The following is a 72089-nucleotide window of genomic DNA, read 5'->3' as shown; positions in this document are numbered from 1 at the left end:
GCTAACTAGCATGCTAACATGCTAGCATGCTAACTATGCTAACCATGTGACTTAGCTAACTTAGCTAATCATTTTTAGCAGTTTTGCAAAAAATGCTAACTAGCATGCTAACATGCTAACTATGCTAACCATGCTAACTAGCTACAGTGGGTAGGAGTCATAGTTGATGACAAGTAACAGTTACAATGGCTGAACAGTTAAAAAGTTCAGTAGTTTAAAGGGTTAAATTGTTTAACAGTGAAATATTGTAGTGAGGACTTTTATTTTGAAACAGTTTTTGGCAGAGGAAGCAGTTGAACAGGATGTGTAGTCTTAATAGGGCCAGTTTGTATGCTTAAAGCCTGAGACTGGCAGTTGAAACAGGTGGCCCGAACACCTGCCATAGGATTCTAATTGCTTAACGGCCGTATTGTGATGTCATAATCATAATGTTAAGTCAATGGGGAAATTTTGATTAGTTTTTAATTAATAGTTTAAAAAGTATAAAAGTTACAAAGTTGAAAAATACAAAGCTCACATGTCCTAATTAAGACCTACGTAACATAGTTTGAATGAAGTTTCTACGTTAAACGGTTGAAGCTGCATTAAGTGCGTTAGAAGAAGAATAATAATAATAATAATAACTAGAAAAGCATTTCCTGAAGGAAATACAGTGCATGAAAATGCAAAAAATATGATGTAAAATATCATACAGAGTAAAAACAAACTATATTGGTTGCTAGGTAGATGAGGTTTAATATAGTTGGAGTGACTGAACAGTTAAATAGGTGGATAGTTTATATGGTTAAATGATTTGCTTGGTACATAAGGTTTAATATAGTTGGAATGATAGAACGGTTAAATAGGTGGATAATACTTAACTTAGTTAACTTAGCTAATGTTTTCATTTTTAGTAGTTATGCTAACTAGCATGTTAGCAATGCTAACATGCTAACTATGTTAACCATGTTACTTAGCTAACTTAGCTAATAATTTTTAGTAGTTTTGCTAAAAATGCTAACTAGCATGCTAACATGTTAGCATGCTAACTATGCTAACCATGTGACTTAGCTAACTTAGCTAATCATTTTTAACAGTTTTGCTAAAAATGCTAACTAGCATGCTAACTAGCATGCTAACATGCTAGCATGCTAACTATGCTAACCATGTGACTTAGCTAACTTAGCTAATCATTTTTAGTAGTTTTGCAAAAAATGCTAACTAGCATGCTAACATGCTAGCATGCTAACTATGCTAACCATGTGACTTAGCTAACTTAGCTAATCATTTTTAGCAGTTTTATAAAAAATGCTAACTAGCATGCTAACATGCTAGCATGCTAACTATGCTAACCATGTGACTTAGCTAACTTAGCTAATCATTTTTAGCAGTTTTGCAAAAAATGCTAACTAGCATGCTAACATGCTAACATGCTAACTATGCTAACCATGCTAACTAGCTACAGTGGGTAGGAGTCATAGTTGATGACAAGTAACAGTTACAATGGCTGAACAGTTAAAAAGTTCAGTAGTTTAAAGGGTTAAATTGTTTAACAGTGAAATATTGTAGTGAGGACTTTTATTTTGAAACAGTTTTTGGCAGAGGAAGCAGTTGAACAGGATGTGTAGTCTTAATAGGGCCAGTTTGTATGCTTAAAGCCTGAGACTGGCAGTTGAAACAGGTGGCCCGATCACCTGCCATAGGATTCTAATTGCTTAACGGCCGTATTGTGATGTCATAATCATAATGTTAAGTCAATGGGGAAATTTTGATTAGTTTTTAATTAATAGTTTAAAAGTATAAAAGTTACAAAGTTGAAAAATACAAAGCTCACATGTCCTAATTAAGACCTACGTAACATAGTTTGAATGAAGTTTCTACGTTAAACGGTTGAAGCTGCATTAAGTGCGTTAGAAGAAGAATAATAATAATAAAATGCCTTGGAATAACAGTACAGTGCATTTTCATGCACTGTAATAACTAGAAAAGCATTTCCTGAAGGAAATACAGTGCATGAAAATGCAAAAAATATGATGTAAAATATCATACAGAGTAAAAACAAACTATATTGGTTGCTAGGTAGATGAGGTTTAATATAGTTGGAGTGACTGAACAGTTAAATAGGTGGATAGTTTATATGGTTAAATGATTTGCATGGTAGATAAGGTTTAATATAGTTGGAATGATTGAACAGTTAAATAGGTGGATAATACATAACTTAGTTAACTTAGCTAATGTTTTCATTTTTAGTAGTTATGCTAACTAGCATGCTAACAATGTTAAAATGTTAACTATGCTAACCATATGACTTATCTAACCTAGTTAATCATTTTTATTAGTTATGATAACTATGCTAATTAGCATGTTAACATGCTAACTATGCTAACCACGTTACTTAGCTAACTTAGCTAATCATTTTTAGCAGTTTTGTTAAAAATGCTAACTAGCATGCTAACATGTTAGCATGCTAACTATGCTAACCACGTAACTTAGCTAATCATTTTTAGCAGTTTTGTTAAAAATGCTAACTAGCATGCTAACATGTTAGCATCCTAACAATGCTAACCACGTTACTTAGCTAACTTAGCTAATCATTTTTAGCAGTTTTGCTAAAAAATGCTAACTAGCATGCTAACATGCTAGCATGCTAACTATGCTAACCATGTGACTTAGCTAACTTAGCTAATCATTTTTAGCAGTTTTATAAAAAATGCTAACTAGCATGCTAACATGTTAGCATGCTAACTATGCTAACCATGTGACTTAGCTAACTTAGCTAATCATTTTTAGCAGTTTTGTAAAAAATGCTAACTAGCATGCTAACATGCTAGCATGCTAACTATGCTAACCATGTGACTTAGCTAACTTAGCTAATCATTTTTAGCAGTTTTGCTAAAAATGCTAACTAGCATGCTAACATGTTAGCATGCTAATATGCTAACCATGCTAACTAGCTACAGTGGGTAGGAGTCATAGTTGATGACAAGTAACAGTTACAATGGCTGAACAGTTAAAAAGTTCAGTAGTTTAAAGGGTTAAATTGTTTAACAGTGAAATATTGTAGTGAGGACTTTTATTTTGAAACAGTTTTTGGCAGAGGAAGCAGTTGAACAGGATGTGTAGTCTTAATAGGGCCAGTTTGTATGCTTAAAGCCTGAGACTGGCAGTTGATGCAGCTGGCCCGAACACCTGCCATAGGATTCTAATTGCTTAACGGCCGTATTGTGATGTCATAATCATAATGTTAAGTCAATGGGGAAATTTTGATTAGTTTTTAATTAATAGTTTAAAAAGTATAAAAGTTACAAAGTTGAAAAATACAAAGCTCACATGTCCTAAGTAAGACCTACGTAACATAGTTTGAATGAAGTTTCTACGTTAAACGGTTGAAGCTGCATTAGCTGCGTTAGAAGAAGAATAATAATAATAATAACTAGAAAAGCATTTCCTGAAGGAAATACAGTGCATGAAAATGCAAAAAATATGATGTAAAATATCATACAGAGTAAAAACAAACTATATTAGTTGCTAGGTAGATGAGGTTTAATATAGTTGGAGTGACTGAACAGTTAAATAGGTGGATAGTTTATATGGTTAAATGATTTGCTTGGAAGATAAGGTTTAATATAGTTGGAATGATTGAACGGTTAAATAGGTGGACAATACTTAACTTAGTTAACTTAGCTAATGTATTTTTAGTAGTTAGCAATGCTAACATGCTAACTATGTTAACCATGTGACTTAGCTAATCTAGCTAATCATTTTTAGCAGTTTTGCTAACTATGCTAATTAGCATGCTAACATGCTAGCATGCTAACTATGCTAACCATTTTACTTAGCTAACTTAACTAATCATTTTTAACAGTTTTGCTAAAAATGGTAACTAGCATGCTAACATGCTAGCATGCTAACTATGCTAACCATGTGACTTAGCTAACTTAGCTAATCATTTTTAGCAGTTTTGCAAAAAATGCTAACTAGCATGCTAGCATGCTAACTATGCTAACCATGTGACTTAGCTAACTTAGCTAATCATTTTTAGCAGTTTTATAAAAAATGCTAACTAGCATGCTAACATGTTAGCATGCTAACTATGCTAACCATGTGACTTAGCTAACTTAGCTAATCATTTTTAGCAATTTTATAAAAAATGCTAACTAGCATGCTAACATGCTAGCATGCTAACTATGCTAACCATGTGACTTAGCTAACTTAGCTAATCATTTTTAGCAGTTTTGTAAAAATGCTAACTAGCATGCTAACTAGCATGCTAACATGCTAGCATGCTAACTATGCTAACCAAGTTACTTAGCTAACTTAGCTAACTAGATAGACAGTAAAAGAAATGGACGAACAGACTCCGTCGTTTTCAATGGGAGGGCACTGAGTCAAATAGAACGATTTTTCAGTTGGTCCCCCCAGTACTGCGCAGACTCACACTTAACTTCGTGACGTTAGCCATCGAACTGAATCTTGTAACTCATATGATAGATACACAGAAATTATTCTTACACTTCCTTCGCCTTCAAAGTCATCAAAGTTAAACATTTATTTATGTATTATTATTAATATCATCCTCACCAAGTCGAGTTAATGTTGAAGCTACCATAGCCTACATGATCATCTTCAAAAACAGTCATGCTAAAACAAAACAAAGTTTTAGCCTTGAAGCTAATCTTTTTTCCACTTTTCCGACCTACGGTCAATCCATCGAAAACCTCTGAAATGATTAGTGCCCTTTTTTTAAAAATTAGGTTTACTTTTTTATTATTATTAGGTTCCCTCTGTGTAATGCTTTACCTTAACATACGGTCGTGTATGCTAGGTTTTGCTTATGAGTTACCGTCATAGGCAAGGTGGACTGAGCTTCTTATCCAAACAATACGGTTATCTCCCTACGGCGCGAAAGAGAGATTACGTCAAAGCTAGCTTCCCTCCAACCGAACAAGCTAACCGTTCTTCTTACGGGTAACCAACGTTACGGACGAGCTAGTGGAGTCTGTTTAGCCTTTGTAGTGTTTATGTGGATTACACAGAAGCTACAATATCGGCACATGATATATGTTATATGAAGTTATGGTATTTCAAAAAAATCTTACAATGAATGGACTTCTATGGGAGTTAGCAGAGAGGTGGTCCCTCCAGCCTACGTCGATTCTTCTACTTCCGGGAATTCGCCTGCCCCCTTGGGTAGGAGTCATAGTTGATGACAAGTAACAGTTACAATGGCTGAACAGTTAAAAAGTTCAGCAGTTTAAAGGGTTAAATTGTTTAACAGTGAAATATTGTAGTGAGGACTTTTATTTTGAAACAGTTTTTGGCAGAGGAAGCAGTTGAATAGGGTGTGTAGTCTTAATAGGGCCAGTTTGTATGCTTAAAGCCTGAGAATGGCAGTTGGGCCAGCTGGCCTGGCCACCTGCCACAAGATTCTAATTGCGATGATGTCATAAAGGGCAATGTTAAGTCAATGGGGATTTTTTAAAAGTTAATAATTAATAGTTTAAAAAGTATAAAAGTTACAAAGTTGAAAAATACATAGCCCCTATGACACAAGTAAGACCTACGTAACAAAGTTTGAATGAAGTTTCTACGTTAAACGGTTGAAGCTGCATTAAACGCGTTAGAAGAAGAAGTATAACTAGAAAAGCATTTCCTGAAGGAAATACAGTGCATGAAAATGCAAAAATATGATGAGTTCATATGGTTAAATTATTTGCTTGGTAGATAAGGTTTAATATAGTTGGAATGACTGAACAGTTAAATAGGTTGATAATTGAAATGGTTAAATTATTTAGGCAGATAGTTGACGATAACTAACAGTTGGAATGGCTCCAATTTTTGCTAGCAGTTATGCTATCTATGTTAACAAAGATAATAATGTTAACCAAGTTACTATGCTAACTAACATGCTAACAATGTTAAAATGTTAACTATGCTAACCATATGACTTAGCTAACTTCGCTAATCATTTTTAGTAGTTATGCTAACATGTTAGCATGCTAACTATGCTAACCATGTGACTTAGCTAACTTAGCTGATCGATCATTTTTAGCAGTTTTGTAAAAAATGCTAACTAGCATGCTAACATGCTAGCATGCTAACTATGCTAACCATATGACTTAGCTAACTTAGCTAATCATTTTTTGCAGTTTTACTAAAAATGCTAACTAGCATGCTAACATGCTAGCATGCTAACTATGCTAACCATGTGACTTAGCTAACTTAGCTAATCATTTTTAACAGTTTTGCAAAAAATGCTAACTAGCATGCTAACTAGCATGCTAACATGCTAGCATGCTAACTATGCTAACCAAGTTACTTAGCTAACTTAGCTAACTAGCTACAGTGGGTAGGAGTCATAGTTGATGACAAGTAACAGTTACAATGGCTGAACAGTTAAAAAGTTCAGCAGTTTAAAGGGTTAAATTGTTTAACAGTGAAATATTGTAGTGAGGACTTTTATTTTGAAACAGTTTTTGGCAGAGGAAGCAGTTGAATAGGGTGTGTAGTCTTAATAGGGCCAGTTTGTATGCTTAAAGCCTGAGAATGGCAGTTGGGCCAGCTGGCCTGGCCACCTGCCACAAGATTCTAATTGCGATGATGTCATAAAGGGCAATGTTAAGTCAATGGGGATTTTTTAAAAGTTAATAATTAATAGTTTAAAAAGTATAAAAGTTACAAAGTTGAAAAATACATAGCCCCTATGACACAAGTAAGACCTACGTAACAAAGTTTGAATGAAGTTTCTACGTTAAACGGTTGAAGCTGCATTAAACGCGTTAGAAGAAGAAGTATAACTAGAAAAGCATTTCCTGAAGGAAATACAGTGCATGAAAATGCAAAAAATATGATGTAAAATATCATACAGAGTAAAAACAAACTATATTGGTTGCTAGGTAGATGAGGTTTAATATAGTTGGAGTGACTGAACAGTTAAATAGGTGGATAGTTTATATGGTTAAATGATTTGCTTGGAAGATAAGGTTTAATAAAGTTGGAATGATTGAACGGTTAAATAGGTGGACAATACTTAACTTAGTTAACTTAGCTAATGCATTTTTAGTAGTTAGCAATGCTAACATGCTAACTATGTTAACCATGTGACTTAGCTAATCTAGCTAATCATTTTTAGCAGTTTTGCTAACTATGCTAACTAGCATGCTAACTATGCTAACCATGTGACTTAGCTAACTTAGCTAATCATTTTTAGCAGTTTTGTAAAAAATGCTAACTAGCATGCTAACATGTTAGCATGCTAACATGCTAACTATGTTAACCATGCTAACTAGCTACAGTGGGTAGGAGTCAAAGTTGATGACAAGTAACAGTTACAATGGCTGAACAGTTAAAAAGTTCAGTAGTTTAAAGGGTTAAATTGTTTAACAGTGAAATATTGTAGTGAGGACTTTTATTTTGAAACAGTTTTTGGCAGAGGAAGCAGTTGAATAGGGTGTGTAGTCTTAATAGGGCCAGTTTGTATGCTTAAAGCCTGAGAATGGCAGTTGGGCCAGCTGGCCTGGCCACCTGCCACAAGATTCTAATTGCGATGATGTCATAAAGGGCAATGTTAAGTCAATGGGGATTTTTTAAAAGTTAATAATTAATAGTTTAAAAAGTATAAAAGTTACAAAGTTGAAAAATACATAGCCACTATGACACAAGTAAGACCTACGTAACAAAGTTTGAATGAAGTTTCTACGTTAAACGGTTGAAGCTGCATTAAACGCGTTAGAAGAAGAAGTATAACTAGAAAAGCATTTCCTGAAGGAAATACAGTGCATGAAAATGCAAAAATATGATGAGTTCATATGGTTAAATTATTTGCTTGGTAGATAAGGTTTAATATAGTTGGAATGACTGAACAGTTAAATAGGTTGATAATTGAAATGGTTAAATTATTTAGGCAGATAGTTGACGATAACTAACAGTTGGAATGGCTCCAATTTTTGCTAGCAGTTATGCTATCTATGTTAACAAAGATAATAATGTTAACCAAGTTACTATGCTAACTAACATGCTAACAATGTTAAAATGTTAACTATGCTAACCATATGACTTAGCTAACTTCGCTAATCATTTTTAGTAGTTATGCTAACATGTTAGCATGCTAACTATGCTAACCATGTGACTTAGCTAACTTAGCTGATCATTTTTAGCAGTTTTGTAAAAAATGCTAACTAGCATGCTAACATGTTAGCATGCTAACTATGCTAACCACATGACTTAGCTAACTTAGCTAATCATTTTTAGCAGTTTTACTAAAAATGCTAATTAGCATGCTAACATGCTAGCATGCTAACTATGCTAACCATATGACTTAGCTAACTTAGCTAATCATTTTTTGCAGTTTTACTAAAAATGCTAACTAGCATGCTAACATGCTAGCATGCTAACTATGCTAACCATGTGACTTAGCTAACTTAGCTAATCATTTTTAGCAGTTTTGCAAAAAATGCTAACTAGCATGCTAACATGCTAGCATGCTAACTATGCTAACCATGTGACTTAGCTAACTTAGCTAATCATTTTTAACAGTTTTGCAAAAAATGCTAACTAGCATGCTAACTAGCATGCTAACATGCTAGCATGCTAACTATGCTAACCAAGTTACTTAGCTAACTTAGCTAACTAGCTACAGTGGGTAGGAGTCATAGTTGATGACAAGTAACAGTTACAATGGCTGAACAGTTAAAAAGTTCAGCAGTTTAAAGGGTTAAATTGTTTAACAGTGAAATATTGTAGTGAGGACTTTTATTTTGAAACAGTTTTTGGCAGAGGAAGCAGTTGAATAGGGTGTGTAGTCTTAATAGTCAAAGTCAAAGTCAAAGTCAAAGTCAGCTTTATTGTCAATTTCTTCACATGTTCCAGACATACAAAGAGATCGAAATTACGTTTCTCACTATCCCACGGTGGAGACAAGACATATTTTACCAATTTTAAGTCCACAGACAAACATAACATTCAAGTAAACAAAAAAGTAAGTAAATAAGTAAATAAGAGGGCACATATAATGAAAAAATAAGAGCAGCAAAATTTGGTTGAAATTGTGCATAGACAGTCAATAAAATAAAATACTAGTGCAAAGTCAGGCCAATAAGAGGCTGAGGTAGTTCTGTTTGACCTAAGTAAGAAATAAAGTGGCATAGTGGTGCAAGTTATGTAAGAGCAGCAGAAGTGTTGTGTTTTCAGGACAACAGCAACAAGTTGCAAAGTGTACAAGTGTGCAAGTGGAGTGGTGCAGGCGGCCATTGTGGGTCCAATGTCCAGGATGTTATGTAGCTGAGGGTGGAGGGGGGAGAGGAGGGAGAGAGTTCAGCATCCTAACAGCTTGGTGTATGAAGCTGTTGGTGAGTCTGGTAGTGCGGGAGCGCAGGCTTCTGTACCTCTTCCCAGAGGGCAGTAGATCAAACAGATTGTGAGCGGGGTGACTTGCATCACTCACAATTTTGGTCGCCTTGCGGGTGAGGTGGGTGGTGTAAATGTCCTTCAGGGAGGGGAGTGAAGCACCAATAATCCTTCCAGCTGTGTTCACTATGCGCTGCAGGGCTTTCCTGTTGTATTCAGTGCAGCTTCCGCCCCACACAGCGATACAGCTGGAGAGGATGCTCTCAATGGTGCCTCGGTAGAATGTGGCCATTAATAGGGCCAGTTTGTATGCTTAAAGCCTGAGAATGGCAGTTGGGCCAGCTGGCCTGGCCACCTGCCACAAGATTCTAATTGCGATGATGTCATAAAGGGCAATGTTAAGTCAATGGGGATTTTTTAAAAGTTAATAATTAATAGTTTAAAAAGTATAAAAGTTACAAAGTTGAAAAATACATAGCCCCTATGACACAAGTAAGACCTACGTAACAAAGTTTGAATGAAGTTTCTACGTTAAACGGTTGAAGCTGCATTAAACGCGTTAGAAGAAGAAGTATAATAAGAACTAGAAAAGCATTTCCTGAAGGAAATACAGTGCATGAAAATGCAAAAAATATGATGTAAAATATCATACAGAGTAAAAACAAACTATATTGGTTGCTAGGTAGATGAGGTTTAATATAGTTGGAGTGACTGAACAGTTAAATAGGTGGATAGTTTATATGGTTAAATGATTTGCTTGGTACATAAGGTTTAATATAGTTGGAATGATAGAACGGTTAAATAGGTGGATAATACTTAACTTAGTTAACTTAGCTAATGTTTTCATTTTTAGTAGTTATGCTAACTAGCATGTTAGCAATGCTAACATGCTAACTATGTTAACCATGTTACTTAGCTAACTTAGCTAATAATTTTTAGTAGTTTTGCTAAAAATGCTAACTAGCATGCTAACATGTTAGCATGCTAACTATGCTAACCATGTGACTTAGCTAACCTAGCTAATCATTTTTAGCAATTTTGTAAAAAATGCTAACTAGCATGCTAACATGCTAGCATGCTAACTATGCTAACCATGTGACTTAGCTAACTTAGCTAATCATTTTTAGCAGTTTTGCAAAAAATGCTAACTAGCATGCTAACATGCTAGCATGCTAACTATGCTAACCATGTGACTTAGCTAACTTAGCTAATCATTTTTAGCAGTTTTGCAAAAAATGCTAACTAGCATGCTAACATGCTAACTATGTTAACCATGCTAACTAGCTACAGTGGGTAGGAGTCATAGTTGATGACAAGTAACAGTTACAATGGCTGAACAGTTAAAAAGTTCAGTAGTTTAAAGGGTTAAATTGTTTAACAGTGAAATATTGTAGTGAGGACTTTTATTTTGAAACAGTTTTTGGCAGAGGAAGCAGTTGAACAGGATGTGTAGTCTTAATAGGGCCAGTTTGTATGCTTAAAGCCTGAGACTGGCAGTTGAAACAGGTGGCCCGAACACCTGCCATAGGATTCTAATTGCTTAACGGCCGTATTGTGATGTCATAATCATAATGTTAAGTCAATGGGGAAATTTTGATTAGTTTTTAATTAATAGTTTAAAAAGTATAAAAGTTACAAAGTTGAAAAATACAAAGCTCACATGTCCTAAGTAAGACCTACGTAACATAGTTTGAATGAAGTTTCTACGTTAAACGGTTGAAGCTGCATTAAGTGCGTTAGAAGAAGAATAATAATAACTAGAAAAGCATTTCCTGAAGGAAATACAGTGCATGAAAATGCAAAAATAGCATGCTAATAATGTTAAAATGCTAACAATGTTAACCATGAGACTTAGCTTACCTAGCTAATCATTTTTAGTAGTTTTGCAAAAAATGCTAACTAGCATGCTAACATGCTAGCATGCTAACTATGCTAACCATGTGACTTAGCTAACTTAGCTAATCATTTTTAGTAGTTTTGCAAAAAATGCTAACTAGCATGCTAACATGCTAGCATGCTAACTATGCTAACTATGTGACTTAGCTAACTTAGCTAATCATTTTTAACAGTTTTGCAAAAAATGCTAACTAGCATGCTAACATGCTAGCATGTTAACTATGCTAACCATGTGACTTAGCTAACTTATCTAATCATTTTTAGCAGTTTTGCAAAAAATGCTAACTAGCATGCTAACATGTTAGCATGCTAACTATGCTAACCATGTGACTTAGCTAACTTAGCTAATCATTTTTAGCAATTTTGTAAAAAATGCTAACTAGCATGCTAACATGCTAGCATGCTAACTATGCTAACCATTTGACTTAGCTAACTTAGCTAATCATTTTTAGCAGTTTTGTAAAAAATGCTAACTAACATGCTAACATGCTAGCATGCTAACATGCTAACTATGCTAACCATGCTAACTAGCTACAGTGGGTAGGAGTCATAGTTGATGACAAGTAACAGTTACAATGGCTGAACAGTTAAAAAGTTCAGTAGTTTAAAGGGTTAAATTGTTTAACAGTGAAATATTGTAGTGAGGACTTTTATTTTGAAACAGTTTTTGGCAGAGGAAGCAGTTGAACAGGATGTGTAGTCTTAATAGGGCCAGTTTGTATGCTTAAAGCCTGAGACTGGCAGTTGAAACAGGTGGCCCGAACACCTGCCATAGGATTCTAATTGCTTAACGGCCGTATTGTGATGTCATAATCATAATGTTAAGTCAATGGGGAAATTTTGATTAGTTTTTAATTAATAGTTTAAAAAGTATAAAAGTTACAAAGTTGAAAAATACAAAGCTCACATGTCCTAAGTAAGACCTACGTAACATAGTTTGAATGAAGTTTCTACGTTAAACGGTTGAAGCTGCATTAAGTGCGTTAGAAGAAGAATAATAATAATAATAATAAAATGCCTTGGAATAACAGTACAGTGCATTTTCATGCACTGTAACTAGAAAAGCATTTCCTGAAGGAAATACAGTGCATGAAAATGCAAAAAATATGATGTAAAATATCATACAGAGTAAAAACAAACTATATTGGTTGCTAGGTAGATGAGGTTTAATATAGTTGGAGTGACTGAACAGTTAAATAGGTGGATAGTTTATATGGTTAAATGATTTGCTTGGAAGATAAGGTTTAATAAAGTTGGAATGATTGAACGGTTAAATAGGTGGACAATACTTAACTTAGTTAACTTAGCTAATGCATTTTTAGTAGTTAGCAATGCTAACATGCTAACTATGTTAACCATGTGACTTAGCTAATCTAGCTAATCATTTTTAGCAGTTTTGCTAACTATGCTAACTAGCATGCTAACATGCTAGCATGCTAACTATGCTAACCATGTGACTTAGCTAACTTAGCTAATCATTTTTAGTAGTTTTGCAAAAAATGCTAACTAGCATGTTAACATGCTAGCATGCTAACTATGCTAACCATGTGACTTAGCTAACTTAGCTAATCATTTTTAGCAGTTTTATAAAAAATGCTAACTAGCATGCTAACATGCTAGCATGCTAACTATGCTAACCATGTGACTTAGCTAACTTAGCTAATCATTTTTAGCAGTTTTGCAAAAAATGCTAACTAGCATGCTAACATGCTAACTATGCTAACCATGCTAACTAGCTACAGTGGGTAGGAGTCATAGTTGATGACAAGTAACAGTTACAATGGCTGAACAGTTAAAAAGTTCAGTAGTTTAAAGGGTTAAATTGTTTAACAGTGAAATATTGTAGTGAGGACTTTTATTTTGAAACAGTTTTTGGCAGAGGAAGCAGTTGAACAGGATGTGTAGTCTTAATAGGGCCAGTTTGTATGCTTAAAGCCTGAGACTGGCAGTTGAAACAGGTGGCCCGAACACCTGCCATAGGATTCTAATTGCTTAACGGCCGTATTGTGATGTCATAATCATAATGTTAAGTCAATGGGGAAATTTTGATTAGTTTTTAATTAATAGTTTAAAAAGTATAAAAGTTACAAAGTTGAAAAATACAAAGCTCACATGTCCTAATTAAGACCTACGTAACATAGTTTGAATGAAGTTTCTACGTTAAACGGTTGAAGCTGCATTAAGTGCGTTAGAAGAAGAATAATAATAATAATAATAACTAGAAAAGCATTTCCTGAAGGAAATACAGTGCATGAAAATGCAAAAAATATGATGTAAAATATCATACAGAGTAAAAACAAACTATATTGGTTGCTAGGTAGATGAGGTTTAATATAGTTGGAGTGACTGAACAGTTAAATAGGTGGATAGTTTATATGGTTAAATGATTTGCTTGGTACATAAGGTTTAATATAGTTGGAATGATAGAACGGTTAAATAGGTGGATAATACTTAACTTAGTTAACTTAGCTAATGTTTTCATTTTTAGTAGTTATGCTAACTAGCATGTTAGCAATGCTAACATGCTAACTATGTTAACCATGTTACTTAGCTAACTTAGCTAATAATTTTTAGTAGTTTTGCTAAAAATGCTAACTAGCATGCTAACATGTTAGCATGCTAACTATGCTAACCATGTGACTTAGCTAACCTAGCTAATCATTTTTAGCAATTTTGCAAAAAATGCTAACTAGCATGCTAACATGCTAGCATGCTAACTATGCTAACCATGTGACTTAGCTAACTTAGCTAATCATTTTTAGCAGTTTTGCAAAAAATGCTAACTAGCATGCTAACATGCTAGCATGCTAACTATGCTAACCATGTGACTTAGCTAACTTAGCTAATCATTTTTAGCAGTTTTGCAAAAAATGCTAACTAGCATGCTAACATGCTAACTATGTTAACCATGCTAACTAGCTACAGTGGGTAGGAGTCATAGTTGATGACAAGTAACAGTTACAATGGCTGAACAGTTAAAAAGTTCAGTAGTTTAAAGGGTTAAATTGTTTAACAGTGAAATATTGTAGTGAGGACTTTTATTTTGAAACAGTTTTTGGCAGAGGAAGCAGTTGGACAGGATGTGTAGTCTTAATAGGGCCAGTTTGTATGCTTAAAGCCTGAGACTGGCAGTTGAAACAGGTGGCCCGAACACCTGCCCTAGGATTCTAATTGCTTAACGGCCGTATTGTGATGTCATTATCATAATGTTAAGTCAATGGGGAAATTTTGATTAGTTTTTAATTAATAGTTTAAAAAGTATAAAAGTTACAAAGTTGAAAAATACAAAGCTCACATGTCCTAAGTAAGACCTACGTAACATAGTTTGAATGAAGTTTCTACGTTAAACGGTTGAAGCTGCATTAAGTGCGTTAGAAGAAGAATAATAATAACTAGAAAAGCATTTCCTGAAGGAAATACAGTGCATGAAAATGCAAAAAATATGATGTAAAATATCATACAGAGTAAAAACAAACTATATTGGTTGCTAGGTAGATGAGGTTTAATATAGTTGGAGTGACTGAACAGTTAAATAGGTGGATAGTTTATATGGTTAAATGATTTGCTTGGAAGATAAGGTTTAATAAAGTTGGAATGATTGAACGGTTAAATAGGTGGACAATACTTAACTTAGTTAACTTAGCTAATGCATTTTTAGTAGTTAGCAATGCTAACATGCTAACTATGTTAACCATGTGACTTAGCTAATCTAGCTAATCATTTTTAGCAGTTTTGCTAACTATGCTAACTAGCATGCTAACATGCTAGCATGCTAACTATGCTAACCATGTGACTTAGCTAACTTAGCTAATCATTTTTAGTAGTTTTGCAAAAAATGCTAACTAGCATGCTAACATGCTAGCATGCTAACTATGCTAACCATGTGACTTAGCTAACTTAGCTAATCATTTTTAGCAGTTTTATAAAAAATGCTAACTAGCATGCTAACATGCTAGCATGCTAACTATGCTAACCATGTGACTTAGCTAACTTAGCTAATCATTTTTAGCAGTTTTGCAAAAAATGCTAACTAGCATGCTAACATGCTAACTATGCTAACCATGCTAACTAGCTACAGTGGGTAGGAGTCATAGTTGATGACAAGTAACAGTTACAATGGCTGAACAGTTAAAAAGTTCAGTAGTTTAAAGGGTTAAATTGTTTAACAGTGAAATATTGTAGTGATGACTTTTATTTTGAAACAGTTTTTGGCAGAGGAAGCAGTTGAACAGGATGTGTAGTCTTAATAGGGCCAGTTTGTATGCTTAAAGCCTGAGACTGGCAGTTGAAACAGGTGGCCCGAACACCTGCCATAGGATTCTAATTGCTTAACGGCCGTATTGTGATGTCATAATCATAATGTTAAGTCAATGGGGAAATTTTGATTAGTTTTTAATTAATAGTTTAAAAAGTATAAAAGTTACAAAGTTGAAAAATACAAAGCTCACATGTCCTAATTAAGACCTACGTAACATAGTTTGAATGAAGTTTCTACGTTAAACGGTTGAAGCTGCATTAAGTGCGTTAGAAGAAGAATAATAATAATAATAATAACTAGAAAAGCATTTCCTGAAGGAAATACAGTGCATGAAAATGCAAAAAATATGATGTAAAATATCATACAGAGTAAAAACAAACTATATTGGTTGCTAGGTAGATGAGGTTTAATATAGTTGGAGTGACTGAACAGTTAAATAGGTGGATAGTTTATATGGTTAAATGATTTGCTTGGTACATAAGGTTTAATATAGTTGGAATGATAGAACGGTTAAATAGGTGGATAATACTTAACTTAGTTAACTTAGCTAATGTTTTCATTTTTAGTAGTTATGCTAACTAGCATGTTAGCAATGCTAACATGCTAACTATGTTAACCATGTTACTTAGCTAACTTAGCTAATAATTTTTAGTAGTTTTGCTAAAAATGCTAACTATGCCAACCATGTGACTTAGCTAACTTAGCTAATCATTTTTAACAGTTTTGCTAAAAATGCTAACTAGCATGCTAACTAGCATGCTAACATGCTAGCATGCTAACTATGCTAACCATGTGACTTAGCTAACTTAGCTAATCATTTTTAGTAGTTTTGCAAAAAATGCTAACTAGCATGCTAACATGTTAGCATGCTAACTATGCTAACCATGTGACTTAGCTAACTTAGCTAATCATTTTTAGCAGTTTTATAAAAAATGCTAACTAGCATGCTAACATGCTAGCATGCTAACTATGCTAACCATGTGACTTAGCTAACTTAGCTAATCATTTTTAGCAGTTTTGCAAAAAATGCTAACTAGCATGCTAACATGCTAACATGCTAACTATGCTAACCATGCTAACTAGCTACAGTGGGTAGGAGTCATAGTTGATGACAAGTAACAGTTACAATGGCTGAACAGTTAAAAAGTTCAGTAGTTTAAAGGGTTAAATTGTTTAACAGTGAAATATTGTAGTGAGGACTTTTATTTTGAAACAGTTTTTGGCAGAGGAAGCAGTTGAACAGGATGTGTAGTCTTAATAGGGCCAGTTTGTATGCTTAAAGCCTGAGACTGGCAGTTGAAACAGGTGGCCCGAACACCTGCCATAGGATTCTAATTGCTTAACGGCCGTATTGTGATGTCATAATCATAATGTTAAGTCAATGGGGAAATTTTGATTAGTTTTTAATTAATAGTTTAAAAGTATAAAAGTTACAAAGTTGAAAAATACAAAGCTCACATGTCCTAATTAAGACCTACGTAACATAGTTTGAATGAAGTTTCTACGTTAAACGGTTGAAGCTGCATTAAGTGCGTTAGAAGAAGAATAATAATAATAAAATGCCTTGGAATAACAGTACAGTGCATTTTCATGCACTGTAATAACTAGAAAAGCATTTCCTGAAGGAAATACAGTGCATGAAAATGCAAAAAATATGATGTAAAATATCATACAGAGTAAAAACAAACTATATTGGTTGCTAGGTAGATGAGGTTTAATATAGTTGGAGTGACTGAACAGTTAAATAGGTGGATAGTTTATATGGTTAAATGATTTGCATGGTAGATAAGGTTTAATATAGTTGGAATGATTGAACAGTTAAATAGGTGGATAATACATAACTTAGTTAACTTAGCTAATGTTTTCATTTTTAGTAGTTATGCTAACTAGCATGCTAACAATGTTAAAATGTTAACTATGCTAACCATATGACTTATCTAACCTAGTTAATCATTTTTATTAGTTATGATAACTATGCTAATTAGCATGTTAACATGCTAACTATGCTAACCACGTTACTTAGCTAACTTAGCTAATCATTTTTAGCAGTTTTGTTAAAAATGCTAACTAGCATGCTAACATGTTAGCATGCTAACTATGCTAACCACGTAACTTAGCTAATCATTTTTAGCAGTTTTGTTAAAAATGCTAACTAGCATGCTAACATGTTAGCATCCTAACAATGCTAACCACGTTACTTAGCTAACTTAGCTAATCATTTTTAGCAGTTTTGCTAAAAAATGCTAACTAGCATGCTAACATGCTAGCATGCTAACTATGCTAACCATGTGACTTAGCTAACTTAGCTAATCATTTTTAGCAGTTTTATAAAAAATGCTAACTAGCATGCTAACATGTTAGCATGCTAACTATGCTAACCATGTGACTTAGCTAACTTAGCTAATCATTTTTAGCAGTTTTGTAAAAAATGCTAACTAGCATGCTAACATGCTAGCATGCTAACTATGCTAACCATGTGACTTAGCTAACTTAGCTAATCATTTTTAGCAGTTTTGCTAAAAATGCTAACTAGCATGCTAACATGTTAGCATGCTAATATGCTAACCATGCTAACTAGCTACAGTGGGTAGGAGTCATAGTTGATGACAAGTAACAGTTACAATGGCTGAACAGTTAAAAAGTTCAGTAGTTTAAAGGGTTAAATTGTTTAACAGTGAAATATTGTAGTGAGGACTTTTATTTTGAAACAGTTTTTGGCAGAGGAAGCAGTTGAACAGGATGTGTAGTCTTAATAGGGCCAGTTTGTATGCTTAAAGCCTGAGACTGGCAGTTGATGCAGCTGGCCCGAACACCTGCCATAGGATTCTAATTGCTTAACGGCCGTATTGTGATGTCATAATCATAATGTTAAGTCAATGGGGAAATTTTGATTAGTTTTTAATTAATAGTTTAAAAAGTATAAAAGTTACAAAGTTGAAAAATACAAAGCTCACATGTCCTAAGTAAGACCTACGTAACATAGTTTAAATGAAGTTTCTACGTTAAACGGTTGAAGCTGCATTAGCTGCGTTAGAAGAAGAATAATAATAATAATAACTAGAAAAGCATTTCCTGAAGGAAATACAGTGCATGAAAATGCAAAAAATATGATGTAAAATATCATACAGAGTAAAAACAAACTATATTAGTTGCTAGGTAGATGAGGTTTAATATAGTTGGAGTGACTGAACAGTTAAATAGGTGGATAGTTTATATGGTTAAATGATTTGCTTGGAAGATAAGGTTTAATATAGTTGGAATGATTGAACGGTTAAATAGGTGGACAATACTTAACTTAGTTAACTTAGCTAATGCATTTTTAGTAGTTAGCAATGCTAACATGCTAACTATGTTAACCATGTGACTTAGCTAATCTAGCTAATCATTTTTAGCAGTTTTGCTAACTATGCTAATTAGCATGCTAACATGCTAGCATGCTAACTATGCTAACCATTTTACTTAGCTAACTTAACTAATCATTTTTAACAGTTTTGCTAAAAATGGTAACTAGCATGCTAACATGCTAGCATGCTAACTATGCTAACCATGTGACTTAGCTAACTTAGCTAATCATTTTTAGCAGTTTTGCAAAAAATGCTAACTAGCATGCTAGCATGCTAACTATGCTAACCATGTGACTTAGCTAACTTAGCTAATCATTTTTAGCAGTTTTATAAAAAATGCTAACTAGCATGCTAACATGTTAGCATGCTAACTATGCTAACCATGTGACTTAGCTAACTTAGCTAATCATTTTTAGCAATTTTATAAAAAATGCTAACTAGCATGCTAACATGCTAGCATGCTAACTATGCTAACCATGTGACTTAGCTAACTTAGCTAATCATTTTTAGCAGTTTTGTAAAAATGCTAACTAGCATGCTAACTAGCATGCTAACATGCTAGCATGCTAACTATGCTAACCAAGTTACTTAGCTAACTTAGCTAACTAGATAGACAGTAAAAGAAATGGACGAACAGACTCCGTCGTTTTCAATGGGAGGGCACTGAGTCAAATAGAACGATTTTTCAGTTGGTCCCCCCAGTACTGCGCAGACTCACACTTAACTTCGTGACGTTAGCCATCGAACTGAATCTTGTAACTCATATGATAGATACACAGAAATTATTCTTACACTTCCTTCGCCTTCAAAGTCATCAAAGTTAAACATTTATTTATGTATTATTATTAATATCATCCTCACCAAGTCGAGTTAATGTTGAAGCTACCATAGCCTACATGATCATCTTCAAAAACAGTCATGCTAAAACAAAACAAAGTTTTAGCCTTGAAGCTAATCTTTTTTCCACTTTTCCGACCTACGGTCAATCCATCGAAAACCTCTGAAATGATTAGTGCCCTTTTTTTAAAAATTAGGTTTACTTTTTTATTATTATTAGGTTCCCTCTGTGTAATGCTTTACCTTAACATACGGTCGTGTATGCTAGGTTTTGCTTATGAGTTACCGTCATAGGCAAGGTGGACTGAGCTTCTTATCCAAACAATACGGTTATCTCCCTACGGCGCGAAAGAGAGATTACGTCAAAGCTAGCTTCCCTCCAACCGAACAAGCTAACCGTTCTTCTTACGGGTAACCAACGTTACGGACGAGCTAGTGGAGTCTGTTTAGCCTTTGTAGTGTTTATGTGGATTACACAGAAGCTACAATATCGGCACATGATATATGTTATATGAAGTTATGGTATTTCAAAAAAATCTTACAATGAATGGACTTCTATGGGAGTTAGCAGAGAGGTGGTCCCTCCAGCCTACGTCGATTCTTCTACTTCCGGGAATTCGCCTGCCCCCTTGGGTAGGAGTCATAGTTGATGACAAGTAACAGTTACAATGGCTGAACAGTTAAAAAGTTCAGCAGTTTAAAGGGTTAAATTGTTTAACAGTGAAATATTGTAGTGAGGACTTTTATTTTGAAACAGTTTTTGGCAGAGGAAGCAGTTGAATAGGGTGTGTAGTCTTAATAGGGCCAGTTTGTATGCTTAAAGCCTGAGAATGGCAGTTGGGCCAGCTGGCCTGGCCACCTGCCACAAGATTCTAATTGCGATGATGTCATAAAGGGCAATGTTAAGTCAATGGGGATTTTTTAAAAGTTAATAATTAATAGTTTAAAAAGTATAAAAGTTACAAAGTTGAAAAATACATAGCCCCTATGACACAAGTAAGACCTACGTAACAAAGTTTGAATGAAGTTTCTACGTTAAACGGTTGAAGCTGCATTAAACGCGTTAGAAGAAGAAGTATAACTAGAAAAGCATTTCCTGAAGGAAATACAGTGCATGAAAATGCAAAAATATGATGAGTTCATATGGTTAAATTATTTGCTTGGTAGATAAGGTTTAATATAGTTGGAATGACTGAACAGTTAAATAGGTTGATAATTGAAATGGTTAAATTATTTAGGCAGATAGTTGACGATAACTAACAGTTGGAATGGCTCCAATTTTTGCTAGCAGTTATGCTATCTATGTTAACAAAGATAATAATGTTAACCAAGTTACTATGCTAACTAACATGCTAACAATGTTAAAATGTTAACTATGCTAACCATATGACTTAGCTAACTTCGCTAATCATTTTTAGTAGTTATGCTAACATGTTAGCATGCTAACTATGCTAACCATGTGACTTAGCTAACTTAGCTGATCGATCATTTTTAGCAGTTTTGTAAAAAATGCTAACTAGCATGCTAACATGCTAGCATGCTAACTATGCTAACCATATGACTTAGCTAACTTAGCTAATCATTTTTTGCAGTTTTACTAAAAATGCTAACTAGCATGCTAACATGCTAGCATGCTAACTATGCTAACCATGTGACTTAGCTAACTTAGCTAATCATTTTTAGCAGTTTTGCAAAAAATGCTAACTAGCATGCTAACATGCTAGCATGCTAACTATGCTAACCATGTGACTTAGCTAACTTAGCTAATCATTTTTAACAGTTTTGCAAAAAATGCTAACTAGCATGCTAACTAGCATGCTAACATGCTAGCATGCTAACTATGCTAACCAAGTTACTTAGCTAACTTAGCTAACTAGCTACAGTGGGTAGGAGTCATAGTTGATGACAAGTAACAGTTACAATGGCTGAACAGTTAAAAAGTTCAGCAGTTTAAAGGGTTAAATTGTTTAACAGTGAAATATTGTAGTGAGGACTTTTATTTTGAAACAGTTTTTGGCAGAGGAAGCAGTTGAATAGGGTGTGTAGTCTTAATACGCCTATGTCACAGTTCCGGGTTTCGAACGTTCGAATCAATGTAGCAGTGTACCGTCGCTTCCTGTTTACATCAGGTGATCAGACGCAACATGGCCGCCTCCTGTCGCCGGTGTTATTGTAGTGTACCTGGCTGCTCTACCTCAAAACAACGACAACCTTACCTCAGTTTTCATGATTTCCCAAAAGACGAAACCCTCCGGAAAACATGGGTGAGGTTAATAAGAAGGGACGAGGGCCCATCGTTTAACATACTTCGTGGAAGCACTTACGTCTGCAGCTTACATTTTGATAGTGAGCTTATCCCTGTATCCAAGTGCGGCAGAAAACGCCTGAAACCTGGTGCCACACCACAGAGATTTGCTTGGAATAACTGGGGGTTAGATCGGGTGTCTCGGCAGTCCGTTTTCGACCGGCTCAGTGCACGTCTTGAGGCCGAGGGTGCGTCTAACGTTAGCGAAAGTTCTGCTGAGGAAGAAGTCCGCCGACCTAGCACTACCCTTATGGAGGAACTCCCCATGGGTCACACTTCTGACAACGCTGTTCAACTGGATGCTGCTGCTGCGGCTAACACTATAAGGGAGCTGGAGGCTAAGGTACAACAGTTGGAGAGTCAGCTGAGTGACCTATCCTGTAGGCCTACACTGCACACACTACACATCAACAGGTACTGTGCGACTGACTACGAGTTTCGCTTCTATACTCGCTTTTCATCAGAGAGAGTGTTTTTGCTGTTTTGGGAGTCAGTTGCCCCTTCAGCATCCAGATTGGTGTACTGGAGTAGAGCACAAAGGGCTAGTGATGTCACCACATTAGAAAAACCAAGTCCAAACCGAAAACTGGCTCTGATGGATGAGCTGTTTTTGTTCTGCTGTCGTGTTGCAGTCGGTCTGAAAGAGAAGGTGTTAGCTGACATGTTTGGCATCAGCACTACAACAGTCAGCAGGGTTCTCATCACTTGGACCAACTACTTATACCTTGTCTTGGGGTCTTTACCAACCTGGATGTCAAGAGAACAAGTACAAGCTACAATGCCAGCAAAGTTCAGACAGTACTGTGCAAATGTCAGAGTCATTCTGGACTGTACAGAGATCAGATGTGAATCACCATCATCACTTACACTGCAGTCTGAGACATTTTCCTCCTACAAGAACCACACCACTTTCAAAGGTCTCATTGGTGTTGCCCCGTGTGGTGTTATCACATTCATTTCAAAGCTTTATACAGGATCAATATCTGACAGAGAAATAACCAGACAATCTGGAATCCTCAAGCAGCTGGAACCTGGAGACGCATGCATGGCTGATAAAGGCTTTGTCATTGATCAGATGCTGTCTGATGTCGGAGCGAGTCTTATTATTCCACCATTCAAAAGAGGTACCTGCTTCAGCAAAGACGACACTGAGAAAACACAAAGCATTGCTCGGCTCAGAATCCTGGTTGAGAGGGCTATCAGGCGAGTAAAGGAATATCACATCTGGGACACCGCCATCCCTCTGACCCTTTCAGGTTCTGTCAATCAGCTGTGGACAATCTGCTGCTTACTGTCCAACTTCCGAGGCCCTCTGGATGTGAAAGGTGATGTACCAGTGTGAAAAGCCTTAGCCTTATAGTTAAGAATGATGAATGCCCAGAGAATATATTTTACACATGTGTTTATTTTATAGTTTATGCATTACATTTTATAAAAACACAGAATATAATACAATTTATACATACAATTAAATATAAATACAATTAAATGTTATATGTGTTATTACATACAATTATAGACATAGAATAGATTAAATCTTATTATACTAGTATAATTCTCTATATTAATTATTAATAATGCATATTACCATATGAATATGTATACTATATGACACTTATATTAGAATACAATATTGTAAATAGTATTATTATTATAGAATATTGTACATTTTAACATTGTGAATATCATACTATTGTAAATTATTATTATACTATATAATAATTCTATACTATATTATTATACTATATTATTGTAAAATTGAAATGATATAATATTGTGTATTTTTAGATATAATAACATGTTCCCCTGTTTGGGGGTGGGAGTTGGGAAACCACCAGCATGTTCATGGTGAACATGTCCCTTATAATAAAAAATAAAACAGATATAATAAATACTTTAAACAGCGGAGTGTCTTGATGTGCCTATGTCTAGGGAGGGGGTGAGTGGGTGGGGAGGGAGGGGGGGGGAACTCTATGTGGCTTTCATTTTCAGATAGGTTTCCATGTATGTGTTGAAAAACAACAGGTCAAGTTTATTCTTCATCTCCATGATCAGTGTCTCATCAAGCCAAATTCGCTCCACTGTGAGGTCAGTTTTTGTGGATGTAATGAAATCGCACCATGACAAGCCAGTTATGGCTAGCTGACCCTGGACTTGCCAGAAGTATTTGTGATTTCTTCTCAGTTTAGCCTGACCACCAATGAATCTAAGATGTGCAACATCTGTGACACTGTCAACATTTGGGCATTTGACTTCAGCTAGCCCAAAAGGGGGATTTGCTGCTGGGTCATACACCTTGGCATCAGGGCTGGCACCAAGATATGGCGCATCAGTGTGTAAAACAAAACCAGAGGAATACACATTAACATTGCATTGGTCACTGTACTGTAACAACACCTCTGGCTCAAGGTCAATGCCCCTCTTCATGTGCAGTGTTTGCCGTACCCCCCTCAGAATCCTGATTGCTAAAGCCTGACTGGATGCCTCCCCTTTCACACTGCATGCTTCCCCAAATCTGCTTGCCGTTAAGCGGGGCTGCCGAACTTCCTTCCACAGAGGACTTTGTGACTGCCCCCTTGTTTTCTCCTCAATGACACATGCCAATTCACGAGTGACCTCTAAACTCTCTAGATGATAAAACTGTTCATAAGTGGGAACAAATTGCAGATGGCGTTCTAATTTAGAGCTAATCAATGGAAGTTGTGGAAATAAAGGAGCATCGGGATGCTTAATCACTTCATTTGTTTGTACTGGTGGGCACTGATAAGATAGAACTGAACCTTTAGGGACTGGCCCAAATTTAGAGTCCACAAATGTCATGCAGGAGAGGCCACATAAGATCTTACAAATTCCCGGCTGTGGTTGGATCTCTCGTAACTGTTCTCCAATTGACAGGACTGCTGGATCAGGAAGGGGTCCTAAAAGCACACATATCAGAGAAACGTCATTACTGACTAGTCACTGTGTAGGACATATGGTACTTTGCTATTATCTGTAACAATTTGATGTCTTTCAACTTGAATAATTGGTAGTGAAACTGAACCACAGCTATGGTGATAATCACTAACAATTCCACTAATGCAGTGTTACTCATTGCGCGGCTCGTCAGGCTATAATTGGTGGCTCGCATGGTAGCTTTGGCGAGATTTCGCCAAATTTGGTTTTACTCATTTTGAGTAGGCATAAACTGTTTGCCAAAGGCCATCATCTCTGGCCCCAACTTGAGAAAACAAAACTAGGCTCGGATTTAGCCTAGTCTACTGTATGACTTCAACGAGGTGATCTTTAGTTTCGTTCTGCTTACAGTATCTCACTGCCACTGCAATGCCTTTGAATGCAATCCACTGCCCCGTTTACAAATGCTACAGCGGACTTAAACTGCCACCTTGTGGTGATAAGTTGTAATACATTTCACGCAGCTGCATAGATCACGTAAAGCGCGAATGAAGTGGCCACTTCTAAATGGGACCCACTGTATGTGGTAACAGTCAATTATTTTTTTCAAATGTGCTTAATATACATACGATACTGCACTACAAAAACGCAAACATCTGAATTATACTTCCCCCTTCACCCAAATACAGTAATGAAGGTGAAAGGAAGTTATTAAGCCTTAATGGTGCTTCCTAAAGGGGGTATTGTCAAACCTGCTACTACTAATACTAAAAATACAGCATGAAGAAAGTCAAGGACATGCATGCCAGCTTCCGCTCATCCCAGTATTAAAGTAAATCTGGTCTTAAATGAAAATGTATTGGCTGTCATATGTGGCTCGTGAAAAAAATAGTGAGGATCACTGTACTAACGCATACCTGGGTAAGCTGGATAAAGTGTAGATTTCACACTGCTTCGTCCTGGTGCCCTTGGCTTTGGCTTTCGCACCACAAGTTCATCGGTAGGCTCTGGACAAATCCCCTAGATCACATTGATTTTTACACAAATAATATACAGTTGTAAGTTTAAAAGTGATGACAAAAACATATGCAAGTCACAATGTAAGTATACATTTTCAGAAGGCAGCAAAACCTGTTGCAGTCATAATACCTGTGTTCTGGGTCTGTGCCAGGTCTGAAGCATACTAGTGCATGAAAGTGGTGGTGGCACAGTTTTGAACCCCATGGTGCTGTAATGGGCAGTTTGAAAAAGCAGTGCAACCACATGGTTACATAAAGCCTGGCCAGCAACACATGAACAGGAGAAGCCTCTCAATACCACCGGTGTCCCAACAGCATGTAGTGCCACCTATAAAAGGAGGACAAGCACTTTAGAGGAAGTTTACAAAATAAGCAGAGGTAGAAAAGTCCAGCTTTAAAAAAGAAAACGTCCTTCTATGTATTTCTTATACCCATGAGGTGTTATTTAGCTAAGTCTACATTAAACCTAGACATAAATTAACCTGGCCAAAAAGTTGTGCTAATTATGAATATGTTAATGGTTATAACAGATACAGCATGTTTACTTCTTGAAGCCAGACATTTACACCACTGACAGAAGATTTCAGCATTTACTGAACACAAAAACTGAAAACATCTGCAACAACAGATAAACAAATGAACTTGAACTTATGTAGGTCCGAGACCACATCCTAGTCACTACTAGGCTACTCTTTAGCCTATGTGATATTTTGAAAATGCATAGTTGTCTGGGACATTAGAAATCTACTAAAATCCATCAGTGCCCAATGCCCATGAAGACCACTGGTCAAATGATGTAGCCCAGAGAGTAACGTTATAGCAAAGCTTGTTGATGTAGTTAATAGTGACCAGGGTATGATTTCGGACTCAAGCCTTAACTTCCTAAACACTGTAACCTGAAGTGTATGCGGTTCCTCGCTCTTTCTCATAGACCGGTAGCAGTTCGCTTGTACTACCACCTCCTCATTGACTAAATCTGACACTGTAGTGAAGGGGAAGATTATCACAGTTTATTGAACATAATAAGTCTTGACTTAACGTTATTCTAATGCTTCTTAACTACAGCCAAAGTACATCACAGACAAACTGTTAAAATACTGAATGTATCGACAACTTAGTTAACGTAATGCGTTAAGTTAAGCTAGCATGCTAATTAACATTGACATTAACGTCAGCTGATGAAACTCACTTACCTTTATAATTGATGATGTATTGTTCAAAAAACAACTTATAGCCTTTATTCAACTTTGACGTTTTCACTTGTGAATGTTCATTCACAAGTCGCACGACGTCTTCTTGCCCAAATTTCGGCAAACTTTTCAGTGAGGTAGACCACAGGTGAACACTCGCCATAATTAAAGGGACACCAGGCAAGCCTGATGCTTTTTCTCTACGAAACTCCCTCTCGCTCGGTCTGAAGCTCTTTTCCTTTTCTTTGCATTTCCGTCAAGGGTTTTCGCTGCTTCTTCGCCGGCTCTGCCATTATACACACGTTTGCAACAATCTCTAGCGTTTCGTTAGCCTGCCTCTGTGCTGTAAACTGATCCTGCTTCGGTCGGCGGGTACAATACACTGAACTTGCAAGCGGGATATTCTTCCTACAGGCAGTAGGGGCGGGCGAGAGAGTCTTCATTCGCCCTGTAACGAGTCATTTAACCATACCGACTTACGAAGATGAGTAATTAACACGAAAACGTTGCCTGGTGTCCCTTAGTTTGTTAGTTAGTTTGACTCTACCGGAAAGGGCGGCACACTGCTTCACTGGTACTTCCGACGTTCTATTGTGTCGAGATAAAGGTCTATAGGGCCAGTTTGTATGCTTAAAGCCTGAGAATGGCAGTTGGGCCAGCTGGCCTGGCCACCTGCCACAAGATTCTAATTGCGATGATGTCATAAAGGGCAATGTTAAGTCAATGGGGATTTTTTAAAAGTTAATAATTAATAGTTTAAAAAGTATAAAAGTTACAAAGTTGAAAAATACATAGCCCCTATGACACAAGTAAGACCTACGTAACAAAGTTTGAATGAAGTTTCTACGTTAAACGGTTGAAGCTGCATTAAACGCGTTAGAAGAAGAAGTATAACTAGAAAAGCATTTCCTGAAGGAAATACAGTGCATGAAAATGCAAAAAATATGATGTAAAATATCATACAGAGTAAAAACAAACTATATTGGTTGCTAGGTAGATGAGGTTTAATATAGTTGGAGTGACTGAACAGTTAAATAGGTGGATAGTTTATATGGTTAAATGATTTGCTTGGAAGATAAGGTTTAATAAAGTTGGAATGATTGAACGGTTAAATAGGTGGACAATACTTAACTTAGTTAACTTAGCTAATGCATTTTTAGTAGTTAGCAATGCTAACATGCTAACTATGTTAACCATGTGACTTAGCTAATCTAGCTAATCATTTTTAGCAGTTTTGCTAACTATGCTAACTAGCATGCTAACTATGCTAACCATGTGACTTAGCTAACTTAGCTAATCATTTTTAGCAGTTTTGTAAAAAATGCTAACTAGCATGCTAACATGCTAGCATGCTAACTATGCTAACCATGTGACTTAGCTAACTTAGCTAATCATTTTTAGCAGTTTTGTAAAAAATGCTAACTAGCATGCTAACATGCTAGCATGCTAACTATGCTAACCATGTGACTTAGCTAACTTAGCTAATCATTTTTAGCAGTTTTGTAAAAAATGCTAACTAGCATGCTAACATGCTAACATGCTAGCATGCTAACTACGCTAACCATGCTAACTAGCTACAGTGGGTAGGAGTCATAGTTGATGACAAGTAACAGTTACAATGGCTGAACAGTTAAAAAGTTCAGTAGTTTAAAGGGTTAAATTGTTTAACAGTGAAATATTGTAGTGAGGACTTTTATTTTGAAACAGTTTTTGGCAGAGGAAGCAGTTGGACAGGATGTGTAGTCTTAATAGGGCCAGTTTGTATGCTTAAAGCCTGAGACTGGCAGTTGATGCAGCTGGCCCGAACACCTGCCATAGGATTCTAATTGCTTAACGGCCGTATTGTGATGTCATAATCATAATGTTAAGTCAATGGGGAAATTTTGATTAGTTTTTAATTAATAGTTTAAAAAGTATAAAAGTTACAAAGTTGAAAAATACAAAGCTCACATGTCCTAAGTAAGACCTACGTAACATAGTTTGAATGAAGTTTCTACGTTAAACGGTTGAAGCTGCATTAGCTGCGTTAGAAGAAGAATAATAATAATAATAATAATAAAATGCCTTGGAATAACAGTACAGTGCATTTTCATGCACTGTAATAATAAAATGCCTTGGAATAACAGTACAGTGCATTTTCATGCACTGTAATAATAAAATGCCTTGGAATAACAGTACAGTGCATTTTCATGCACTGTAACTAGAAAAGCATTTCCTGAAGGAAATACAGTGCATGAAAATGCAAAAAATATGATGTAAAATATCATACAGAATAAAAACAAACTATATTGGTTGCTAGGTAGATGAGGTTTAATATAGTTGGAGTGACTGAACAGTTAAATAGGTGGATAGTTTATATGGTTAAATGATTTGCTTGGTACATAAGGTTTAATATAGTTGGAATGATAGAACGGTTAAATAGGTGGATAATACTTAACTTAGTTAACTTAGCTAATGTTTTCATTTTTAGTAGTTATGCTAACTAGCATGTTAGCAATGCTAACATGCTAACTATGTTAACCATGTTACTTAGCTTACTTAGCTAATAATTTTTAGTAGTTTTGCTAAAAATGCTAACTAGCATGCTAACATGTTAGCATGCTAACTATGCTAACCATGTGACTTAGCTAACTTAGCTAATCATTTTTAACAGTTTTGCTAAAAATGCTAACTAGCATGCTAACATGCTAGCATGCTAACTATGCTAACCATGTGACTTAGCTAACTTAGCTAATCATTTTTAGTAGTTTTGCAAAAAATGCTAACTAGCATGATAACATGTTAGCATGCTAACTATGCTAACCATGTGACTTAGCTAACCTAGCTAATCATTTTTAGCAATTTTGCAAAAAATGCTAACTAGCATGCTAACATGCTAGCATGCTAACTATGCTAACCATGTGACTTAGCTAACTTAGCTAATCATTTTTAGCAGTTTTGCAAAAAATGCTAACTAGCATGCTAACATGCTAGCATGCTAACTATGCTAACCATGTGACTTAGCTAACTTAGCTAATCATTTTTAGCAGTTTTGCAAAAAATGCTAACTAGCATGCTAACATGTTAGCATGCTAACATGCTAACTATGTTAACCATGCTAACTAGCTACAGTGGGTAGGAGTCATAGTTGATGACAAGTAACAGTTACAATGGCTGAACAGTTAAAAAGTTCAGCAGTTTAAAGGGTTAAATTGTTTAACAGTGAAATATTGTAGTGAGGACTTTTATTTTGAAACAGTTTTTGGCAGAGGAAGCAGTTGAATAGGGTGTGTAGTCTTAATAGGGCCAGTTTGTATGCTTAAAGCCTGAGAATGGCAGTTGGGCCAGCTGGCCTGGCCACCTGCCACAAGATTCTAATTGCGATGATGTCATAAAGGGCAATGTTAAGTCAATGGGGATTTTTTAAAAGTTAATAATTAATAGTTTAAAAAGTATAAAAGTTACAAAGTTGAAAAATACATAGCCCCTATGACACAAGTAAGACCTACGTAACAAAGTTTGAATGAAGTTTCTACGTTAAACGGTTGAAGCTGCATTAAACGCGTTAGAAGAAGAAGTATAACTAGAAAAGCATTTCCTGAAGGAAATACAGTGCATGAAAATGCAAAAAATATGATGTAAAATATCATACAGAGTAAAAACAAACTATATTGGTTGCTAGGTAGATGAGGTTTAATATAGTTGGAGTGACTGAACAGTTAAATAGGTGGATAGTTTATATGGTTAAATGATTTGCTTGGAAGATAAGGTTTAATAAAGTTGGAATGATTGAACGGTTAAATAGGTGGACAATACTTAACTTAGTTAACTTAGCTAATGCATTTTTAGTAGTTAGCAATGCTAACATGCTAACTATGTTAACCATGTGACTTAGCTAATCTAGCTAATCATTTTTAGCAGTTTTGCTAACTATGCTAACTAGCATGCTAACTATGCTAACCATGTGACTTAGCTAACTTAGCTAATCATTTTTAGCAGTTTTGTAAAAAATGCTAACTAGCATGCTAACATGCTAGCATGCTAACTATGCTAACCATGTGACTTAGCTAACTTAGCTAATCATTTTTAGCAGTTTTGTAAAAAATGCTAACTAGCATGCTAACATGCTAGCATGCTAACTATGCTAACCATGTGACTTAGCTAACTTAGCTAATCATTTTTAGCAGTTTTGTAAAAAATGCTAACTAGCATGCTAACATGCTAACATGCTAGCATGCTAACTACGCTAACCATGCTAACTAGCTACAGTGGGTAGGAGTCATAGTTGATGACAAGTAACAGTTACAATGGCTGAACAGTTAAAAAGTTCAGTAGTTTAAAGGGTTAAATTGTTTAACAGTGAAATATTGTAGTGAGGACTTTTATTTTGAAACAGTTTTTGGCAGAGGAAGCAGTTGGACAGGATGTGTAGTCTTAATAGGGCCAGTTTGTATGCTTAAAGCCTGAGACTGGCAGTTGATGCAGCTGGCCCGAACACCTGCCATAGGATTCTAATTGCTTAACGGCCGTATTGTGATGTCATAATCATAATGTTAAGTCAATGGGGAAATTTTGATTAGTTTTTAATTAATAGTTTAAAAAGTATAAAAGTTACAAAGTTGAAAAATACAAAGCTCACATGTCCTAAGTAAGACCTACGTAACATAGTTTGAATGAAGTTTCTACGTTAAACGGTTGAAGCTGCATTAGCTGCGTTAGAAGAAGAATAATAATAATAATAATAACTAGAAAAGCATTTCCTGAAGGAAATACAGTGCATGAAAATGCAAAAAATATGATGTAAAATATCATACAGAGTAAAAACAAACTATATTGGTTGCTAGGTAGATGAGGTTTAATATAGTTGGAGTGACTGAACAGTTAAATAGGTGGATAGTTTATATGGTTAAATGATTTGCTTGGTAGATAAGGTTTAATATAGTTGGAATGATTGAACGGTTAAATAGGTGGATAATACTTAACTTAGTTAACTTAGCTAATGTTTTCATTTTTAGTAGTTATGCTAACTAGCATGTTAGCAATGTTAACATGTTAACCATGTTACTTAGCTAACTTAGCTAATCATTTTTAACAGTTTTGCTAAAAATGCTAACTAGCATGTTAGCATGCTAACTATGCTAACCATGTGACTTAGCTAACTTAGCTGATCATTTTTAGCAGTTTTGCTAAAAATGTTAACTAGCATGCTAACATGTTAGCATGCTAACTATGCTAACCATGTGACTTAGCTAACTTAGCTAATCATTTTTAGCAGTTTTGTTAAAAATGCTAACTAGCATGCTAACATGCTAGCATGCTAACTATGCTAACCATGTGACTTAGCTAACTTAGCTAATCATTTTTAGCAGTTTTGCTAAAAATGCTAACTAGCATGCTAACATGCTAGCATGCTAACTATGCTAACCATGTGACTTAGCTAACTTAGCTAATCATTTTTAGCAGTTTTGCTAAAAATGCTAACTAGCATGCTAACATGCTAACTATGCTAACCATGTGACTTAGCTAACTTAGTTAATCATTTTTAGCAGTTTTGTAAAAAATGCTAACTAGCATGATAACATGCTAGCATGCTAACTATGCTAACCATATTACTTAGCTAACATAGCTAATCATTTTTATTAGTTTTGCTAAAAATGCTAACTAGCATGCTAACATGTTAGCATGCTAACTATGCTAACCATGTGACTTAGCTAACTTAGCTAATCATTTTTAGTAGTTTTGCTAAAAATGCTAACTAGCATGCTAACATGCTAGCATGCTAACTATGCTAACCATGTGACTTAGCTAACTTAGCTAATCATTTTTAGCAGTTTTGCTAAAAATGCTAACTAGCATGCTAACTAGCATGCTAACATGCTAGCTATGCTAACCAAGTTACTTAGCTAACTTAGCTAACTAGCTACAGTGGGTAGGAGTCATAGTTGATGACAAGTAACAGTTACAATGGCTGAACAGTTAAAAAGTTCAGTAGTTTAAAGGGTTAAATTGTTTAACAGTGAAGTATTGTAGTGAGGACTTTTATTTTGAAACAGTTTTTGGCAGAGGAAGCAGTTGAACAGGATGTGTAGTCTTAATAGGGCCAGTTTGTATGCTTAAAGCCTGAGAATGGCAGTTGATGCAGGTGGCCCGAACACCTGCCATAGGATTCTAATTGCTTAACGGCCGTATTGTGATGTCATAATCTAATGTTAAGTCAATGGGGAAATTTTGATAGTTTTTAATTAATAGTTTAAAAAGTATAAAAGTTACAAAGATGAAAAATACAAAGCCCACATGTCCTAATTAAGACCTACGCGGCAATGTTTGAATGAAGTTTCTACGTTAAACGGTTGAAGCTGCATTAACTGCGTTAGAAGAAGAAGAATAATCAGAAGAATAAGAAGAAAAAGCCTTGGAATAACAGTACAGTGCATTTTCATGCACTGTAATAATAAAATGCCTTGGAATAACAGTACAGTGCATTTTCATGCACTGTAATAATAAAATGCCTTGGAATAACAGTACAGTGCATTTTCATGCACTGTAACTAGAAAAGCATTTCCTGAAGGAAATACAGTGCATGAAAATGCAAAAAATATGATGTAAAATATCATACAGAATAAAAACAAACTATATTGGTTGCTAGGTAGATGAGGTTTAATATAGTTGGAGTGACTGAACAGTTAAATAGGTGGATAGTTTATATGGTTAAATGATTTGCTTGGTACATAAGGTTTAATATAGTTGGAATGATAGAACGGTTAAATAGGTGGATAATACTTAACTTAGTTAACTTAGCTAATGTTTTCATTTTTAGTAGTTATACTAACTAGCATGTTAGCAATGCTAACATGCTAACTATGTTAACCATGTTACTTAGCTTACTTAGCTAATAATTTTTAGTAGTTTTGCTAAAAATGCTAACTAGCATGCTAACATGTTAGCATGCTAACTATGCTAACCATGTGACTTAGCTAACTTAGCTAATCATTTTTAACAGTTTTGCTAAAAATGCTAACTAGCATGCTAACATGCTAGCATGCTAACTATGCTAACCATGTGACTTAGCTAACTTAGCTAATCATTTTTAGTAGTTTTGCAAAAAATGCTAACTAGCATGATAACATGTTAGCATGCTAACTATGCTAACCATGTGACTTAGCTAACCTAGCTAATCATTTTTAGCAATTTTGCAAAAAATGCTAACTAGCATGCTAACATGCTAGCATGCTAACTATGCTAACCATGTGACTTAGCTAACTTAGCTAATCATTTTTAGCAGTTTTGCAAAAAATGCTAACTAGCATGCTAACATGCTAGCATGCTAACTATGCTAACCATGTGACTTAGCTAACTTAGCTAATCATTTTTAGCAGTTTTGCAAAAAATGCTAACTAGCATGCTAACATGTTAGCATGCTAACATGCTAACTATGTTAACCATGCTAACTAGCTACAGTGGGTAGGAGTCATAGTTGATGACAAGTAACAGTTACAATGGCTGAACAGTTAAAAAGTTCAGTAGTTTAAAGGGTTAAATTGTTTAACAGTGAAATATTGTAGTGAGGACTTTTATTTTGAAACAGTTTTTGGCAGAGGAAGCAGTTGAACAGGATGTGTAGTCTTAATAGGGCCAGTTTGTATGCTTAAAGCCTGAGACTGGCAGTTGAAACAGGTGGCCCGAACACCTGCCATAGGATTCTAATTGCTTAACGGCCGTATTGTGATGTCATAATCATAATGTTAAGTCAATGGGGAAATTTTGATTAGTTTTTAATTAATAGTTTAAAAAGTATAAAAGTTACAAAGTTGAAAAATACAAAGCTCACATGTCCTAAGTAAGACCTACGTAACATAGTTTGAATGAAGTTTCTACGTTAAACGGTTGAAGCTGCATTAAGTGCGTTAGAAGAAGAATAATAATAACTAGAAAAGCATTTCCTGAAGGAAATACAGTGCATGAAAATGCAAAAAATATGATGTAAAATATCATACAGAGTAAAAACAAACTATATTGGTTGCTAGGTAGATGAGGTTTAATATAGTTGGAGTGACTGAACAGTTAAATAGGTGGATAGTTTATATGGTTAAATGATTTGCTTGGTAGATAAGGTTTAATATAGTTGGAATGATTGAACGGTTAAATAGGTGGATAATACTTAACTTAGTTAACTTAGCTAATGTTTTCATTTTTAGTAGTTATGCTAACTAGCATGTTAGCAATGCTAACCATGTGACTTAGATAACCTAGCTAATCATTTTTAGCAGTTATGCTAACTAGCATGCTAACACGTTAGCATGCTAACTATGCTAACCATTTTACTTAGCTAACTTAGCTAATAATTTTTAGCAGTTTTGAAAAAAATGCTAACTAGCATGCTAACATGCTAGCATGCTAACTATGCTAACCATGTGATTTAGCTAACTTAGCTAATCATTTTTAGCAGTTTTATAAAAAATGCTAACTAGCATGCTAACATATTAGCATGCTAACTATGCTAACTATGTGACTTAGCTAACTTAGTTAATCATTTTTAGCAGTTTTGAAAAAAATGCTAACTAGCATGCTAGCATGTTAGCATGCTAACTATGCTAACCATGTGACTTAGCTAATCATTTTTAGCAGTTTTGCTAAAAATGTTAACTAGCATGCTAACATGCTAGCATGCTAACTATGCTAACCATGTGACTTAGCTAACTTAGCTAATCATTTTTAGCAGTTTTGCTAAAAATGCTAACTAGCATGCTAACATGTTAGCATGCTAATATGCTAACCATGCTAACTAGCTACAGTGGGTAGGAGTCATAGTTGATGACAAGTAACAGTTACAATGGCTGAACAGTTAAAAAGTTCAGTAGTTTAAAGGGTTAAATTGTTTAACAGTGAAATATTGTAGTGAGGACTTTTATTTTGAAACAGTTTTTGGCAGAGGAAGCAGTTGAACAGGATGTGTAGTCTTAATAGGGCCAGTTTGTATGCTTAAAGCCTGAGACTGGCAGTTGAAACAGGTGGCCCGAACACCTGCCATAGGATTCTAATTGCTTAACGGCCGTATTGTGATGTCATAATCATAATGTTAAGTCAATGGGGAAATTTTGATTAGTTTTTAATTAATAGTTTAAAAAGTATAAAAGTTACAAAGTTGAAAAATACAAAGCTCACATGTCCTAAGTAAGACCTACGTAACATAGTTTGAATGAAGTTTCTACGTTAAACGGTTGAAGCTGCATTAAGTGCGTTAGAAGAATAATAATAATAATAATAATAAAATGCCTTGGAATAACAGTACAGTGCATTTTCATGCACTGTAATAATAATAACTAGAAAAGCATTTCCTGAAGGAAATACAGTGCATGAAAATGCAAAAATATGATGAGTTCATATGGATAAATTATTTGCTTGGTAGATAAGGTTTACTATAGTTGGAATGACTGAACAGTTAAATAGGTTGATAATTGAAATGGTTAAATTTTTAGGCAGATAGTTGACGATAACTAACAGTTGGAATGGCTCTAATGTTTGCTAGCAGTTATGCTAACTATGTTAACAAAGATAATAATGCTAACCAAGTAACTATGCAAACTAGCATGCTAACAATATTAAAATGTTAACTATGCTAACCATATGACTTAGCTAACCTAGCTAATCATTTTTAGTAGTTATGCTAACTATGCTAACTAGCATGTTAGCATGCTAACTATGCTAACCATGTGACTTAGCTAACTTAGCTAATCATTTTTAGAAGTTTTGCTAAAAATGCTAACTAGCATGTTAGCATGCTAACTATGCTAACCATGTGACTTAGCTAACTTAGCTAATCATTTTTAACAGTTTTGCTAAAAATGCTAACTAGCATGTTAACATGCTAGCATGCTAACTATGCTAACCATGTGACTTAGCTAACTTAGCTAATCATTTTTAGCAGTTTTATAAACAATGCTAACTAGCATGATAACATGCTAGCATGCTAACTATGCTAACCATGTGACTTAGCTAACTTAGCTAATCATTTTTAGCAGTTTTATAAAAAATGCTAACTAGCATGCTAACATGTTAGCATGCTAACTATGCTAACCATGTGACTTAACTAACTTAGCTAATCATTTTTAGCAGTTTTATAAAAATGTTAACTAGAAGTTTTTAGAAGTTACTATGCTAACCATGTGACTTAGCTAACTTAGCTAATCATTTTTAGCAGTTTTGCTAAAAATGCTAACTAGCATGCTAACATGTTAGCATGCTAACATGCTAACTATGTTAACCATGCTAACTAGCTACAGTGGGTAGGAGTCATAGTTGATGACAAGTAACAGTTACAATGGCTGAACAGTTAAAAAGTTCAGTAGTTTAAAGGGTTAAATTGTTTAACAGTGAAATATTGTAGTGAGGACTTTTATTTTGAAACAGTTTTTGGCAGAGGAAGCAGTTGAACAGGATGTGTAGTCTTAACCCTTAAAGGTGTAGGTTTTTGAACATTCTAAGTTCCGCAACAATTGAAGGTTCTAAAATTCTATGTTGAATTCAATGAACCCAGATATTCTTTAGAACGTTCATTTCTCAACATTCCCGTCACACCGGTGTGACGGTACTCCTTTAAGGGTTAATAGGGCCAGTTTGTATGCTTTAAAGCCTGAGACTGGCAGTTGATGCAGGTGGCCCGAACACCTGCCATAGGATTCTAATTGCTTAACGGCTCTATTGTGATGTCATCAGCCCATGTTAAGTCTATGGGGAAATTTTGATTAGTTTTTAATTAATAGTTTAAAAAGTATAAAAGTTACAAAGATGAAAAATACATAGCACCCATGTCCTAAGTAAGACCTACGTAACATAGTTTGAATGAAGTTTCTACGTTAAACGGTTGAAGCTGCATTAAGTGCGTTAGAAGAAGAATAATAATAAAATGCCTTGGAATAACAGTACAGTGCATTTTCATGCACTGTAATAACTAGAAAAGCATTTCCTGAAGGAAATACAGTGCATGAAAATGCAAAAAATATGATGTAAAATATCATACAGAGTAAAAACAAACTATAATGGTTGCTAGGTATATGAGGTTTAATATAGTTGGAGGGACTGAACAGTTAAATAGGTGGATAGTTTATATGGTTAAATGATTTGCTTGGTAGATAAGGTTTAATATAGTTGGAATGATTGAACGGTTAAATAGGTGGATAATACTTAACCTAGTTAACTTAGCTAATGTTTTCATTTTTAGTATGTTAACCATGTGACTTTGTTAACCTAGCTAATCATTTTTAGCAGTTTTGCTAACTATGCTAACTAGCATGGTAACATGCTAGCATGCTAACTATGTTAACCATGTGACTTAGCTAACTTAGCTAATCATTTTTAGCAGTTTTGCTAAAATGCTAACTAGCATGCTAACATGCTAATTATGCTAACCATGTGACTTAGCTAACTTAGCTAATCGTTTTTAGCAGTTTTGCTAAAAATGCTAACTAGCATGCTAACATGCTAGCATGCTAACTATGCTAACCATGTGACTTAGCTAACTTAGCTAATCATTTTTAGCAGTTTTGCTAAAAATGCTAGCTAGCATGCTAACTAGCATGCTAATATGCTAGCATGCTAACTATGCTAACCAAGTTACTTAGCTAACTTAGCTAACTAGCTACAGTGGGTAGGAGTCATAGTTGATGACAAGTAACAGTTACAATGGCTGAACAGTTAAAAAGTTCAGTAGTTTAAAGGCTTAAATTGTTTAACAGTGAAATATTGTAGTGAGGACTTTTATTTTGAAACAGTTTTTGGCAGAGGAAGCAGTTGAACAGGATGTGTAGTCTTAATAGGGCCAGTTTGTATGCTTAAAGCCTGAGACTGGCAGTTGATGCAGGTGGCCCGAACACCTGCCATAGGATTCTAATTGCTTAACGGCTCTATTGTGATGTCATCAGCCCATGTTAAGTCTATGGGGAAATTTTGATTAGTTTTTAATTAATAGTTTAAAAAGTATAAAAGTTACAAAGATGAAAAATACATAGCACCCATGTCCTAAGTAAGACCTACGTAACATAGTTTGAATGAAGTTTCTACGTTAAACGGTTGAAGCTACATTAAGTGCGTTAGAAGAAGAATAATAATAAAATGCCTTGGAATAACAGTACAGTGCATTTTCATGCACTGTAATAATAAAATGCCTTGGAATAACAGTACAGTGCATTTTCATGCACTGTAATAATAAAATGCCTTGGAATAACAGTACAGTGCATTTTCATGCACTGTAATAAGAAGAAGCCTAGGAAGAACAGTACAGTGCATTTTCATGCACTGTAATAATAAAATGCCTTGGAATAACAGTACAGTGCATTTTCATGCACTGTAATAATAAAATGCCTTGGAATAACAGTACAGTGCATTTTCATGCACTGTAACTAGAAAAGCATTTCCTGAAGGAAATACAGTGCATGAAAATGCAAAGATGTGAAATTGAATTCAGACGTAATGTAAGAGATTCGATTTATAATATAGTTCATGCACCACAATGAGGGAGTAAGTGAGAGAGAGAAATTTAGTTTAAACATCCAAGGTCATTTTCCTTCATATGATATTAAATGAGATGTCACGGTTCAGACAGACGACCAGAGGACCACAATTGAGTCACACCAGAAAGTTTATTGAACTTCAGGGGAAAGGGAAGTAGGGAGTGAGTGAAGGCTCCAGAGGCTCCAGGGGTTCCCGGGGTACCGGGGTTACAGGGGTTCCGTCCAATGTGCTGTGTCTGTGTCCCCCCCAGTGGCAGCGAGGCGTCCTATGAAGCCGGTTGGTGGGTGGTCCGGAAGTCCTGGGGGGGGGACACAGGCACAACAGGGCAGATGAAACAAGGCAGAAGTACAGTTCAAGGGAAATCCGAAATCATAGTTGCAAAGGCAGAAGGCTGGTCTGAGTTACCGGGGTCGAAGAGTAGTCAGGAGTCGTTAAGGCAGAAAGCAGGTCTGGTCTTCTGGGGCAGAAGAGTAGTCAGGATTCAGGCAGGTCCAGGGTCACAAAACAGGAGTCAGAGCTGCAGCTGGCAGAGTAATCAGAGCAGAGCAGAGACAGGTGGAGCTAGTTAGGCTGAGTAGAGAGAGTGGTGAGCAGAGTGGAAGATAATGGAAACCAATTAAGGTGGTAAACCGGTGGAGTGAGAGGGCTCATGACATGAGATCAGTAAAAAATATATGGATTGTTTGTTTAATTGATTAATGCAATATATGATTTTAAAGGTTATGATTTTTAGACAAACTTCTGTTTCAAATTGTCAGCGTGTAAAAGGTTTGATGTTTAGATCTCTCCAAAATCATTAGCCTTAAATTCAGGCAGAGACAGTTCATAGAGCACAAATCTATACAAGTCAAATAGCCACTGGATGTAGAGTGTGAAGTCTTTGACCTTCGATTAAATAGCATTATAATCCTGATCTTAATCTTGATATTGAAAACAAGCAGTCAAAGGTCTATTTCATTATTCAGTTCAGCTAAAAACAGTAAAAACAGTATAAAACCTGACATTGTCCCAAGATCTGGATGTAATATGTATACATAAACATCAATCTTAAATATTAGTATCAGGTAACCAAAATACTCTCCAGCACTGTAAAGCTTTAAGTGGGTGAAGTTGGAGGAGAATGACTAGTAAAATATCATTTGGTGGATATTAAGCTCATGGGGAAGCTTACATATGCTTAGCTATGATCCAGGTAGACATGCTAGTGGTCTCAGTAGTACAGTCAGGTTTATATTAACCCACCACCACCCCTCCTCTTTGGAGGACAGCTTTATTGTTTGAGTAGCCCAACTTTGAATTATTCAATGTCCATTTGTTCATCTCCCGCTCTAAAAAAGTAAAAGATTCTTGGACGCTACACAGTCTGAAATCATTGGTCGATATATTGTACCATTTGATCTAAAGTAAGTCATTGAAATTCAGTTTTTTGTCTGGGAAAAGTCATGGAATTTTATATTTGACTAGGGTACAACCCTGATTTTGGTAACCTGTTTACATTGCACAATTGTTAATCACTTTTTGACAAAAAATGTACATAATATTTCATTAATGTTTTCCCCTCATTCTAAAGTTGATATATAACGGATTTGAGCAGTGTCAAATGATGTATTGAAATTAGGGCTGTCAAAATAACTGATTAATTTTGATTAATTAATTTAAGAAAAAATAACTGATTAATAAAAATAGCGCAGATTAATCGATTCCGTATGACCTTTGACCCCGAGCCGTTCTAGTTAGTAACCATTATTGTAAAATGAAGGAGAGAAGAAAATGTGCTGCCTAGATCACTGATTGGAACATTTCCTTTTAAAAAACGGCCTGATGGTGTTGATAAAAATAAAGTGTTGATTAAAATAAAGTCCTCTGCAATGTCTGCAGCAAGGAATTTGCATACTCTAAAGTCGCACATCAACATTGACATTGAGGGGAGTGTTCATTTATTTTCATTGTGTCCCTTAGGTTATATCTGTGGCCTGAAATGCCTTGTATGTAAAAAAAATTCCTCCCGAAGCACTTTTGAATTTATTTCCTCAGCATATTAGCTCATATCATAGATTATTATGGCCATTATTTGAACAGTGAAAATAATAATAAAATAGTTTTTGAACTTTAATGTCACTAATGCTGATTGTTCAATGATTCATTTGAATTTAAATATTTAAAATACTTTCTCAGCAAAAATTATATATGCGATTAATTTAGATTAATTAATCATGGAGTATGTAATTAATCAGATTCTTTTTTTTTATCGATTGACAGCCCTAATTGAAATTAATTAAGAATACAGAACACAGGATCATGATAACTGTAATATGTTTGTAGAACACCTGAATGGGCACAGTGCTGAGGATCAGAGATAAAGATGTTGTCCAACAATGTGTTCTTCTCAGTGGTGGAGGTGGTAATGAGATTTGTGAATCCTTTAGACTGGAATAACTCATAGATTGGCTTCCTTCCATTGGTCAACATGTCCTCATTAAAATCCCCACAGACTATAACTGGACTATCAGCAATAACATGTAAAGACTCCAGTAAATGACAGAGATTTAGCAAAAATAGGTTTGTGTTGTAATCTGGTGGTCTGTAAATCACTGCAATTAGTAGTGGAACTGGAGCAACAACTTTCAATACTAGGAATTCGAGATCAGTCACACCCTGTATGTATGGCACATGATGGGCTTGAACATAGTTTTTTACAAACATAGCAACTCCCCCACCATTTTTCTGTGCAAAATGTGAAAGAGTAGAGTATGACACATGTCTGTTGCGCTTATACATTTGATAGTTTTCCAACTGGATATTTTCTGGGACAAATGTGCCAAAAAGGTGTGTTTCAGTAAAACACAAAATGTCTGCGAGGCACAGTTCATGATGTCTCTTCACGTCATCAATGTGGGCTGACAGTCCTTCGGTGTTGTGATGGATCAGTGTTAAAGATGGTGATGTCAGAGTGGGGAGGCAGTGAAGAAGGGGCATGGCGTTTCCAAATTCAACTTTTTGCATACTGTCTACAGAAACTGTGACTTCTGGATCAGCATATATTTGGTTTTCATCAAAATCAACTATGCGTAGACCATGTAGTGAGGTAGTTCTGCTGAGAGCAACGTATGCCATACCAGGTTCAAATATACGCTGCATTGAGACCACTGCAGAAACTGTCGTCATGCCTTGACATTTGTGTATGGTACAACCAAAGGCTAGAGTCATTGGAAATTGGTGACGAACCACACCCTTTTTACTAAGAGGTTCCTCTACTCTTTCAATATATACCAAATTGTCTGGTCCTTCTGGTCCTTTATTGCGATGTCTTTGCCCTGCATTGGGACTGTCCAATTCAACACCAAGCATTTTTACAAGTGATCTGCCATCTTGGTCGTGATAAACAATTTTACCAATCTTTCCAAATGAACCATTCACCAGTCCATCTTCCACATCTATGTTTCTCATGAGCATCACACGTGCACCGTTAGCAACTTGTAGTCTGTCTGGTAAATCCCCTTTACGTCCTTCAAAAGGTGCTCTCTGCCTTTCCATCCGACCAGTTCGTAGATCTTTCTTATAGTCATGTGCATCAATGTTGACCAGTTCAGAGTATAGAGCAGATATTGTGTTTGCATTGTGTTGGTTTACTTGTTTATTTGTAGCAAAAACATGCAGAATGTCTTTGGGACAGTCATCAGCTTGACATATGGCCTGGCCAAGTAGAGCTCTGTCTGCTTCAGATAATGCCTCTCCTTTGCGTTTCACCCTTATCCTGTTGAGCAGCTCAGCAAATGGCACATCATCTTTCTGGCGCATGATTTCTGTGAGAGTGACTACTTGGAATCGATCCTTCCAGATATCAAGAACATGATCCTCAAACACACAGAGAGGTTTGGCTTTACCAGGGGGACTTATCTGGTTGAAATCACCACAGGCCAGGATTGAGACTCCGCCAAAGGGTTTCTTGCTGCCTTTGATTTCTTGCAGTCTCCAATTGACATATGCAAAGAGTGATTTTGATATCATGGACACTTCATCAATGACAATTATTTCAACATTGGACAAGGTTGCTCTCACTTCATCTAGACGGTTTCCAAGGCACTGGTAAGGTGGTTTAAGGCTTCTTGGCAGTTTCAGGACAGAATGCAGTGTCTTGCCAGATATGTTAAAAGCTGCTGTGCCGGTAAATGCTGTGAGAAGGACAGTTGGCATGGACATGTCTCTTTCCTCTGTGATGCGGGGTAACTTGCGGAGTATCTTTGATGCCTCTGTGTAGATGCATTTGATAAGGTGAGATTTGCCAGTTCCAGCTCCACCAGTGACAAAGTAAAAAAACTGATCGGCACTCTGTCCACACACTCGTCTCATGCACCACTTACGCACTGTATAGAATATAGATGCCTGCGTTTGATTTAGATTTTGATACATGTTACGGACTACAGTAGGGTCGATTTGAGGAGCCTCAAACATTGGTGCTGCACTTCCTCTGTCTGTGGTACTTGAGCTATATTCAGGAATGTCATCCCGTTCATTCATTTCGTCTGGATTTATTTCCTCACGCTCAGAAATGCACTCAAGCCGAAGAAGCTCTGTCTCAGGTGCAAGTGTTGTCCATGCATCCTCCATAGGTCCATTTTCTTCTATGTTCTCAATAGCTTTCTCTATTGCATCACTGTTCTTTTCAAATTGTGACCTGTTCTCCTTGACAACAGAAACTACTCTCTCATTATAGTCTCTTCCAGGAAGACGTATAGAACCCAATGTGTAAAATGACTCATATGTTGGAAAACCTCTGGGTTTCAGCTGTGAATCTGAGCGATAAGGGAGGTACAGTTTGAGCAATGTGCCATAGAATTTCTCTGGAGCTTTTTGCTCAGAAAATCGGGCGTATCTGATAATGGCAGGCTTTCCTTTCGTTCGCTTCTGAATGAAGCCCATTTCATTTTGAAGTGGCAAAACCTTTTTTCCTTGTTTCTGCCTTCCATACACAACTCTATAAGTGGAAGCAAACTCTGCCATAAACATTGTCGCAAACTCTGGTGTATCTGGTCTGTTTTTGTATTTGTCTGCCATTCCGGACATCCAAACATTCTCTGAATCAGGGATTCTGTCATTCAGGTACCTTAAAGGGACGCTCATTTTCAAAGCATTGTCATCAGTGGGTATAAATATCACGTTTCGAGAGCAAGACTTCAGTTTCAAGCTACAGACTCGTGCAACAGCCTCTTGAACACTAACCTCTCTGTTTTTGGAGTATGCTTGCATGATTTGTTTCATTTCCTCACAGTCAGAGGTATTGGATTGAGAAGTATCAGAGACAACTCTTTTCAAATACTCACTCATCTCATGTTCAGCTTTGGAAATATATGATAAGATGTACATCAGACAGGAATAAGGGTTCAGGATGAACTGAATATCAATGTTTGCATTCCAGGCCCTTAACAAATGCTCATTATAGCCATTAATCCAGCAGTCCTTTGGTTGACGTTTCATTACTAGCACACTCGACGTTGTTAATGAACTGACAAAGTTTAGGTATTCCTCATAGCTTAAGTTGCATTGGGCAAGTAGCTGTGGGATGCTTTCAAATGATGCTGTTGGATTATTCAGCAATTCCCATAATGGCCTCAGCTTAGTTTTGGCGTCTTCGGGAGACATGGAAGAGCGGTCATGATCAGATTCATCATCAGATTCATCCATGAGCTCTGCTGGCATTGGGCGTGTTATAAATGTGCTCTCGACAGGCTGTTTCGGAAATCCAAACCGACAGTGCTTATTTCCTTTCTTACATGACTTGGAGTGCCTTTTGCTGTGGGTTTGCACCTCTGTCACTATTTTGAAAAGCTCAGGGTCTGTATTTGGGTCAGGCAGCTGACATGTTATGTACTTGTCCACAAATTCACACACTTTCTCATCTGGGTCCTCCTCAAATACAGGTGCGTTCTTACACCAAACCAACATATGTATATGAGGTGAACCTCTAGCTTGATACTCCACTCGAAAAAAGTAGTCAATGACCTCACCGATGGGCTGTGCTGGTGACAAAAGTAGGTGTCTGAGAAGTGCATCAACACGCTTGTCAAACATGCGCATAGTGGTGACAGGGTTGCTACGTAAAATCTCACATTTTGATGCCCAGTCGAGTTCAGAAAAGTCAACCTGCTCTCCTTGCTGTGCTTTTATTGTTTGTATGACCTCTGGCCATCTCATTTCAGCAGCACTAAATGTACAGAAGAATGTTGGGGTACCCAGCTGGCGAAGCATTGCAAAGAGGTCTCTGAGGGTTTTTTCCCAGTAGGCAGGTGTTCCTCTCAAAGGCTGCATGAATCGAGTGGCATCTCTGTTGTGTACCAGTTTTTCCACTTCACGTTTGTCTCGGAGCATTCTTGCAGTGATTTTGCGTCCATCTCTGGTCATAGGTTTTCCTTTACGCAGTTGAATAGACATAGAAGACTTTGCCAAATGCATTTCTGTGATAAATTGTGCGAAAAAAATATAATTGGAGTCGAGAGCAAATCGATTGTCAACACAAAATAGACGTGCATTGAAATATCTGCTTGGCGATAATTTCATTGGTCTTTGTGTTTCATCCAAAGTGTTCATTCCAGTGGGGAACTGCACAGGGAAAGCCATTGCCTCTAGTTTAGGAACTCTGAAAAAACTCACTGGTCTGTTTCCTTCAGCTGGTGCCACAGTGAATATACCTTCACCAAATGTTATCATTTCCTGTGCAATATCAGCTGGCTGTAAGCATGAATCTATAGAGCATGCACCATTTTGCTGACTTGTGTCCTGCTCAGTGTCAAGTGAATCTTGGTTATCATGTAACTCATGGGTTTCATTATTAGGCTGATTGCCTTCACTATTTATTTCTGAATGTCCTGGGTCAGTAATGTCAAACTCATCCACTGCATCAGTCTCCATTAGATCAACCTCTCCTGCAGCACTGATGTCATTTTCATCTGCCAAGCTATTTATTCCATCCCCAAAAACTTGTGTTTCATTAGTTATGGTTATGTCCTTGTACTCTGAATGCATCTCTTTCAGTTTTGATAAAGCACGTAATACTTTGGTCATGTCTACAGTTTGGAACTGGTAATGCCCTGTATAGTTCATTCTTCTTTTCAACTTCACTTTCAAAAGCTGTGACTGGCTGCTGGGTCTAGGCAAAGCGTTGACTGTTGCCTCAATCTCCGAAGCGACACAAACAATTGCACCATGTATTAATTTCTGCTGGCCTTTGGGAAGACTGATTATTTTTGCAAATGGTATATACCGTGCTATGATGTGCCTTTCAAGTATATTAAGATTACTGAGCTCTGGAGGAATTGGTGATAGCTCTAACATATTGTTTACAGCATTGGTTGGTATTTTCCCCATCTTCAAGTTTTCATGACAGCTGTAACAAATCCACTCTGTCTTTTCATCTGGTGCACAACATGATTCAAGTGCACTGCACTGCTCGCTGCATGTATGTACATATTTGCCTGTTAAGCATCGATCAACCATGGCTCGATTCTTTTGATAACATTCATGATTGCACTCCTTTACCTGGTTATAAAACAAAGCTCTGTGACACACTGTGCAGACAAAAGTAGGGCCGTTCTGTACATCCATTCGAAAAGATGTGATGGCATCATGCAAAAGGGTGCTTTCTGTTGGTGTTGACTGTTGTTCAACCTCATGCTCCGATTGAAGTCCAGACAGGCGTGTAAGATTACGGTATTTACGTTGTATGTGTAAAGCACAACGCATTTTGTGAATCATTCTCTGGAAACTGTTATTTAGGCCCACACCTGCATTCTTCTTTTTTTGTAGAGAACGATAATGCCTGAAAAAAGGGTAATTTCTGTATCTGTCGTAGGTTTCCTTTTTTTTCTGCCTGTATGTTGGATCATTTGCATAGTGATGTTTCATGGCCAACTTCTGTCTTGAACGAAAATTGGAATCTTGGTGGTATCGATCCTGTATGTTAGCCTTCTTGGTGCATCGATACTTTATACTCTCAGAATAATGTTTCTGCATGTGACTCTTCTGTCTTACTCGATAGGTTTTATCTTGGGCATAGCGTTTCTGTATGTAAGCCTGTTTCCTCAACCTAAAACTCGGGTCACAGGAGTATCTGCTGTTGAGGTATAACTTTTTTTTCAACCTATAGTTAGGTTCATGCATGTAACGGTCTCTGAGGTACGATTTCTTATTCTGTTGAATGCAGTTTGCATACCTCTTTCTTTCATATTCCATTTTTTTCATTCTATTCTGTTCATAATATTTTCGCTGTCTGATTCTGTTGTTCTCACTCTTTTGTGCTTTGGCAACTTTTCGGCGCCTGCGATCCTTACTACGTTTAGCAAGTGAATTGGAAATGGCTGGAGCTGGGAACTCTGCAGTCTGAGCAGGTTGCACATTGTCAGTGTGGCTTCCTTGTTCATTATTACACTCAGATGTAAATAACACTGGCATTAACTCATAAATCCATGCATCAGATGATTCAAGTAATGTCCAGAATGCAAGCAGATGATCAATCACGTCAGTCAAGCTGACAAAGGTCAACATCACAGCAGTGCCATTGTTTGCTGGAAATCCATGAGGTGTTCTTGAATGTGGATCAAAAACTCCATATTTATCATCATCTCTAAACAAAGCTATTGTTGCGCTACCTACAGTTAGCAGTGCAAACTTTACATCATATGACAAACAATGCAGTCTTTCAGAGAGCTGTAGGAAGTCCACACCATCAGGTCCATCTTGCCTCAGATAACCATATCGTGACGGGCACTTTTCAATATGATACATCTGTCCATAGATCTCAACACTATCAGGTAATTCATCAAGAGCCAAGTGGTCGGGTGCTTCATTGCCTCTCGCGCTCAACCTTACCAGTGCTTCACTGTACATCAAGTTACCTTTTTGCAAAACGTAGTCAAGATCATCACTGTTGAGCTCAGTTCTGTAATGGAGAGTTGCCAGAAATACCAGGGAATTGCAGGTGCACTGCTTGTTACTGTTGTTCCCATACCCTACATCACGTTGGCTATGAGTTGCTTGAACACATGTGATGGCTCTCTGCTCCATGTTCATGCAGAAAACACTAGTTACCTCATTTACCTGTTCTCTCTCATTCAAGTCACTCGGGTCTAATGAAGACTGATGTGGTTCAACTTCAGAGAGGTCCAACTTACGCCAACGTCTCTTTTGAGCCTCTGAACGACGGCCTTTCCTTGGCATGTTTCAAAATGCTACAATCTTTGCTTAATATAGTCTACTGGTCAAGTTAAGTCTAATATTGGTTGTACAAATTATTGCTTATCAGATTATACAATAGCACTTACTGTTCTACTCACAGGTTACTTAATGAACTTAATCTGAGATTATAAAAACAGTTAGATGAGATTAAATGTTAATAAACTCAATCTACAAACACTAGTATTTATTTCAGTGGTTTATTACAATAATTAGTAGGCCCAAAAATGAAATGTTGCTAAGCAAAGAATTAAAACTAATTGATTAGAATATGCTTGACACCCAATAAATAACAAGCTGGCTGTCAAAAGTACAAAATGACAATTTTCACCTTCACACACAATATTTACTTCAGTTTAATTATTAAATTATGAAACTATCCTCAATTTTATCTTCATGCTTATTTTGTTTATCAATGGCAATTCTGAATATGGCACTGGAACTGCTAGGTAGAGGTAACACTTGATGACACTGATGAAGAATGAGAGGAAGCTCTTGAGATGATCAGGTTTATACAGAACTAGGATGGAATCTCGAAGTCCTCACACAGCCCAGGTTCAGTCTTGTAGCACAGCCCAGGTCTAAAAGTAGGTATCCAACAGCAAAGACAACTTTGACAGGTATTATTAAAATATATAAACGTTTGACAGGTATGTATAGTTCACAGTAATAGTTCTCTATGTTAATCGTTCACAGGTAGTTCTCAGTATAGTTCAGAGTCTTTATAGAGTATGTGCTGTCAGAATGTGGTCAATTCTTGTCGGAAATATGTTTGCAGGTATGTTATGTTCTGTTGGTTTAGAGACTCAATATGATTCAGAGCAGTATTCAGTGTGTGTAGCCAGGTATGTATGATCAGAAAGTGGTCAATTCTTGTCGGTCATATGTTTGCAGGTATGTGAATGAGTGGGATTCAGAGTCTCAATATAATGATATGATTCAAAGTGTGTTTCAATCTCAAAAGAGTTCAAAGGAGTCAAAGGATTCAAAGGAGTCAAAGGATTCAAAGGAGTCAAGAGTATAGTATGTGCAGTCAGATATGTTCTCAGGATGTGTTAGGTTCTTGTCGTAGATATGTTTGCAGGTAGGCGTAAGTGGGATTTGAGTGTAGTGCAGTGCAGTGCAGTGTAGTGTGTGCAGAGGATGACAGGCAGTGTCACACGTGACAGGCAGACACCACTCTGACACCACTCTGACAGGGCTGGTCTGGAACAAGCCTAAAAGGCAAACAAAAAAGAAAAAAAAAACACATGTTACACACTTCCAAAAATAAGCAGCAACACACACGGCAACATTGCTGCTTTCTCAGTTCTATCAATTTCAGCAATAGGTTGGTTTTAGTGATGTAGGATGAATTAAGTGAAGTGAGCAAAGAAAACTAATACAAAATTCAGCACAGCTGTATATTATGCAGACCAGGAGACGATTTTGTAGGCAGCTGATCATTAGATTGTCGTCACCTTTTATGGGTTAAAGAAAATCCCAGGATCTATGTGATGGTTGATTGTTATGGTTATATGATAGTTGCTTTTAATAAAAAGAAAAAGTTTGGACACATTTGTAGTTGTCAATGCTGATATGGAAGGCACGTAAGAATATGGAGGACTGAGCATTCTGACATCAAGACAAGCAACCTGCAAATCAGCTAGTTTAACTAGCTTGCTAGTTCTGTCATTCAAATTGCCTCCATAGGTTACAATAGGTCTACACCAAATCAGTGAAGTAGCTATTTTTCTTCCCCATCAAGTAAAACACAATTTACATGTTTGTGTAAGCAAAAAAAAGTGTAAGCAAGCAGCATAGCTGGTCTAGCAGTAAAAAATAATAAAAAGACATACCTTAAAAGTCTGCAGCACAGCAAGGGAAGAGAGGATGGGAGATGGGAGTCTTGAGATGTAGTATTTCTGTGGCAAAGACTGCCGCAGCACAAGGGAAGGTGGAGATGGAGAGAGTCTTTAAAAAGACAATTGCTTTCTGTTTTGAATAAAGAAAATTGTGTGAAACCGTGACCACTGCTATAACATTACAATGCAACACAAGTATGTTAAATTAACAAAATGCAGCACAACCTCTCATCTGTGTGACCAAGTAGTACCTTTAGGTTAAATAGCATAACATGTACTCGACACAAATATTAGGGGCACACTTAGAAATAAGTCTGTAACTGTAAAAAGACATACCTTAAAAGTCTGCAGCACAGCAAGGGAAGAGAGGATGGGAGATGGGAGTCTTGAGATGTAGTATTTCTGTGGCAAAGACTGCCGCAGCACAACGGAAGGTGGAGATGGAGAGAGTCTTTAAAAAGACAATTGCTTTCTGTTTTGAATAAAGAAAATTGTGTGAAACCGTGACCACTGCTATAACATTACAATGCAACACAATTATGTTGTTACCTCTCATCTGTGTGACCAAGTAGTACCTTTAGGTTAAATAGCATAACATGTACTCGACACAAATATTAGGGGCACACTTAGAAATAAGTCTAACATTATAATCAGAAAAGAATTGGGCCAGTATGTTGATAGGCTAAGAATTTCTAGATAATTCTATTATTTTTCCGCCACCATAAAGTTAGAAAATATGTGATAGCATTGGATTCAGGGTAGATTTTTGTGTTTTATCATCCTGTTGTCCATTGCCCATATGCCTATGGAGGTTCATATTACGGGCATGTTGGCAAAATCTAGCCGGCCTTAGGTTATGTAGCAGCTAACGTTAACGTCCTAGTTCAATGCATACCGTCAAACGCTTCCGTGTGTCGTTAACGTTAACCCTTTCATTTCGGTTGCGGTTTTGCGTTGTGGCCCTGACCTTTCTGTGTTGCCGCAGTGTTCTAGCATAAACTATTGATAGTTTCCAAATGTCAGACTTCACGAGTCAACTATACTACTACCTGACCAACTGTGGGGCATAGTTCATAGACGTTGTTTTTCACAACACATACGTCGAATAAAAGTGATAATGAATGTCACACAAAGTACATGTCTAGTTAAAGTAGCGCTAGATAATAGCTAATTCTAGACCTGTTAGCTGCTAGTTGGCCACGTTAGATGCCAAACTTCATTCCAAGACAACGTAACGTTAGCAAGCAATGTAACTACGTTTCCATAATTTCCAAACGGCAGACTTCACTAGTCTAGTCAACTATAACGTTACTACTAACGTTACCTGACCAATTGTCGGACATAATTCATAGACGTTGTTTATGTGATAATGAATGTCACACAAAGTACATGTCTATTTGAAGTAAATGATAGCTAGGCATAACATTAGTTAGCCACGTTAGCAGACAAACTTTAGCAGCTACCTCAGATAGCGAGCAATGTAACTTATCGATATAGAAGTCCTAACTACGTCTCGATAATTTCCAAATGACAGACGTTGAGTCAGCTAACGTTATGGTACTACCCTACCAATTGTCGGAAACAATTCCTAAACATTGTTTTGGACAACATATACGTCGAATAAAAGTGATAAGATTAGAGTAATTAACGTGGTCGTCAAGGTTAACGGTAACGTTAGTGCTAGCTCGAAAGTTAACGTTAACGTTAGCTAGTCGCGTACCAGGCTCATTTAAGCTATCGATACAAAGAACGCTGTAACCTTACCAAAATACCTATTCTGTTAACGTTAAGAGAATAAAACTTACGTGTGTGGTAATGTGAAAAGTCCCGGTAAGTTCAGGGCGAAGTTTTTGGGACTCCAAACTTGACAGAGGCAACGAGACACTCAGTCAGCTCAGGTAGTTCTAGCAGTACAACAAGAATGAGGCTGGTGGAGTAGACGAGGGATTCCGAGGCAAGCTGTCAAGCGCGAGACTGAGCGACGTCATTGACTGAAGAGCATGGGTAGGTTTGGTCAAGTCAGGTCACTTAATGCACAACAGAGTTGATCCAAAGTGCTTTAAAATAAACAACAATAATAATATCAATAATAATGGGATTAAAATAAAGTAAAATAAAATAAAACAATTGTCATCAATCAAAATGATGGTAGTTTAAATAGACAAAAAGAAAATTATATAGGCCTAGTGTATTATACAATAATCAAATCAAATTGAAGGCTGGGCAGTTAAAATAAATGAGGAACATTATCAGAAAATATTAAAGGCTAAGGAAAAAAAGTGTGATCACACTTCTTAGTTCCAGTGAGTAATCTAGCAGCAGCATTCTGAACCATTTGTAATCAGTCAGCTCAGTAACAAGAATGAAGCTAGTAGACGAGGGATTCCGATCAAAGCTGTCAAGCGCGAGACTGAGCGGCGTCATTGACAGTCAGGTCACTTAATACACAACAGAGTTGATCCAAAGTGCTTTAAAATAAACAAAATAGTAAAAAAAAACAGTAATAATATTAGTAATAAAGAAAATTATATAGGCCTAGTGTATTATACGATAATCAAATCAAATTGAAGGCTGGGCAGTTAAAATAAACGAGGAACATCAGTGTTCCCACATAATTTAATTCTATTTGTGGTGGTAGGTTTGCAGAATTAATTTGAATGCAACAGTTTTTAACAAATTAGCCCAGTGTGGTTATGATGCTAACCAGATTTAAAGGAACCGTATGTAGGATTTTGGCCAAAACTGGTACTACAATCACTTTCAAAATACTGTAGAGCGGTGTACACCGCAGATGTGGTAACTAAAGCAGAGCTGGCAACCCAGATGCCGAAACACTACTGACTTTGTGATTACTAGGTGGAGGGTGGCAGATCAGGCTAAAACACAAATATGTAAACATCAACATCAGTTGAGGGCTGCAACTTCACTTTTTTAAATGACAATTGACTACTGTTGTTAGTGATATAAGTATTTGAAATGAGCATGATTTCCTAATGTCTAGTGACAAATCAGGGCCATTTTATGATTAATTGAATTAGATTTCTTACATACGGTTCCTTTAAGCACAATTTAGTACAACCTGGAAAATCATTGTGTGGTGGTCAATGTTGATATTGTGGTGGGCCGCCACAAATAAGTCAATGTATGGGAAACACTGAACATTATCAGAGAATGTGATCACACTTCTTAGTTCCAGTGAGTAATCTAGCAGCAGCATTCTGAACCATTTGTAATCGCTACAGTAGAGTTGGGCAAACCAAAATAAAGTGAGGTACAATATACTCTCACTCTCTTGAGCACCTTACCATGCACACATAACTAAGGGATTACTGTTGGACTACTTTTTGCACCTTCAACAGGACATTCACTCTCTTGAGCACCTTACCATACACACAGAACTACTGTTGGACTACTTTTGCACCTTCACCATGATACTCACTCTCTTGAGCACCTCACTTTGCACAAAGAACTACAGGCCCTGTCATTACAAGCGTCTAATACTTGACCACCCTCAAGCACACTGTTTTTTTTTTACATTTAATTTATATAGTATATTTAGTTTTGTTAGTTTTTATAATCTCCTACTGTCTCTATTGTACAGTGGAGTTTGGTTATATGTTTATACTTATACTTATACTTATATTTACCATTTGCTGTAAGTGCATGTTGTGTGTGATGTCTGTATGCTACTAAGACCCCCTGAATTTCCCCTTGGGGATCAATAAAGTATTTATCTATCTATCTATCTAATAGACAAGTCTTGATGTAATAAATGCATATAATGAATGTGACTAAAGAGGGCTGAAGCAGAGCAAAATATTGCACTTGATGCCAACTTTAATCACTCCAGCAGACAGTTTGGAAGTGAACATATATTGTTATAGGCCTACTTATGATAGATAGATAGATAGATAGATACTTTATTGATCCCCAGGGGAAAGTGTTGTTTAAGAGTTGTAGGGGTAGATTAGGCGAATACGGCATTATCTGACTTTATCAAGCCGTCTACAGCCACCTGAACCAGCAGATCTTGTCAGTCAGATGGAGTCAGTCAGAGTTCATCTTGAATGCGCCTATTGACACTATGTTCCAACAAGCAGTAGACAAAAATGAAATAGTAAAAGATCAAATTATGATTCAGCATGTTATTTCAAACGATCTTCTCCAAATCTTCTCCAATTTCTACATTACCAGTGCTACAATTTCTTTTTTCCCTTGATATTTCACTCAAAATCCTGCAGATGGTGTGTGTAAATTGAAGTTTCTTTCTTTAAATTCTTTTAATTGTACCTTAATTTTACGACAGTAAACCAGGTATTCCTAAATCACCTATTTAGCTATAGCGTTAAACTCGTGCATGGGCAGATATTCCAGCTGATTTAAGTCTGGTTCAAGTGAACAAGAAGCAGATGTGGCTAACTCGAGTTAGTGGAATAGCTTTAGCCTCATGTTAAAGTTGACACTACTTCTAACAAGGCTTAATAATGTTGGTTGTTATGTTGGTTGCTAGGTTGTCATTGTGAAAATGGTTGCTAGGCTTTTGCTAGGGTACTTTAGGTGGTTGCTAGGTTGTTGCTAGGGTACTTATGGTAGTTGCTATGTTGGTTGTTAGGAGATGGTGGTTTAATATAGCTGTCTGGAGACATAACTGATGGCAACTGAAAGTTGAAATGGAATAGGGTATTTGACATGGTTGCTAGGCTGTTGTTAGGGTACTTGAGGTGCTTGCTAGGCTGTTGCTAGGGTAGTTATGGTGGTTGCTATGCTGGTTGCTGGGTTAATCATGTTGGTTGCTAGGTTGTCATTGTGGAAGTGGTTGATAGGTTGTTGCTAGGGTAGTTATGGTGGTTGCTTTGCTGGTTGCTGGGTTAATCATGTTGATTGCTAGGTTGTCATTGTGGAAGTGGTTGATAGGTTGTTGCTAGGGTATATGAGGTGGTTGCTGGGCTATTGCTAGGTTAGTTGTGGTGGTTGCTATGCTGGTTGCTAGGTTAATCTCATTGGTTGCTAGGTTGTAACTGTGGAAGTGGTTGCTAGGCTGTTGCTAGGGTATTTGACATGGTTGCTAGGCTGTTGCTAGGGTACTTGATGTGGTTGCTAGACTGTTGCTAGGGTAGTTATGGTGGTTGCTATGGTGTTGCTAGGGTACTTGAAGTGCTTGCTAGGCTGTTGCTAGGTTAGTTGTGGTGGTTGCTATGCTGGTTGCTAGGTTAAACTCATTGGTTGCTATATTGGTTGCTAGGTTGAAACTGTGGAAGTGGTTGCTAGGCTGTTGCTAGGGTGTTTGACATGGTTGCTAGGCTGTTGCTATGGTACTTGAGGTGGTTGCTAGGCTGTTGCTAGGTTAGTTGTGGTGGTTGCTATGCTGGTTGCTAGGTTAAACTCATTGGTTGCTATATTGGTTGCTAGGTTGTAACTGTGGAAGTGGTTGCTAGGCTGTTGCTAGGGTACTTAAGGTGGTTGCTATATTGGTTGCTAGGTAGATGAGGTTTAATAGTTGGAATGACTGAACAGTTAAATAGGTGGATAGTTTAAATGGTTAAATTATTTGAGAGGTAGATGAGGTTTAATATAGTTAGAATGACTGAACAGTTAAATAGGTGGATACCTTAAATGGTTAAATTATTTGCTAGGTAGATGAGGTTTAATATAGAATGACTGAACAGTTAAATAGGTGGATAGTTTAAAAGGTTAAATTATTTGCTAGGTAGATGATGTTTAATATAGTTGGAATGACTGAACTAGGTAGATGAAGTTTAATATAGTTGGAATGACTGAACAGTTAAATAGGTGGATGGTTTCGAAGGTTAAATTATTTGCTAGGTAGATGAGGTTTAATATAGTTGGAATGACTGAACAGTTAAATAGGTGGATAGTTTAAATGGTTAAATGATTTGCTAGGTAGATGAGGTTTAATATAGTTGGTATGACTGAACTAGGTAGATTAGGTTTAATATAGTTGGAATGACTGAACTAGGTAGATGAGGTTTAATATAGTTGGAATGACTGAACTAGGTAGATGAGGTTTAATATAGTTGGAATGACTGAACTAGGTAGCCTAGATGAGGTTTAATATAGTTGGAATGACTGAACAGTTAAATAGGTGGATAGTTTAAAAGGTTAAATTATTTGCTAGGTAGATGAGGTTTAATATAGTTGGAATGACTGAACAGTTAAATAGGTGGATAGTTTAAATGGTTAAATGATTTGCTAGGTAGATGAGGTTTAATATAGTTGGTATGACTGAACTAGGTAGATTAGGTTTAATATAGTTGGAATGACTGAACTAGGTAGATGAGGTTTAATATAGTTGGAATGACTGAACTAGGTAGATGAGGTTTAATATAGTTGGAATGACTGAACTAGGTAGCCTAGATGAGGTTTAATATAGTTGGAATGACTGAACAGTTAAATAGGTGGATAGTTTAAAAGGTTAGATTATTTGCTAGGTAGATGAGGTTTAATATAGTTGGAATGACTGAACTAGGTAGATGAGGTTTAATATAGTTGGAATGACCGAACAGTTAAATAGGTGGATAGTTTAAATGGTTAAATTATTTAATAGGGAATTATTGTAGCAAGGACTTTTATTTTGAAACAGTTGTGGACAGAGGAAACAGTTGAACAAGATGTGTAATCTTAAAAGAATGAGACTGTATGCTTAAAGCCTGAGAAACTGACAGTTGAAACAGGTGGCCTGGCCACCTGGCAGAAGATTCTAATTGCTGTGATGTCATAAAGGCCCAATGTTAAGTCAATGGGGATTTTTTAAAAGTTAATAATTAATAGTTTAAAAAGTATAAAAGTTACAAAGTTGAAAAATACATAGCCCAAATGTCCTTAGTAAGACCTACGTAACAAAGTTTGAATGAAGTTTCTACGTTTAACGGTTGAAGCTGCATTAAACGCGTTAGAAGAAGAAAAATAAGAATAAGAAATTTTGGAAGAACAGTATAGTGCATTTTCATGCACTATAATAATAACTAGAAAAGCATTTCCTGAAGGAAATACAGTGCATGAAAATGCAAAAATATGATGAGTTCATATGGTTAAATTATTTGCTTGGTAGATAAGGTTTAATATAGTTGGAATGACTGAACAGTTAAATAGGTTAATAATTGAAATGGTTAAATTATTTAGGCAGATAGTTGACGATAACTAACAGTTAGAATGGCTCTAATGTTTGCTAGTAGTTATGCTAACTATGTTAATAAAGATAATAATGTTAACCAAGTTACTATGCTAACTAGCATGCTAACAATGTTAAAATGTTAACTATGCTAACCATATGACTTAGCTAACCTAGCTAATCATTTTTATTAGTTATGATAACTATGCTAATTAGCATGCTAACATGTTAATTATATTAACCATGTGACTTAGCTAACTTCGCTAATCATTTTTAGCAGTTTTGCAAAAAATGCTAACTAGCATGCTAACATGCTAGCATGCTAACTATGCTAACCATGTGACTTAGCTAACTTAGCTAATCATTTTTAGCAGTTTTATAAAAAATGCTAACTAGCATGCTAACATGTTAGCATGCTAACTATGCTAACCATGTGACTTAGCTAACTTAGCTAATCATTTTTAGCAGTTTTATAAAAAATGCTAACTAGCATGCTAACATGTTAGCATGCTAACTATGCTAACCATGTGACTTAGCTAACTTAGCTAATCATTTTTAGCAGTTTTGCAAAAAATGCTAACTAGCATGCTAACATGCTAGCATGCTAACATGCTAACTATACTAACCATGCTAACTAGCTACAGTGGGTAGGAGTCATAGTTGATGACAAGTAACAGTTACAATGGCTGAACAGTTAAAAAGTTCAGTAGTTTTAAGGGTTAAATTGTTTAACAGTGAAATATTGTAGTGAGGACTTTTATTTTGAAACAGTTTTTGGCAGAGGAAGCAGTTGAACAGGATGTGTAGTCTTAATAGGGCCAGTTTGTATGCTTAAAGCCTGAAACTGGCAGTTGATCCAGGTGGCCCGAACACCTGCCATAGGATTCTAATTGCTTAACGGCTGTATTGTGATGTCATAATCATAATGTTAAGTCAATGGGGAAATTTTGATTAGTTTTTAATTAATAGTTTAAAAAGTATAAAAGTTACAAAGATGAAAAATACATAGCACCCATGTCATAAGTAAGACCTACGCAACGCAGTTTGAATGAAGTTTCTACGTTAAACGGTTGAAGCTGTATTAAGCGCGTTAGAAGAAGAAGAAGAATAAGAACTAGAAAAGCATTTCCTGAAGGAAATACAGTGCATGAAAATGCAAAAAATATGATGTAAAATATCATACAGAGTAAAAACAAACTATATTGGTTGCTAGGTAGATGAGGTTTAATATAGTTGGAGTGACTGAACAGTTAAATAGGTGGATAGTTTATATGGTTAAATGATTTGCTTGGAAGATAAGGTTTAATAAAGTTGGAATGATTGAACGGTTAAATAGGTGGACAATACTTAACTTAGTTAACTTAGCTAATGCATTTTTAGTAGTTAGCAATGCTAACATGCTAACTATGTTAACCATGTGACTTAGCTAATCTAGCTAATCATTTTTAGCAGTTTTGCTAACTATGCTAACTAGCATGCTAACATGTTAGCATGCTAACTATGCTAGCATGCTAACTATGCTAACCATGTGACTTAGCTAACTTAGCTAATCATTTTTAGCAGTTTTGTAAAAAATGCTAACTAGCATGCTAACATGTTAGCATGCTAACTATGCTAACCATGTGACTTAGCTAACTTAGCTAATCATTTTTAGCAGTTTTGTAAAAAATGCTAACTAGCATGCTAACATGCTAGCATGCTAACATGCTAGCATGCTAACATGCTAGCATGCTAACTATGCTAACCATGCTAACTAGCTACAGTGGGTAGGAGTCATAGTTGATGACAAGTAACAGTTACAATGGCTGAACAGTTAAAAAGTTCAGTAGTTTAAAGGGTTAAATTGTTTAACAGTGAAATATTGTAGTGAGGACTTTTATTTTGAAACAGTTTTTGGCAGAGGAAGCAGTTGAACAGGATGTGTAGTCTTAATAGGGCCAGTTTGTATGCTTAAAGCCTGAGACTGGCAGTTGAAACAGGTGGCCCGAACACCTGCCATAGGATTCTAATTGCTTAACGGCCGTATTGTGATGTCATAATCATAATGTTAAGTCAATGGGGAAATTTTGATTAGTTTTTAATTAATAGTTTAAAAAGTATAAAAGTTACAAAGTTGAAAAATACAAAGCTCACATGTCCTAATTAAGACCTACGTAACATAGTTTGAATGAAGTTTCTACGTTAAACGGTTGAAGCTGCATTAAGTGCGTTAGAAGAAGAATAATAACTAGAAAAGCATTTCCTGAAGGAAATACAGTGCATGAAAATGCAAAAAATATGATGTAAAATATCATACAGAGTAAAAACAAACTATATTGGTTGCTAGGTAGATGAGGTTTAATATAGTTGGAGTGACTGAACAGTTAAATAGGTGGATAGTTTATATGGTTAAATGATTTGCTTGGAAGATAAGGTTTAATATAGTTGGAATGATTGAACGGTTAAATAGGTGGACAATACTTAACTTAGTTAACTTAGCTAATGCATTTTTAGTAGTTAGCAATGCTAACAGTTTTGTAAAAAATGCTAACTAGCATGCTAGCATGCTAGCATGCTAACTATGCTAACCATGTGACTTAGCTAACTTAGCTAATCATTTTTAGCAGTTTTATAAAAAATGCTAACTAGCATGCTAACATGCTAGCATACTAACTATGCTAACCATTTGACTTAGCTAACTTAGCTAATCATTTTTAGCAGTTTTGTAAAAAATGCTAACTAGCATGCTAACATGCTAGCATGCTAACTATGCTAACCATGTGACTTAGCTAACTTAGCTAATCATTTTTAGCAGTTTTGTAAAAAATGCTAACTAGCATGCTAACATGCTAGCATGCTAACTATGCTAACCATGTGACTTAGCTAACTTAGCTAATCATTTTTAGCAGTTTTGTAAAAAATGCTAACTAGCATGCTAACATGTTAGCATGCTAACTATGCTAACCATGTGACTTAGCTAACTTAGCTAATAATTTTTAGCAGTTTTGTAAAAAATGCTAACTAGCATGCTAACATGCTAGCATGCTAACATGCTAGCATGCTAACTATGCTAACCAAGTTACTTAGCTAACTTAGCTAACTAGCTACAGTGGGTAGGAGTCATAGTTGATGACAAGTAACAGTTACAATGGCTGAACAGTTAAAAAGTTCAGTAGTTTAAAGGGTTAAATTGTTTAACAGTGAAATATTGTAGTGAGGACTTTTATTTTGAAACGGTTTTTGGCAGAGGAAGCAGTTGGACAGGATGTGTAGTCTTAATAGGGCCAGTTTGTATGCTTAAAGCCTGAGACTGGCAGTTGAAACAGGTGGCCCGAACACCTGCCGTAGGATTCTAATTGCTTAACGGCCGTATTGTGATGTCATAATCATAATGTTAAGTCAATGGGGAAATTTTGATTCGTTTTTAATTAATAGTTTAAAAAGTATAAAAGTTACAAAGTTGAAAAATACAAAGCTCACATGTCCTAAGTAAGACCTACGTAACATAGTTTGAATGAAGTTTCTACGTTAAACGGTTGAAGCTGCATTAAGTGCGTTAGAAGAAGAATAATAATAACTAGAAAAGCATTTCCTGAAGGAAATACAGTGCATGAAAATGCAAAAAATATGATGTAAAATATCATACAGAGTAAAAACAAACTATATTGGTTGCTAGGTAGATGAGGTTTAATATAGTTGGAGTGACTGAACAGTTAAATAGGTGGATAGTTTATATGGTTAAATGATTTGCTTGGTACATAAGGTTTAATATAGTTGGAATGATAGAACGGTTAAATAGGTGGATAATACTTAACTTAGTTAACTTAGCTAATGTTTTCATTTTTAGTAGTTATGCTAACTAGCATGTTAGCAATGCTAACATGCTAACTATGTTAACCATGTTACTTAGCTAACTTAGCTAATAATTTTTAGTAGTTTTGCTAAAAATGCTAACTAGCATGCTAACATGTTAGCATGCTAACTATGCTAACCATGTGACTTAGCTAACTTAGCTAATCATTTTTAACAGTTTTGCTAAAAATGCTAACTAGCATGCTAACTAGCATGCTAACATGCTAGCATGCTAACTATGCTAACCATGTGACTTAGCTAACTTAGCTAATCATTTTTAGTAGTTTTGCAAAAAATGCTAACTAGCATGCTAACATGCTAGCATGCTAACTATGCTAACCATGTGACTTAGCTAACTTAGCTAATCATTTTTAGCAGTTTTGCTAAAAATGCTAACTAGCATGCTAACATGCTAGCATGCTAACTATGCTAACCATGTGACTTAGCTAACTTAGCTAATCATTTTTAGCAGTTTTGCTAAAAATGCTAACTAGCATGCTAACATGCTAGCATGCTAACCATGTTAACTATGCTAACCATGCTAACTAGCTACAGTGGGTAGGAGTCATAGTTGATGACAAGTAACAGTTACAATGGCTGAACAGTTAAAAAGTTCAGTAGTTTAAAGGGTTAAATTGTTTAACAGTGAAATATTGTAGTGAGGACTTTTATTTTGAAACAGTTTTTGGCAGAGGAAGCAGTTGAACAGGATGTGTAGTCTTAATAGGGCCAGTTTGTATGCTTAAAGCCTGAGACTGGCAGTTGAAACAGGTGGCCCGAACACCTGCCATAGGATTCTAATTGCTTAACGGCCGTATTGTGATGTCATAATCATAATGTTAAGTCAATGGGGAAATTTTGATTCGTTTTTAATTAATAGTTTAAAAAGTATAAAAGTTACAAAGTTGAAAAATACAAAGCTCACATGTCCTAAGTAAGACCTACGTAACATAGTTTGAATGAAGTTTCTACGTTAAACGGTTGAAGCTGCATTAGCTGCGTTAGAAGAAGAATAATAATAATAATAACTAGAAAAGCATTTCCTGAAGGAAATACAGTGCATGAAAATGCAAAAAATATGATGTAAAATATCATACAGAGTAAAAACAAACTATATTGGTTGCTAGGTAGATGAGGTTTAATATAGTTGGAGTGACTGAACAGTTAAATAGGTGGATAGTTTATATGGTTAAATGATTTTCTTGGTAGATAAGGTTTAATATAGTTGGAATGATTGAACGGTTAAATAGGTGGATAATTTAAATGGTTAAATTATTTAGGTAGATAATTGACAATAACTGACAGTTGGAATGGCTCTAATGTTTGCTAGCGGTTATGCTAACTATGTTATCAAAGATAATAATGTTAACCAAGTTACTTAACTTAGTTAACTTATCTAATGTTTTCATTTTTAGTAGTTATGCTAACTATGCTAACTAGCATGCTAACATGCTAGCATGCCTACTATGCTAACCATGTTACTTAGCTAACTGAGCTAATCATTTTTAACAGTTTTGCAAAAAATGCTAACTAGCATGCTAACATGTTAGCATGCTAATTATGCTAACCATGTTACTTAGCTAACTTAGCTAATCATTTTTAGCAGTTTTGTTAAAAATGCTAACTAGCATGCTAACATGCTAGCATGCTAACTATGCTAACCATGTGACTTAGCTAACTTAGCTAATCATTTTTAGCAGTTTTGAAAAAAATGCTAACTAGCATGCTAACATGCTAACTATGCTAACCATGTGACTTAGCTAACTTAGCTAATCATTTTTAGCAGTTTTGCAAAAAATGCTAACTAGCATGCTAACATGCTAGCATGCTAACTATGCTAACCATGTGACTTAGCTAACTTAGCTAATCATTTTTAGCAGTTTTGCTAAAAATGCTAACTAGCATGCTAACATGTTAGCATGCTAACATGCTAGCATGGTAACATGCTAACTATGCTAACCATGCTAACTAGCTACAGTGGGTAGGAGTCATAGTTGATGACAAGTAACAGTTACAATGGTTGAACAGTTAAAAAGTTCAGTAGTTTAAAGGGTTAAATTGTTTAACAGTGAAATATTGTAGTGAGGACTTTTATTTTGAAACAGTTTTTGGCAGAGGAAGCAGTTGAACAGGATGTGTAGTCTTAATAGGGCCAGTTTGTATGCTTAAAGCCTGAGACTGGCAGTTGAAACAGGTGGCCGAAACACCTGCCACAGGATTCTAATTGCTGTGATGTCATAAAGGGCAATGTTAAGTCAATGGGGAAATTTTGATAGTTTTTAATTAATAGTTTAAAAAGTATAAAAGTTACAAAGTTGAAAAATACATAGCACCCATGTCCTAAGTAAGACCTACGTAACATAGTTTGAATGAAGTTTCTACGTTAAACGGTTGAAGCTGCATTAAACGCGTTAGAAGAAGAATAAGAACTAGAAAAGCATTTCCTGAAGGAAATACAGTGCATGAAAATGCAAAAAATATGATGTAAAATATCATACAGAGTAAAAACAAACTATATTGGTTGCTAGGTAGATGAGGTTTAATATAGTTGGAGTGACTGAACAGTTAAATAGGTGGATAGTTTATATGGTTAAATGATTTGCTTGGTAGATAAGGTTTAATATAATTGGAATGATTGAATGGTTAAATAGGTGGATAATACTTAACTTTAGTAGTTATGCTAACTAGCATGTTAGCAATGCTAACATGCTAACTATGTTAACCATGTTACTTAGCTAACTTAGCTAATCATTTTTAGCAGTTTTATTAAAAATGCTAACTAGCATGCTAACATGTTAGCATGCTAACTATGCTAACCACGTGACTTAGCTAACTTAGCTGATCATTTTTAGCAGTTTTATAAAAAATGCTAACTAGCATGCTAACATGTTAACATGCTAACTATGCTAACCATGTGACTTAGCTAACTTAGCTAATCATTTTTAGCAGTTTTGCTAAAAATGCTAACTAGCATGCTAACATGCTATCGTGCTAACTATGCTAACCATGTGACTTAGCTAACTTAGCTAATCATTTTTAGCAGTTTTGCTAAAAATGCTAACTAGCATGTTAACATGCTAGCGTGTTAACTATGCTAACCATGTGACTTAGCTAACTTAGCTAATCATTTTTAGTAGTTTTGCTAAATATGCTAACTAGCATGCTAACATGTTAGCATGCTAACTATGCTAACCATGTGACTTAGCTAACTTAGCTAATCATTTTTAGCAGTTTTGTAAAAAATGCTAACTAGCATGCTAACATGCTAGCATGCTAACCATGCTAACTAGCTACAGTGGGTAGGAGTCATAGTTGATGACAAGTAACAGTTACAATGGCTGAACAGTTAAAAAGTTCAGTAGTTTAAAGGGTTAAATTGTTTAACAGTGAAATATTGTAGTGAGGACTTTTATTTTGAAACAGGTTTTGGCAGAGGAAGCAGTTGAACAGGATGTGTAGTCTTAATAGGGCCAGTTTGTATGCTTAAAGCCTGAAAGTGGCAGTTGATCCAGGTGGCCCGAACACCTGCCATAGGATTCTAATTGCTGTGATGTCATAAAGGGCAATGTTAAGTCAATGGGGAAATTTTGATAGTTTTTAATTAATAGTTTAAAAAGTATAAAAGTTACAAAGCTGAAAAATACATAGCACCCATGTCCTAAGTAAGACCTACGTAACATAGTTTGAATGAAGTTTCTACGTTAAACGGTTGAAGCTGCATTAAACGCGTTAGAAGAAGAATAAGAATAAGCATAAGAATAAGAAGCCTAGGAAGAACAGTACAGTGCATTTTCATGCACTGTAATAAGCATAAGAATAAGAAGCCTAGGAAGAACAGTACAGTGCATTTTCATGCACTGTAATAATAATAATAAAATGCCTTGGAATAACAGTACAGTGCATTTTCATGCACTGTAATAACTAGAAAAGCATTTCCTGAAGGAAATACAGTGCATGAAAATGCAAAAAATATGATGTAAAATATCATACAGAGTAAAAACAAACTATATTGGTTGCTAGGTAGATGAGGTTTAATATAGTTGGAGTGACTGAACAGTTAAATAGGTGGATAGTTTATATGGTTAAATGATTTGCTTGGAAGATAAGGTTTAATAAAGTTGGAATGATTGAACGGTTAAATAGGTGGACAATACTTAACTTAGTTAACTTAGCTAATGCATTTTTAGTAGTTAGCAATGCTAACATGCTAACTATGTTAACCATGTGACTTAGCTAATCTAGCTAATCATTTTTAGCAGTTTTGCTAACTATGCTAACTAGCATGCTAACATGTTAGCATGCTAACTATGCTAACCATGTGACTTAGCTAACTTAGCTAATCATTTTTAGCAGTTTTGTAAAAAAATGCTAACTAGCATGCTAACATGCTAGCATGCTAACTATGCTAACCATGTGACTTAGCTAACTTAGCTAATCATTTTTAGCAGTTTTGTAAAAAATGCTAACTAGCATGTTAACATGCTAGCATGCTAACTATGCTAACCATATGACTTAGCTAACTTAGCTAATCATTTTTAGAAGTTTTGTAAAAAATGCTAACTAGCATGCTAACATGCTAACATGCTAACATGTTAGCATGCTAACTATGCTAACCATGCTAACTAGCTACAGTGGGTAGGAGTCATAGTTGATGACAAGTAACAGTTACAATGGCTGAACAGTTAAAAAGTTCAGTAGTTTAAAGGGTTAAATTGTTTAACAGTGAAATATTGTAGTGAGGACTTTTATTTTGAAACAGTTTCTGGCAGAGGAAGCAGTTGAACAGGATGTGTAGTCTTAATAGGGCCAGTTTGTATGCTTAAAGCCTGAGACTGGCAGTTGAAACAGGTGGCCCGAACACCTGCCATAGGATTCTAATTGCTTAACGGCTCTATTGTGATGTCATCAGCCCATGTTAAGTCTATGGGGAAATTTTGATTAGTTTTTAATTAATAGTTTAAAAAGTATAAAAGTTACAAAAATGAAAAATACATAGCACCCATGTCCTAAGTAAGACCTACGTAACATAGTTTGAATGAAGTTTCTACGTTAAACGGTTGAAGCTGCATTAAGTGCGTTAGAAGAAGAATAATAATAAAATGCCTTGGAATAACAGTACAGTGCATTTTCATGCACTGTAATAATAATAAAATGCCTTGGAATAACAGTACAGTGCATTTTCATGCACTGTAATAATAATAATAACTAGAAAAGCATTTCCTGAAGGAAATACAGTGCATGAAAATGCAAAAAATATGATGTAAAATATCATACAGAGTAAAAACAAACTATATTGGTTGCTAGGTAGATGAGGTTTAATATAGTTGGAGTGACTGAACAGTTAAATAGGTGGATAGTTTATATGGTTAAATGATTTGCTTGGAAGATAAGGTTTAATAAAGTTGGAATGATTGAACGGTTAAATAGGTGGACAATACTTAACTTAGTTAACTTAGCTAATGCATTTTTAGTAGTTAGCAATGCTAACATGCTAACTATGTTAACCATGTGACTTAGCTAATCTAGCTAATCATTTTTAGCAGTTTTGCTAACTATGCTAACTAGCATGCTAACATGTTAGCATGCTAAGTATGCTAGCATGCTAAGTATGCTAGCATGCTAACTATGCTAACCATGTGACTTAGCTAACTTAGCTAATCATTTTTAGCAGTTTTGTAAAAAATGCTAACTAGCATGCTAACATGTTAGCATGCTAACTATGCTAACCATGTGACTTAGCTAACTTAGCTAATCATTTTTAGCAGTTTTGTAAAAAATGCTAACTAGCATGCTAACATGCTAGCATGCTAACTATGCTAACCATATGACTTAGCTAACTTAGCTAATCATTTTTAGCAGTTTTGTAAAAAATGCTAACTAGCATGCTAACATGTTAGCATGCTAACTATGCTAACCATGTGACTTAGCTAACTTAGCTAATCATTTTTAGCAGTTTTGTAAAAAATGCTAACTAGCATGCTAACATGCTAGCATGCTAACATGCTAGCATGCTAACTATGCTAACCATGCTAACTAGCTACAGTGGGTAGGAGTCATAGTTGATGACAAGTAACAGTTACAATGGCTGAACAGTTAAAAAGTTCAGTAGTTTAAAGGGTTAAATTGTTTAACAGTGAAATATTGTAGTGAGGACTTTTATTTTGAAACAGTTTTTGGCAGAGGAAGCAGTTGAACAGGATGTGTAGTCTTAATAGGGCCAGTTTGTATGCTTAAAGCCTGAAACTGGCAGTTGATCGATCCAGGTGGCCCGAACACCTGCCATAGGATTCTAATTGCTTAACGGCTGTATTGTGATGTCATAATCATAATGTTAAGTCAATGGGGAAATTTTGATTAGTTTTTAATTAATAGTTTAAAAAGTATAAAAGTTACAAAGATGAAAAATACATAGCACCCATGTCATAAGTAAGACCTACGCAACGCAGTTTGAATGAAGTTTCTACGTTAAACGGTTGAAGCTGTATTAAGCGCGTTAGAAGAAGAAGAAGAATAAGAATAAGAAGAAGCCTAGGAAGAACAGTACAGTGCATTTTCATGCACTGTAATAATAAAATGCCTTGGAATAACAGTACAGTGCATTTTCATGCACTGTAATAATAAAATGCCTTGGAATAACAGTACAGTGCATTTTCATGCACTGTAATAATAAAATGCCTTGGAATAACAGTACAGTGCATTTTCATGCACTGTAATAAGAAGCCTAGGAAGAACAGTACAGTGCATTTTCATGCACTGTAATAAGAAGCCTAGGAAGAACAGTACAGTGCATTTTCATGCACTGTAAAAAGCCTTGGAATAACAGTACAGTGCATTTTCATGCACTGTAATAAGAAGACTTGGAAGAACAATATAGTGCATTTTCATGCACTATAATAAGAATCAGAAGAAGCCTAGGAAGAACAGTACAGTGCATTTTCATGCACTGTAATAAGAAGCCTAGGAAGAACAGTATAGTGCATTTTCATGCACTATAATAAGAAGAAGAAGAAGAAGAAGAAGAAGAAGCCTAGGAAGAACAGTAGAGTGCATTTTCGAAGAACAGTACAGTGCATTTTCATGCACTGTAATAATAAAATGCCTTGGAATAACAGTACAGTGCATTTTCATGCACTGTAATAAAATGCCTTGGAATAACAGTACAGTGCATTTTCATGCACTGTAATAAGAAGCCTAGGAAGAACAGTACAGTGCATTTTCATGCACTGTAATAAAAAGCCTAGGAAGAACAGTACAGTGCATTTTCATGCACTGTAATAAGAAGAAGCCTAGGAAGAACAGTAGAGTGCATTTTCATGCACTCTAATAATCGTAAGAATAAGAAGACTTGGAAGAACAGTATAGTGCATTTTCATGCACTATAATAAGAAGAAATCGGATAACAGTAGATTGCATTTTCATGCACTCTAATGATGTGCTTCTAATATGACATGTTACAAAGTGTTTTTTCCGAGGGCTACTAGGCAAAAATTACACTATAGACCCTAAGGAAACACTATGTAAAATGTGGTGCTTTTATCACCTCGGCAAGGTATTTTTACCTCGCCTATGCCCATCTGGAAACTTGCACCGGACTATTAGTCAGACTACTGAAGTTTGGAAACTATCATGATCCAAACCTACAAAGTAGGCTACTACGTGTAGGTATGACCGTTTTGGGAAACAGTCATATCTAGATGTTGGTTAGTTGAACGATGCACCATGTTAGTAGGCTAAAAAGCGAACCTCCGTAGTTGTAGCCTAGGCCTACGGGAAACGCACTCCAGGCTACCCAGCGGGCACCGTGATGTCAATTTGATGTCAAGAATTAGTCAAGGTTTTGACCACCATGTTGAGCATCTATAATTTCATACTATTTTAGCATTACAAGCTATGGCTTGCTTGTGGTTGTAAAGACGTCCAACAAGGGATCAATCTAACATGTTGTCACTGGTCTATAAACTTGGGTCAATGTGATTGATGTTAAATCAACGTTGATTTGATATCAAGAAAAAAGGCATAGGAAAAAGGGCGTCAAAATGATATGGAATTGACGTCATTGAATTGACCACCATATGAGAACCAATAATGTTAATAATCTTAATAGTAGTAATAATAGCCCACTAGGCTAATGTTACTATTGTTTTGACACTTCTACCAATCAGTCTGGTAATATAACAGACTAAAATGCCAACAGTAATCATTTTCACGATTGTTTTTAACGGATGCTCATCACCGCTTGATAAGCGCATGCGCACACACAGCAATTCCCATCCCCCACCCCTGATCAAATTCAAATTCGCGCAGCACTCTAGAATCTTCGCTGAGTTTGCTCCTTTTCAACTGCAGTCACCAGTGACTTCAACAATCAACCGTCACTTTTCTGTCATGCCTCTGACTGAATGTGTAAGCTGTACAAAGTCTGCCGTCATCATATCCCAGGTAAGAATTACAGTACTTTTGTATGCCAATTGAAAACGTGAATTTATTCGAAATATATTGTTTTCATAATGGAATGTTAATCAAAGCCGTTAGTCATGTTTAGAATTAGCTAGTGAGCTAACGCTAGCGATGTTAGCTGTTAATGTTAACTTTTCCAGTAGCAGACTAACTTCACTATTATGTGGAATATCTGTTTGTTTGCCTGTTTGTCTGTTTGTTAGTTTTAGAATGAAATATCAGGCGCAAGTAAGTTAGCTATACATTTAAAGTAACGTTAGCTACATTTAAAATGGCTGTTACCATGCAGGCTAGCAGACACAGATGAAAGTTGTTAACGTTACCTCTACCTTGCGAACTTCCATGGGACATAGGTAAGGTTAGGTCACTGTATTTAAACTTAATACATGTAGTGCTAGTGTTGATACATAATATAGTGTTGCTATAACTGCAAAGAGGTCCTGTATGAATTAAGTAATATATATATATATATATCAGTTATCTACCCACTGATTTAAGGAACTGCAGTTTAATATAGCCATGTTTATTAACAGACCTGTCATTTAATGGATGTGATGGGTGGGTAGCACCTCAATATCATGCCTACAAGTAAAGGGATCTTTAGTTTGTGAAGGGTAGTGTTAGGCTACATGTTCTTCATTTCATAGCCCTTATTTGCCCCTTGTTTGATGTACCTGACTTGCTCTGAGGCATGTGTTAAGATGCATGTGAGTGTAGTAGTGCTTCAGTGATGGTCTTTTCATGTTCTGTGTGTTTTGCAACATATTAATCTTAGTCTCCCTCTGTTTGCAGGTGGTGTGTTGTGAGGATTGCTGCAGTAAGAACACTGAGTGCATTCTGGAATATTCCAAATGTGTGCCACGTCCAAGCTCGCAAGAGAGTTCACTCACCAGGTAAAGACACACACACACACACAATGTTATTTTGAAGTATTAAAAAACATTGTTGTTTTAGAAATTTCGAACGAAATGGTTGGTAATTAGCACGTTTACGAGTATAGTTTACATTCCGGTATGATGGCAGAAGTGTCTTTGTGTACTGTGTGCCAAAACTATACTATTTAGCATGGTTGTGCAGCTACTTCAAATACTGTAAGTATTGTAATTTATCTACATATACAAGGATTAAAGTTCTCCGTCGTAGGACGGATTTCCGTCAATTTGATTTTAGAAATGTCATATTTGAGATCGATGCAGATCCGATGAGAAAAAAAAAATAGGGGGGGGGGCGGCTATCACCTTTTCTTTTCCTTTTTTTTAAGGCAACTACAAATATTAGGTCCGATGAATTAATGTGTGTGATGATAAATGTTTAAAGACCTAATAGTGTTCTTGAGAACTTTCTGTGTCTCAATCAGTGACGGCTCAAGAAGATAGCCTAGCCTACCTCAGCCATGAGTTCCGCTTTGTTTATGTTGTAGCTACACGCTTGTCTCGTTGGCCTGGGGCGTTTGCTTAAAAAAAAGAACACATATGGAGGACTAATAACGGTCTAAAAGTTGGATTATAGTGACACAATCGAGACAGCTGATGAGGTTGGCAAATCCGTTTAACTTTTTTGGATATGATATTGTGAGCTCTATGTGCGAATTCGGAGAAGAAGCGTAGGCTGTGTTCTTTCCGTGCATCAATGTAGACAATTTCTTACTATCGCGAACTCTTGTCAGGGGAGGTCATTCATTTTGGGTGTCACCTATGACTTGAACAGATAGCCTGCTATGCCACCCCATGTAGGCTACTATTATTGTTACAGTTTTTAATCAATGCAACTAACATTATGTGTAAAGCGACGCAATATAAACCGTATGCAATGTATTATCCCGTCTGTTATGACATGTACAACAATGTTTTTCACAATTTGCAATGGAAGGTTTTGACTGAGCGTGTTAACATAAAATAATAATAATATTGTCATCATCGCGAACTGTTTAGTAAGGGGGTCAGTCGTGTTTGTGACGCACAGACAGCCTTGTAGCCTATTTTGCTTTAGGCCTCACTTTTAACGACAGTAGGTTGTGAGTGTATGTTGACAAAAAATAACCATGCAATC

At 36.0% G+C, this 72089-nt stretch overlaps 1 long non-coding RNA gene across 1 annotated transcript; it reads right to left on the bottom strand.

The window, feature by feature from the left end:
* Positions 1 to 24380: 24380 nt before the first annotated feature.
* LOC143099288 (uncharacterized) lies at positions 24381 to 27652 on the bottom strand. The gene is made up of 3 exons (XR_012981469.1): positions 26009 to 27652; positions 25777 to 25879; positions 24381 to 24882 (listed from the first exon to the last, which is right to left on the bottom strand). It is a non-coding gene; the product is annotated as an uncharacterized LOC143099288 (long non-coding RNA).
* Between the last annotated feature and the right edge of the window lie 44437 nt (positions 27653 to 72089).

The sequence above is a fragment of the Alosa pseudoharengus genome, unplaced genomic scaffold (assembly GCF_046254945.1).
Source record: "Alosa pseudoharengus isolate Yale_2024_CS ecotype anadromous, Long Island Sound unplaced genomic scaffold, YU_APseudo_1.1 YU_APseudo_1.1_scf_27, whole genome shotgun sequence".
NCBI classification, from domain to species: domain Eukaryota; kingdom Metazoa; phylum Chordata; class Actinopteri; order Clupeiformes; family Clupeidae; genus Alosa; species Alosa pseudoharengus.
This window is presented reverse-complemented; position numbering and strand designations above follow the sequence as displayed.